Below are 60,948 nucleotides of genomic sequence, written 5' to 3' on the forward strand. Positions count from 1 at the left end.
AACTGTCATTGTTTAAAATAAAAAAAGACAATCAAAATCTATTTTGTTATATATATATATATATATACATATAATTGTGTGTGGCCCTGCGATGAGGTGGCGACTTGTCCAGAGTGTACCCCGCCTTCCGCCCGATTGTAGCTGAGATAGGCGCCAGCGCCCCCCGCGACCCCGAAAGGGAATAAGCGGTAGAAAATGGATGGATGGATAATTGTGTGTGTGTATATATACATATGTATGTGTATGTATATATATATATGTTTGTGTGTGTGTATATGTATATATATATATATATATATATATGAGTATATATATATATATATATATATATATATATATATGTGTGTGTATAAAATAGGACAAGCACTAGAAAATAGATGGATGGATATATATGTATATACATTTTATATATCTATATAAATAGTAAATGGGTTGTACTTGTATAGCGCTTTTCTACCTTTTTTAAGGAACTCAAAGTGCTTTGACACTATTTCCACATTCACACACTGATTTTATATATATATAAAATAGGACAAGCGGTAGGAAATGGATGGATGTATATACATTTTATGTATATATATATATATATATATATATATATATATATATATTAATCACCTAAAACATAATACTTCTATAAGTGGGGTCTTTTTGGATCCCTGAGAATTTTAGTGTGATTTTTTTCTTTTAACTGTAATTGCTCCAAAATATATATATATAAATCAAAATCAATGTTGTGAATTATTGATCTATTAAAAGCCAATTTGAAATATTTTTTAAAATATAGCATATTTTGTGTGTTGGCCGTAAAAAACTAAGTTTTCTGTAACAAAAAAAAGAATAAAACGAACTAAAAAATAAACTAAATAAAATGACTTATTTTTAACACTAAGTTTTAAATTACTTACAAATGCACATTTTTGCATATTTCTTTCACAAAAATTGCATACAATATAAAAAGTAAAACTTTATATCAATATATCTGAAATTGATCAACGATTTTAAGCAATGTGAGTACGACAAATGTGGGGAAGTTTTAAGACGTAAGATTTTCTGTGCTTTTTTTTGGCGATTGAGTTCGTGATGTCAATTCCTGTTTACTACGTCCTCTGCGTAGTGTGGGCTCATGAACACAGTTCCTCACATTAAATGTCATTTTACGGCCAACATAGCACTTTTAATTTAGCCAAAATGCAGATGTTCAATGTAGCTTTAGCCGCATATTGCAACGATCTTTCTGCATCAAAACAGAATTCGAGGTTAAAAATTAATTCTCTTCTATGGCGCCGCACCCGGTAGTTAACTGTTTTGTCACTAGAGGGCGCCAAAGACTACCTTTAAAGTGCTGTCTAAATCACCAATTTTGAATGGATCGTTTTAACAGTGCATGTACCTTTTGTTTGTATGTTCGTTTTATAACTTAATGTAGACTATATTTTATTTGATATACTTTTATACATATTATGTTACATTATTAAATAGTATATTGCCTATTTTTATTCTGATCATTCTTTGTATTTGTTCTTTTCAGCGCACACACACAACCGATTTGACCAAGCTTAAAAATTAAAATGTAAAATTGTTGCATATTTTGTGTTTTTGACATAGAAAACTATGTATTTGTTAACATAAAGTGCATAAATCATAAAAAAAAAAAAACTTTATACGGACAGATCAATTTGAAGTTGATTTAAAGATTTGAGCGTTGAAGAAAAAATATGTTTTTTTTTAACATTTTTATGTCCCCGGGACCAAAGTTGAGAAAAGCACTAATAAGAACTAGTTTTCTGTGACAAAAAGCGCATAAACAAACAAAATGTAAGGCTTATTTTTAAACTCCTTTTGGATCCTTGTGTGAAAAAACTGCCCTTGTTTAAAACACAAGGAATCAAAATGGTTGTGGATTATTTACTTCTTTAAGGCTTCAATTCCTTACATAATCACATTTTAGGGGGGAAATAATTGCATATTTCGCGTTTCTGCCATACAAAAAACGATCTTCTTAAACAAAAAGGGCATACAGCATAAAAAGTACAAAACTTTACATTGACAGATCTGAAATTGATCTAGATCAGGGATTCTCAAACTGTGGTTCAAGGGCTCCATCTGGTGGTATGCCTAATAATCGCTTGATGAAAGTACAGTGTTTTATTTTCCTATATTCAAACACAGTGATACTGTCCAAACTGTGTGTAATGTTTTGGCCAAAAATATTAAATATACTTGTTAAATAAAACCTCTGCATTGTTTTTAATGAAAACTTAGGCCTACTATACAGCTGTATTGTTATGTTGGTCATTATGGTGCTACTTGGAGAGCCAGATTTTTTTTCTGAGGTTGTTTAAGAATTACTGACCGTTGAATAATAAAAAAAAAACATTGATTTTTAACACTTATAAAAGGGGGCCTTTTATATCCCTTTTAAGTGGGATTTTTTTTTAACTCAGTGGTTGAAACATAATAATGCATCAAAATCAATGTTATAATTTATTAACCTATTTAAGGCCACATTGAAATATTTTAGAGGGAAAGTATTGCATTTTTTTTTTGGGGTTTACCATGAAAAACAAAGTTTTCTATGACAATAAGGGGCACACAAACAAAAACCAAAAAAGAAGATACACTTAAAATCAATGGATGGATCTGAAGTTGATCAAGAAATTTAGGAACTGTAAGTAAAAAAATGAATGTATTTATTTTTACCAATTTTATAAGTGGGGAACTTTAAGATCCCTAAGAATTTTAGTGGAATTTTTTTAAAACGCATTGCTCCAAAAATAATAATGAAATAAAATCAATATTATGAATTATTGACTTATTTAGGCTTTTTCATTTTCCACTTTGAACATTTTTTGGTCAAATTATTATTTTGATTATTTTCTGTCAGAAAAAAATTGTTTCTTTTTCACAAAAAGGTAATAAATCATTAAATAAAAACATATTGACAGTTTTAAGTTAGTAAAAAAACTTATTTTATGACTGAGGGTGAGGGGAGCACTAAAGGTAAATAAAAAAACAAACTTAAGGATCGTGTTGGTTTTGAAAAATATGAACATTTCTCAGTGGAAAAAGTTTGGACAACCCTGATTTAAATTTACTGTAACCATAGCAACAAGTAAGTCTTCACCTTGTATGGGAGACATTTATGATTATATTTATTACACTTCCTGTATGGGCACTCATGCAGCAGTGTTTCTGTGCAGGTGCAAGCGGTTGTCATGGCAACAACAACAAACATCAGCCTCTAGGAGTTGAGGCGGAGTCTCTGAGGGGTCACGAGGGGCCCGGTGACGCTTGTGTTCTGGTTCTGACTGCAGGGTCCAGACTGGTTCCCTCGTAGACCACCTTGTTTTTTATGGCGTCCTGGATCATCCTCTGCTGCACGCGCATCTTGGCGTTGTTCATGCGACAGTAAGACCTGCGCATGTGCACACTTCCTGTCAGCGCACCTGGCTGAACGTACCAAGTAGTTTTGACAAGTGAAATGAGACTGACCAGGAAGCCAAGGTGGTCAACAGGAATGCCGCCATGCCGACATCGTAGGACCTCCTGACGCGACCTACACAGTCAACGGGTGAGTCCAGACATGACTAATCGATCCGGCGTGTCGGAAACCATGGCGCGTGCACACTCACTCGTGACTAAAAAGTGCGCCAGTCCGGCAACAGCAGAACCTCCGGCTCCGTGCAGGACCGCTTCTCGGGCACAAGGCGTCTTCTGCACGTCCAGAATCCCAAGCAGGCGGAAACCCTGCACGCAGAAACGTACTCACTTTATTATGGACTCTGTCTGGACCTTGTCCTCCATGATACAAACCTTATTTGCACAGCTCACTTTTATTTTATTTAGAAAAAAAAAACATTTTTTGTTTTACGCATGAAAGAGCAATATTTAGACATTTGTATTGACTTGTTTGAGGCCACTTTGAAATATTTATGGTTTGGTTTTAGTTCAACCCTGAAACACCTAGTGTATCATAAGTGATACATAATTTTTTGAGCCCTTTAAATCAGATATGTTTTTTACATGTCAAAGAGCAATAATTACATATAAAGACGGTTTGGTTTCAATTTAAACCTGAAACGCCTAATGTATCGCAAGTGATACATACATTTTTGAACCCTCTACATTAAGATCAGATGCATGCATTACTCGTATAATCCACATGAGGGCAGTAATTGACTTAATAGAGGGCTCTACAGTCATCCTGCGAGATTGCCACGAAGCTGATTTCTGAAGAGAAACTCTGCCACATTTGAAAGAGATAAGCTAAGAATTTTTTTTTTTTTTTTTTTTGTTGAACCACATCAATATGAAGAGTTAATCCGTTGATGCAATGTAAAATTACACAATATGTCATACTATATTTTATAGGAAAACTGTTTTGAAAATGTGTGTATCAGATTTGAAACAGCAGGTATATAAATTAGTCAATAGGCATTTTATTGCATTTCATGCATTTTAAATACAGTGCATTGTACTTTTATGAGTAAAAACAATACAATACATTCAGATGTCACCAACCTTTTTGGAACCAAGAGCTACTTCTTGGGTACTGATTAATGCGAAGGGCTACCAGTTTGATACACACTTAAATAAATTTCCAGAAATAGCCAATTTGTTCAATTTACCTTTAATGAATAAATCCATACATCCATCTATCTATATCTATATCTATCTATATATATATATATATATATATATATATAAAAATAAATGTGTATTTCTGTCTGTCATTCCATAGTACATTTTTTTTTCCTTTTACGGAAGGTTTTTTGTAGACAATAAATGATTGAAAAAAACACCTAATTGAACAGTTTAAAAGAGGAGAAAACATGAAAAAAAATTTAATTAAATTTTGAAACATAGTTTATCTTCAATTTCGACTCTTTAAAATTCAAAATTCAACAAAAAAAAGAAGAGAAAAACTAGCTAATTCGAATCTTTTTGAAAAATGTTTAGAAATAATTTATGGAACATCATTAGTAATTTTTCCTGATTAAGGTTAATTTTAGAATTTTGATGACATGTTTTAAATAGGTTAAAATCAAATCTGCATTTTGTTAGAATATATAACAAATTGGACCAAGCTATATTTCCATCCATCCATCCATCCGTTTTCTACCGCTTATTCTCTTTCGGGGTCGCGGGGGGCGCTGGCGCCTATCTCAGCTACAGTCGGGCGGAAGGCGGGGTACACCCTGGACAAATCGCCAGATCATCGCAGGGCCAACACAGATATTTCTAACAAAGACAAATCATTATTTCTTCTAGATTTTCCAGAACACATTTTTTTAAAGAACTTCAAAAGACTTTGAAATAAGATTTACATTTGATTCTAAAGATTTTCTAGATTTGCCAGAATATTTTTTTTAATCTTAATCATAAAAAGTTTGCAGAAATATTTCACAAATATTCTTCGTCGAAAAAACAGAAGCTAAAATGAAGAATTAAATTAAAATGTATTTATTATTCTTTACAATAAAAAAAAATACTTGAACATTGATTTAAATTGTCAGGAAAGAAAAGGAAGGAATTTAAAAGGTAAAAAGGTACATGTGTTTAAAAATCCTAAAATCCTTTTTAAGGTTGTATTTTTTCCCTAAAATCGTCTTTCTGAAAGTTATAAGAAGCAAAGTAAAAAATAAATGAATTTATTTAAACAAGTGAAGACCAAGTCTTTAAAATATTTTCTTGGATTTTCAAATTCTATTTGAGTTTTGTCTCTCTTAGAATTAAAAATGTCGAGCTAAGCGAGACCAGCTTTCTAGTAAAGTAAAAAAAAAAAAAAAAAAAAAAAATAGAGGCAGCTCACTGGTAAGTGCTGCTATTTGAGCTATTTTTAGAACAGGCCAGCGGGCGACTCATCTGGTCCTTACGGGCTACCTAGTGCCCGCGGGCCCCGTGTTGGTGACCCCTGCTAATACATCATGTTTTTATAAGTAAAAACAATACAATGTGTTGAGTAAATGTGATCTCATTGTTATTAATGCTGTTTCTGTGTATCAAGAGAGAGGCTTGCTGTTGTTGTTTTGCGCCTCCAACAGGTTATATAAGGTAGTGCAGGCTCGCCTGTGTTATCATCACGTGATCTCTTCCGGTTCACTTCGCGCGAGAGAATATGAGAGACTCACAGAAAGAAGCGCGATGAAGTTGTGTTCTATTTTCCACAGTTACCGATGTTTTGTTTCCCGGTGCTGTGAGGCATTGTACTGAGCCATCCTTAAAATAAACCATCATCTTTCTTTTATATTCAACTTGAGTATTCATTGAAGATGAGTGAAGAAAGAAGAAACCCAACAGGTTATGGGCCCAGACATGCAACGGGAGGAAGATGGCAGCGCCTGGTCTTCGATGGAGACGAGGACAACTACGAACTTTGGGAAGTAAAATTTCTTGGTCGCATGAGACTTGAAGGTTTAAAGGACACAATACTTTCCTCTGGTGAAGTCGACCCAGAGAAGAATGCAGAATGTTTTGCAGAGCTAATCCAGTTCCTCGACGACAAAAGTCTGTCGTTGGTGATGAGAGATGCTGCTGACGATGGTCGCAAAGCACTACAAATTTTACGGCGCCATTATGCCAGTGATGGTAAGTCAAGAATTATTTCCCTGTACAACGAATTGTGTTCCCTGAAGAAAAACTCTGAAGAAACTATTACAGACTACATCATTAGAGCCGAAAAGATTGTGACTTCTTTAAGAAATACAAAGCAAGTAATAAGCGATGAGTTGAGCATTGCTATGGTTCTGCGGGGCCTACCGGAACCATACAAACCATTCGTCATTCACATGACACAGAGCAACGATGAAGTGACTTTTGTGGAGTTTAAGAGCAAACTACGAAGCTACGAAGAGACAGAGAAATTTGAACACAAACCAAATTCAGACAACGTAATGAAAGTGGACATAGCGTCAGCAACCTGTTATGGATGTGGGAATCGTGGACATTTTGCGAGAAATTGTCCCCACAAAACAACACCAAAGTGGTGCAACTATCACAGAAGCACAACACATACAGACGAGACGTGCAGAAGAAAAACCAAGCCTGACTCTGCTAAACAAACTATGGAGAAAGAAGAAGATTCAAAGGAAAGTGGCACCTCCTTTGTGTTCCAAGCCAGTCATTTGGTGCTTCCAGACGGCATCAAACAAAATGGACTGATGGTGGACTGTGGGGCGACGTCACACATAATCACTGAGAAGAGCAAATTTACACGATTTGATGAGACTTTTAACCCAAACAAACACTACATGGAGTTGGCTGATGGAACAAGGAAGAACAACGTGGCGCTGAAGAGAGGCGATGCAGTGGTTCTTCTACGCAACACGGAAGGGAAAAGTGTCCCTGTCACACTGAAGAACGCCTTGTTCATCCCTATCTACCCACAAGACTTCATGTCGGTGAAAGCAGCCACGACTGATGGAGCTCAAGTGATCTTCGAAGAAGGACAAAACCGGCTCATCACGAAAGAAGGAAACACCTTCAAGTTAGAAGTACACGAGAGACTGTACTACCTCAAAACGGTAAACCATCAAAAACCATACGATGACTCTGTGCATGACATGATGTCAAAAGACAAAGTGAATCTATGTTGTGATGTGAAAACATGGCACGAGATCTTGGGGCACTGCAATGTGAATGATGTGTTGAAGCTTCAAAATGTTGTGACAGGCATGACAGTTACAGGAGATACAAAGATAGAATGTGACATTTGTACACAAGGAAAATTCACTAACACTAGGAACAAATTACCTGATGTCAAAGCTAGTGCACCCCTAGAGCTGGTGCACACTGACTTGGCCGGCCCCATTGACCCAATTGGATTAGATGGGCATAAATATTCAGTCTCATTTACTGATGATTATTCAGGGGCAGTATTTGTTTACTTCTTGAAGAATTAGAGTGAAACTACCCTTGCGACAGAGAAGTTCATTGCAGACGTTTCCCCATATGGCAACGTAAAATGTATACGCTCAGATAATTGAACTGAGTTCACTGGAAACGATTTTCAAACACTTTTGAGAGAGAAAAGTATCAGACATGAAACTTCGTCACCTTATTCTCCTCATCAAAACGGTACAGCTGAAAGACAGTGGCGAACACTGTTTGAAATGGCAAGGTGTATGCTATTAGAAAAAGAGTTACCAAAAACATTATGGCCTTATGCTGTTCAAAGTGCCGCTCACATTCGGAACAGATGTTACAATGACAGAACAAAGAACACACCATATTTCATGCTAACTGGAAAGAAGCCCAACATTTCAAAAATGTGGGTGTTTGGCTCGGAGTGTTACGCATACACTCACACTCACAAGAAACCTGAACCAAGGTGTGAGAAAGGAGTATTTGTGGGCTATAGTAAAATTAGTCCAGCATACTTGGTCTATGATCCACAGTCAAGAAAAGTGTCAAAACACAGACTGGTAAAATTCACCAAAAAGAACACTGCAGAAAAAGACACACAAACAAATGCATATGACTTGGACATCCCAGATTGCGAAAGCAATGAAACCAAATTACCTGACACTGTGTCAGAAAAATCAGTGACCATCGAAAGTCAAACTGTACCTCAAAATGATGTTGACAACCAAACACAAACTCTCGAAGTAGAGGAAGACGTGGTGTTAGATGATGCCACAACTAACATAGAGACTAGGATAGAACAAAGAGGTCGTTACCCAAAGAGAGAGAGAATTGTTCCTCCAAAATACTTAGAGGAATATGTAACAAATATTGATGATATCAATGAAAGCCATGACATTATTGATCACTGTTGCAGGGCAGTGTGTGGAGTCCCACAGACGTATAAAGACACCCTGATGTCATCAGAGGCAGCCAGCTGGGAAAAAGCCATGAAAGACGAATTGGCATCTCTCAAAGAAAATGACACATTTGAACTAACAACATTACCAAAAGGGAAAAATGCAATAGGCGGAAAGTGGGTTTATGCCCTCAAAGAAAACACAGAGAAAGGACAGCTTTTCAAAGCTAGATATGTTGCCAAAGGATACAGTCAAACTGAAGGTATAGATTATCAAGAAACATTTGCACCAACTGCAGACATTACTTCTGTGCGTGCATTGATGCAAATAGCTGTTCAAAATGACCTCACCGTCCACCAGATGGATGTGAAAACGGCATATTTACATGCCCCCATTGATGAAGAGATATACCTAGATCAACCAGAAGGTTTTCAGAAAACATCGGACACAGGTGAAAAACTAGTATTTAGGTTGAAGAAATCAATCTATGGCCTAAAACAATCAGGAAGAAATTGGTACAAACTTCTAAATGACCATTTAGAGCAAAACAATTTCAAAAGAAACCTATCTGCTCATTGTGTCTACCGAAAACAAACAGAAAATGAAACAGTCATTGTCATCATCTGGGTGGACGACCTGATCATTGCTGCAAGTAGCAAAGAAGCACTTGAGCAATTCAAAAACATAATGAAAGCCAAATTCAACATGAAAGACCTCGGTAAGATATCTTATTTCCTGGGTATTCATTTTGAACGGAAACAGAATGAAATCAAGATGGATCAAAAGATGTACATACAAAAGATGCTTGAAAGGTTTGGCATGTCAGAATGCAAACCTAGAAGCACTCCTGAACAGAAAGTAGAACTGAACAAAAATCCAGTTAATAGACAGAGGTCCAACATATTGATGTCAAATATCATTTCATTCGTGAGGCACTCACTGAAGGGAAAATTTAATTGGTCTACTGTCCTACAGAAGACATGGTTGCAGACATCTTATCAAAACCTACTACAAGAGCCAAGATTGACAAATTCAAATTATTCTTTTTTGGAAACTAATGTGTTTCACTGTTTCATGGTCATGAGATCAAGGGGGGGTGTTGAGTAAATGTGATCTCATTGTTATTAATGCTGTTTCTGTGTATCAAGAGAGAGGCTTGCTGTTGTTGTTTTGCGCCTCCAACAGGTTATATAAGGTAGTGCAGGCTCGCCTGTGTTATCATCACGTGATCTCTTCCGGTTCACTTCGCGCGAGAGAATATGAGAGACTCACAGAAAGAAGCGCGATGAAGTTGTGTTCTATTTTCCACAGTTACCGATGTTTTGTTTCCCGGTGCTGTGAGGCATTGTACTGAGCCATCCTTAAAATAAACCATCATCTTTCTTTTATATTCAACTTGAGTATTCATTGAAGATGAGTGAAGAAAGAACAAACCCAACACAATGCATGGTTGTTTTTTAAAGTAAAAACGATACAATGCATGGTTGTTTTTTATAAGTAAAAAGAATGATCCATCCATGATCACCTGGTCTTTGTGAAGCAGGACTCAAAACACCATATCGTTTGTTTTCCTTCAGTCTCGTCTTTTAAATAGCAACTTCCGTTTCCGGTATTTAGGAACATTTGTGTATTTCAAAATAAATTCGAAAAAACCAGCCGTTCTTTGCTCATAATTTCCATTTATGAAAGAAAATGAATCAATGACCAAAATATTTGCTGACCACGCAACTATTCTTTCATACGCGCTTCCTTTTTGTCTTGACTAATAAAGAGGCTGCTCGAGTTTCAACTATTAAAGCATGCCTTATTTGACCAAGTAAAATAGATTAAAGCAACACTTGACATAAAATCTTAGTAATTAGGTTAATGCGAAAAAGACAATTACACCGAGGGAGAACATAACATTATTTCTTAATTAATGACGCCAGAGACTAGCCAGCGAGCTAACCTTGGTCCATTACGTCATTTCCATCGCTTACTTTTTTGTTGCTCTCCTCTTCATCTTCGGCCATTTCACACCACACCTGAACTTTATAAATTCACTTTCTTTAAACAAATAAATAAATAAATAAATATACACTTTAAGGACCAATCGACCTTTGCAGCAGTTACATATACGCTGTGCTGAACTGGTCCGACGCCTTGCAATGTCCGACCACTCCAGGAAATGCCACCGCACAGCTTTATGGTTCCGCTTCATTGCAGCATTTCCGCAACATAAACGACGAATTTATATTTGCTAAAATTAACTTAACTTATGCAGCGTATTTAACTAAGAAGATGACGTCACAAACCTTAACCGTGTTTGATACCATGAATTGATTAACGTGGACCCCGACTTAAACAAGTTGAAAAACTTATTCGGGTGTTACCATTTAGTGGTCATCCATCCATCCATCCATTTCCTACCGCTTATTCCCTTTTAGGGGTCGCGGGTGGCATTTAGTGGTCAATTATACGGAATATGTACTGAACTGTGCAATTTACTAATAAAAGTGTCAATCAATCAATAACAAATGATGTCGATTAATTACCAGTTATTACAACGCAAAGTAGGTGTTGTGTGGGTTTTACACGTCCTTGCTTCAAAATAGGAGTTCCCATACCGGGAGTCGAACCCGGGCCGCCTGGGTGAAAACCAGGAATCCTAACCGCTAGACCATATGGGACGTGCTCAGTCTAAGTCTGTAGTTATGACGAAATCGAGGCGGAGTCAACTCAAATTGTTTTTATTATACATGTGAAAGACAACAAAGACGTTGGAGACACATTCATTCATTCATCTTTAGACACGCCCACTTCCCCCCTCCCATTGTTTCATAAGTTCTCCCCGCAGGTGAATGACGTCGGTGTGGGAGGGGCTATGACTTGTAATGACGTGACACTGCATTTAGTGGACTGATGTGGACACAAGGTGTGCAGGTTGGATTCCCTCAGCAGGAAGTGATGTCATCATTTGCCGCCTTGGACTCTGTGGTCATCCTCCCGTCCCCTCCCTCGGGTCCGGGACTTGGAGGCCCCAGGTCGCCGTCCTTGGAGCTGCTGGTGCTGGCGGCTCTGGCGATCCGGCTGAGCGTGTGCTCGTACGGCGGCGGCAGGTAGACCATGAGGAAGACGCCGTCCGTGGCATCCTGCTCGGAGGCGGAGCTCGGCAGCCGCTGCTGATGCTGCTGGCGGTCTCGGCGGAGCGACGACAGCAGCTGGCAGTTCCGTTCGGGGTCCTGCAGGTCCTCCAGGGCGATCACGTTGGCCAATCCCAGCTTCCCGTTGAAGACCAAGCCCCGCCTGCGCCGCCACAGCACGAAGCCCAGAGCGCTGAGGAGGAGGAGGATGAAGGAGACGGTTGCTATGGCGATGGTGGTGATGGACCCTGCACCGATGGCCTCCCCGCCAGAACTCTGCAATCACAAGTCACATGACATATAGGTCACATGACGCCATAACGTCAAGATCATCCAAAAAATTGGAGGACGTTCGTTATTATAATTCTTCAAAAAAAAAAAAAAGTTTAAATATTTTTTTTTGTTCATTCCCGCGCTTACTTATAAGTCAACATCCACTTGTAGCCTGTTTTATCATCATTTATTTACTAAATAAAAATATTGCAAGAATCGGTTTGAAACCAGTGAGCGCCGTGTGGCCATGTCCTGTCAGTGCTTGTCCAGCAGAGGGCGCCCATGACGCAGTCAGGACTAATGTAGTACTGCCTTATAACCGCTAAAGGGCAGTAAAGAGCACGACGGGCAAAAGATTCCACTAAGTATTAAGTTGCTGTGTATTTCTTTAGTGTTCATAGAATAAAATGAAACTTGTTACTTTATTTTAAAATAAATAGTAAACAAATACATTACGAAACATTTTGTATTTATATATAATTCATGTCTTTTCTACTTCAGAAGTAAAACATTGGAAACTTGCTACCTTATTGTAAAATGGCAAAAAATATTACATATGTATAAGAACAAAAATATTTTTATAAATATGTATTAAATAGATGTATTTTTGTATTTTTTTCCAGTATATAATTAAAAAATAATTTATGTCTTTGATATTCATACACTTTAGAAGTAAAACATTGGAAACTTGTTACCTTATTGTAAAATAGCCAAACATATTACCTAGGTATGATTATATGTATATATATATATATATAAAACATATTTTTTTCCAGTATATAATTAGAAAATAATTTATGTCTTTGATATTCATACACTTTAGAAGTAAAACATTGGAAACTTGTTACCTTATTGTAAAATAGCCAAACATATTACCTAGGTATAATTATATATATATATATATATATATATATATATAAAACATTTTTTTTCCAGTATATTCGTTTTTAAAATCACTTACGTCTTTGATATTCATACACTTTAGAAGTAAAACATTAAAAATTTGTTACCTTATTGTAAAAATAATAGTACAAAAAAAAAATACAAAAAACGTTCATAAAAAATATACATAATTAAATATACATATATATATATATTTATATACACATATATATATATACATATATATATGTATATATAGATATACTATATGTATATATACATATATATATATATATATATATGTATATATAGATATACTACAACCGGGCAGAAGGCGGGGTATACCCTGGACAAGTCACCACCTCATTGCAGGGCATATATATATATATATATATATGTATATATAGATATACTATATATATATATATATATATATATATATATATATATATATATATATATATATATATATATATATATGTATATGTATATATAGATATACTACAACCGGGCAGAAGGCGGGGTATACCCTGGACAAGTCACCACCTCATTGCAGGGCATATATATATATATATATATATATATATATACATATATATATATATATGTATATATATATATTCAAGGAAATACGGTATATATATATATATATATATATATATATATACCGTATTTCCTTGAATTGCCGCCGGGGCGCTAATTGATTTAAAACCCCTTCTCACTCCTGCGCTTACCAAAGGCATGCGGTAAAAGTAAGCATGCGGTAATGATTAAAAACCTCTTCTCACTCTGGCATTTACCAAAGGTATGCAGTATAAATTTGAGTGTGATGTAAACTTGGACCTTAAATCCTACTGAATAGCTCTTAATCTTCTTCCCTTTATGTGATTTCAAATTACCGGTATTGAAATCAGCCTCCTCCATTTTGAAAATGATGACAGGGGAAGTGTCACTCGTGATATCACGAGTTTGACCAGGCGGTAATACTAAGCATGCGCTAATTATTTTGGGAAGCGAGTTTGACCCGGCAGTAATTCAAGGCAGGCGCATACTATATGCCCTGCGGCAATTCAAGGAAATACGGTATATATTATATGTATGTACATATTTATATATATATACATTTGGATGTGTATACTTAATCCCATATTTATATGTATATTTTTCATAAATATGTTTTTGTATTATATATTTTTTTAATTATATCCTGGGAGAAAAAAAAAAAAATATATATATATATATATATATACACATACATATACATATACATATATATTTTTTGAAATTGTATGTATTTTTATTTCTTTAATTTAGAATCACTTTGTGGCATGTATATATATATATAAATATATATATATATATATATATATATATATATATATACACATGGGGGGGGGGGGGGGGGGGTATGTGTGTGTACTCACAGCAGGCTGTCTGTCCGTGGATGGCAGTGCAGACGCTCCGGTCCACCAGTCCAAAGAGTCTCGACCAGCAGGTCCAAACTTTGTCCAGCTGCTGTCCAGAAGAGTCCGCATGGTGGGAGGCCAACGTGGTCGGGAGCCTCAGCGAGCTGTTGGAGCTTTGGCCACTGAGCGCGCTCAGACATACACGGTGGCGCCAAAAAGATCACCAATCCGCTAAGAGCAACCCAGCCACACTGACAGCTGTCAGCACCACAACTGCATCCATATGGAGCAGGGGGAGGGAGCGTGTGTGTGTGTGTGTGTGTGTGAGTGTGTATGTGTGCGTGCGTGTGTCCTTAGTGCTGCTGAGCCTCAGTGATCTGTTTTTGTCACGTCAACTGTGTCACATGTTATCATGATGACAATAATTCCTGAAAAAGTTGTGCTTGATGCGTGAATATACATTCCAGGGGCTTCCAAAGTGCGGGCCGAGGGCCAATTGTGACCTATAGACTATCAATAGCACAATTGTTAGCATTTTAATATTACCATGTTAGCATTTTAAACACATTTTTGCAGGTACACACCTCAGAGTAATACATCATGGTATTTAAAGGCCTACTGAAATGAGATTTTCTTATTTAAACGGGGATAGCAGGTCCATTCTATGTGTCATACTTGATCATTTCGCGATATTGCCATATTTTTGTTGAAAGGATTTAGTAGAGAACATCGACGATAAAGTTCGCAACTTTTGGTCGCTAATAAAAAAGCCTTGCCTGCACCGGAAGTATCAGACGATGTGCGCGTGACGTCACGGGTTGTAGGGCTCCTCACATCTGAACATTGTTTATAATCATGGCCACCAGCAGCAAGAGCGATTCGGACCGACAAAAGCGACGATTTCCGCATCAATATGAGCGAGAATGAAAGATTCGTAGATGAGGAAAGTTAGAGTGAAGCACTAGAAAAAAAATGGCGTCATCATTGATATATAAACTATCAGACTGCGTGGTCGGTAATAGTGGGTTTCAGTAGGCCTTTAAAACGTTTTATTTAGAATTTTAGCATGCTAGCTGTTTTGCTAATTTTGCAGGTATACACCTTAGCGTCGAATACTTTGTCACTTGAAGATTGAGGACTGTTAGCATGCTAACATTAGCTAGCATACTGTTTTTTAAGCTAATTTTGTCAGTATACATCCCAGTCAAATTTTTGTACTTGACGGATGCTAACATTAGCACGCTAGCATTTTAAACTGATTTTTCAGGTACACACCTCAGAGTAATATATCATGATATCTGACACATGTTAAAGTTAGCATTTTAGCATGCTAGTTGTTTTGCTAATTTTGCAGATATACACCTTTGCGTCAAATACTTTGTCACTTGAAAGATGATACTTCTTAGCATGCTAACATTAGCAGCACACTTCTCTTTAGCAAATTTTGTCAGTAAACACCTCAGCCATATTTTTGTACTTAATGCATGCTAACGTTAACACCAATTTCCCCTATAATTTTTAATACAGTATGTGTGAGCAAATGGCAAAACCCCTTAAGCATTCAGTGGCGCACATGTGAGCAACGGCAGACGTGCACACTGTTATGCGCTTATATTTTTATTCAATTTTGTGCGCAGCCTAGATTTGCCGTGCGCAGGGGACGCGTGAGCAGTGTGCAATGGCACAGGCGCGTACCTTAAAATGTTAGCACGCTAGCATTTTAAACACATTTTTCAGGTACACACCTCAGAGTAATACATCATGGTATTTAACACGTTATGGTTACAATTTTACAATGCTAACATTAGCATGCTAGCTGTTTTTTAATGATTTTGCAGTTATACACCTTTGCGTCAAATATTAAGTCACTTGACAAATGCCACTTGTTAGCATGTTCAGTATGCTAGCTTTTTAAAAAAAGCTAATTTGATAAGTATACACCGCAGTCATATTTAGGTATTTGATGCATGCTAACATTAGCGTGCTAGCATTGTAAACACATTTTTCAGGCACACACCTCAGAGTAATATACTGTGGTACTCGACACATGTTGCAGTTAGCATTTTAGTATGCTAACAGTAGCAAGCTAGCTTTTTTTTTTTTTTAGCTTATTTTGCAGGTATACACCTTAGCATCAAATATTTTGTTACTTGATGCCCGATACCTGTTAGCATACTAGCTTTTTCTTGAGCTAATTTTGTTGATTTATATAACCGAGTCACATTTTGGTATTTGATGCATGCTAACATTAGCATACTAGCATTGTAAATACATTTTCAGGTACACACCTCAGAGTAATATACTTTGGTACTTGACATATATTGCAGTTAGCATTTTAGCATGCTAACAGTGGCATGCTAGCTTTTTATTTATTTATTTATTTTAGCTTATTTTGCAGGTATACACCTTAGCATCAAATATTTTGTTATTTGACGCACGATACCTGTTAGCATGCTGGATTTTTCTTCAGCTAATTTTGTTGGTTTGTACCTGAGTCACATTTCGGTACTTGATGCATGCTAAAATTAGCATGCTAGCATTGTAAACACACTTTTCAAATATTTTGGCACGTAATACATGTTGCAGTTAGCATCTTAGCATGCTAACATTAGCATGCTAGCTTTTTTTTTTATAGCTGATTTACACCTCAGTGATATATATATTTTCGCGTTTCACTAATGTTAAACGTAAGCCTACAGTTGTTAGCATGCTAGCGTCTTTATTTTTTAGCTCATTTTGCTGTCATTTTTCGTTGCTTGCCGCTACTTGGCTGGCTTGCTAACTGTTAGTATTTTAGCTCGGCTTAGGCTCTGCAACTTCTACGTAAAATTTCGACTGGTATAGTGTATACTATCCTAATTTTAAGGTAAAAACTACAAAATTGGCCGCCGCATCCATTGGTTTATCAATCTCAGCAGCCCAATATAGATCATACATCCATCCATCCTTTTCTACCGCTTGTCCCTTTCTTATATTGAATATAAACATTGAACATAGATGTTTGTATAAAATATATCATGAGGTGTGTACATCTTTTCAATTAGCATGAAAATAAAAGATTCCACTGACCAGACTGACCACATTGTGGCGACGCCCAATGACAGGCCACGCCCCTGCGTGGAAAGTGTGTCACATGTCAGGGTCACATGCGCACATTGGGGTCAAAGCCGCTTTGCTTCCCGCCGGGCTCCAAACTTTATTAAAACGTCTTGGGCTCACTTCCTGTTTAATTACCAATCGGCTCCGCCCCAAACAACATCGGCTTGATGTGACGCTCCCGCCAAAATAAGGGCGCGCGTGAAAGCTGCTGAGGTCGGCCGGGGATTGATCTCTAATCCCGATAGCCAAGTGAACATTGTGCTGCGCGCACACAAGTCGCCATGACACCACGGCTCACACTTAACGCCCGTAAATCCTCTCTGGCGTGCTCACGCTCGCCAACATCTGCTCCTCGCACGCGGCCGGGACGCCACGGTGGCCTACTTCCTGCGACATGCCGTGTCAGCGGGAAAAAAAACCAAAAAACGACATTTTGAGCGAGGTGACCCACAAACTCGCACTCAAGCCGGTGGTTTGAGCATTCGCATGTGACTTTCGCGAACGAATCGAGTTTTTTGAACGGCTCTTTATATTCACAATGAGAACAGATTACCAGCTAGAAAATGAGTCCGATTATCAATAAAGGAAATCTAACTTTTTTTCCATAAACTGTCACTAGGAGCCTTTTGAACGGCTCTTTGAAAGGAACGACTCTTAAAGATCTGACTCTCTTTAAAGAGTCGTAAATCATGCTGTTATTGTACACCATAAACTCAGCCAGAACGTTCCATAAGTCAAGGGTGAGTCACATGATCAAAACCCAGCTATGAAGGCTCCGCCCCTCCCTTCTGCACTGGATCAGCACTGATTGGTTGACTTGAATGACTCTAAGATCCGACTCAACCTTGTTCTTATTGGACGCCAAAAAGTCGGCCCGAACGTTCCATAAGTCAAGGGGGAGTCACGTAATCAAAAAACGCGCTATAAAGGCTCCGCCCCTCCCGTCTGCACTAGGTCAGCGCTGATTGGTCGACTTGAACGACTCTTTTAGATCCGTCTCAACCGTATTCTTATTGGACGCCATAAACTCGGCCACAACGTTCCATAAGTCAAGGGTGAGTCACGTGATCAAAAATACACGCTATGGAGGCTCCGCCCCACCCGTCAGCACTAGGTCAGCGCTGATTGGTCGACTTGAACGACTATTTTAGATCCGACTCTCTTCCAAGAGTCGTAAATCGTGTTCTTATTGGACGCCATAAACTTGGCCAGAACGTTCCATAAGTCAAGGGTGAGTCACATGATCAAAACCCCGCTCTGAGGGCTCCGCCCCTCCCGTCTGCACTGGGTCAGCATTGATTGGTCGACTTGAACGACTCTTTTAGATCCGACTCAACCGTGTTCTTATTGGACGCCATAAACTCGGCCAGAACGTTCCATAAGTCAAGGGTGAGTCACGTGATCAAAAAAACACGCTATGGAGGCTCCGCCCATCCCGTCAGCACTAGATCAGCGCTGATTGGTCAACTTGAACGACTCTTTTAGATCTGACTCTCTTCCAAGAGTCGTACATCGTGTTCTTATTGGACGCCATAAACTCGGCCAGAACGTTCCATAAGTCAAAGTTGAGTCACATGATCAAAACTCTGCTATTAAGTCTCCGCCCCTCCCGTCTGCACTGGGTCAGCGCTGATTGGTCGACTTGAACGACTCTTTTAGATCCTACTCATCCGTGTTCTTATTGGACGCCATGAAGTCGGCCAGAATGTTCCATAAGTCAAGGGTGAATCACGTGATCATGATCAAAACCCCGCTGTGAAGGTTCCGCCCCTCTCTTCTACACTTGGTCAGCGCTGATTGGTCGACTTGAACGACTCTTTAAGATCCGACTCTCTCGAATGAGTCATAAATCGTGCTCTTATTGGACGCCATTACTAACCCAGAACGTTGCATAAATCAAGGATGAGTCACATAATCAAAACCCAGCCATGAAGACTCCGCCCCTCCCGTCTGCACTTGGTCAGCGCTGATTGGTCAACTTGAACGACTCTTTTAGATCCGACTACAGCGTGTTCTTATTGGACGCCATAAAGTCGGCCAGAATGTTCCATAAGTCAAGGGTGAATCACGTGATCATGATCAAAACCCCGCTGTGAAGGTTCCGCCCCTCTCTTCTGCACTTAGTGAGCACTGATTGGTCAACTTGAACGACTCTTTTAGATCCGACTCAACCGTGTTCTTATTGGACGCCATAAACTCGGCCAGAATGTTCCATAAGTCAAGGGTGAGTCACGTGATCATGATCAAAACCCTGCTATTAAGGCTCTGCCCCTCCCGTCTGCACTGGGTCAGCGCTGATTGGTCGACTTGAACGACTCTTTAAGATCCATCTCTCTTCAAAGAGTCTTAAATCGTGCTCTTATTGGACGCCATAAACTTGGCCAGAACGTTCCATAAGTCAAGGGTGAGTCACATGATCAAAAAACGCGCTATGAAGGCTCTGCCCCGCCCGTCTGCACTGGGTCAGCGCTGATTGTTGACTTGAACGACTCTTTAAGATACGACTCTCTTGAAAGAGTCTTAAATTGTGCTCTTATTGGACGCCATGAACTCGGCCTAAACCGGGGGAGTCACAAGATCAAAACCCCGCTATGAAGGCTCCGCCCCTCCCATCTGCACTAGGTCAGGGGTGATTGGTGGAGTGCTGCTCATCACAATGTTTAATCAAGCGGAGAACACGCACAACAAATACAGGAAGTGATAAATAATATTCCGAACAAACGACATCATCATCTTTGGGCGAAGTTAGCGGCGCCGACGCCGTCTCGGCGGTCAGGCCACGATGTCATAGAGTCTGCCCACGCGGCCCAGCCACTCGCGCAGCGCTTGGCGCACGCGGTTGTCAGCCACGTGGCATGCCAGCTGGCTGAGGCTGGGGTAGAGCGCCGGCTGCAGCGCCAGGAAGGTGGAGTCGGACAACAGGAGGACCTGGTTGAGGACGGTCAGCACCATGTTGGTCCAGGCCTGCGGGGCGAGACACGTTCCGGATGGTTCCTAGCACGACACAGAGGAGGCGGTTGCCGGGACAACCGGAATGACGCTTACCTGGATCTGGGCCTCGGCGTCCCTCAGAGACACGCCGTGAGAACTGAAGGTGGAGCCGGAACGCGAGCGGTTCTCCTGCCTTAGGACTTCTGGTCCGGCGCTGACCGAGTGCCTCAGCGGGGGTCCTTGCTTGTCCACCAGCTGCTGGGGCCTCTGGGGCGGCTCCACAGGGCCCCTCCCCTCCCTGGCGCCGCGGTGGAGGTGGTTCTGCTGCTTCCTGCGCTTGTAGTCGCTCACCAGCTTGCTGAAGCTGCGGTCCGCTGCCATGGAGTACAGTTTGCTGCCCGCGCTCTCCCACCAGTCCTTCCTTCGGCCCCAAGAAGAGCCGCGCCCGCTCAGGAAGCTGTGAGGGAGACTTCCTGTGCAGCTGCGAAGCGGACAGAAAGCGGGTCAGGCGTTCGGCCGGGAAGACCGTCGCATGACACCACGTCCCACCTGTATCCTGGACTCTGAGTGGGCGTGTCCCCTGGCGACGCCGTGCTCGTCTCCGCCGTCTGACTCGGCGACGTGGGGGTGGAGGCCTCGGACTGGAAAAGCGGCAGGAAGAAGGCGGGATCGGCGCCCCGGGGCGGGGGTGGCGGCAGGGGCGTGTCCTCCAGCGCGCTCTCCAGGTCGCGGTGCATCTGGATGTAGCTGCTGCACAAGTCCGCGCAAAGCTTGTGGAGACGCTTGACCAGCCACGCCCAGTCGGCGCCGCCCCCTGGCGCTACGCTCAGGGACGTCATGGCGGCTCGCCACTGGTGGCGCTGGTCCCGTCCGCGGGGGGGACTCACCTGATGGTGACCCGTGCATCAGTGCGTGTGTGTGTGTGCGTGTGTGTGTGTGTGTGTCACCTGTGCCGTCTCTTCAAAGATGTCCTCGTCCTCTGAGGACGCCGATCCAGGATGAGAAGAGTCGGAGCTTCCCTCCTCTTCCTCATAAAGCATCCTCTTCACCTAGCGAGAAAGGTGAGAGTGAAATCCCGGGACGCCAAGGAGGCGGGGGGGCTAACAGCCCGCCTGGTACCTGCTGGGCCGTCATGGCGTCCGCCTGGCTCAAGATGGCGCTCAGCAGCGTCTGCACGTAAAGGCTGAAGCTCATGGCGGACTGGCGGTAGAGGTTGGCGGCGCCGCACACGCCCGACACCTTCATCAGCAGGTACTTGAGGCCCGGGCGGGTGTCAAAGTCCCGCGCCGTCCTGTGGACGAGGCGCGCGCGCTTGAGGGTTGTGGTGCGCGCCAGGCGGGCGGCCGAGTCGCACTCACCTGTACGAGTCCAGCAGCAGGTCCAGGATGATGGAAAGGTTGGTCATGGACACGTAGCGCAGGAAGCCCGCCGCGGGTCGCCCAGGGTCAGGGGTGACGGGCGTCGCCCTCTCCTGACCTTCAGGCTGCTTGACAAACTCCTCCAAGAGGATGTCGGACAAGTTCTGGAGCAGAACCTGATGGGACAGCAGGCTGACCACGATGGTCCTGAACGGAATCCTGCGGCAGCACAAACAATACTGATGGCGCTACTACAATGTGTGTACAGTAGTGCTATTCATTGTGTGCAGCAGTACTACAATGTCTTTACACTACTACCAAGTGTGTACAGTTGTACTATTTATTGTGTAGAGCAGTACTACCAAGTTTGTGCAGAACTACCAAGTGTGTACAGTAGTACTACCAAGTGTGTACAGTTTTAATATAATATGTGTGCAGTACTACCAAGTGTAAACAGTAGTACTACAAAGTTTGCGCAGTAGCAATACAATGTTTGTACAGTACTACCAAGTGTGTACAGTAGTAATACAATGTTTGTGCAGTACTACCAAGTGTGTACAGTAGTACTACTATGTGTGTTCAGTACTACCAAGTGTGTATAGTAGTACTATTATGTACTATTATGCTACTACAGTATACTATAGTACTATTATACAGTAGTATCAAGTGTGTACAGTAGTACTACCAAGTGTGTACAGTTGTAATATAATGTGTGTGCAGTACTACCAAGTGTAAACAGTAGTACTACAAAGTTTGCGCAGTAGCAATACAATGTTTGTACAGTACTACCAAGTGTGTACAGTAGTAATACAATGTTTGTGCAGTACTACCAAGTGCGTAAAGTAGTACTACTATGTGTGTGCAGTACTACCAAGTGTGTACATTAGTACTATTATATACTATTATGCTATTATAGTATACTATACTATAGTATAGTATACTATAGTACTATTATGCAGTAGTATCAAGTGTGTACAGTTGTAATATGTGTGTGCAGTACTACCAAGTGTGTACAGTAGTACAACAATGTGTGTGCAGTAGTACCAAGTATCAAGTGTGTACAATAGTACTACCAAGTGTGTACAGTTGTAATATAATGTGTGTACAGTACTACCAAGTGTGAACAGTAGTAATAAAATGAGTGTGTAGTACTACAAAGTGTGTATAGTAGTACTATGTGTGTGCAGTAGTACTATGTGTGTGCAGTAGTACCAAGTGTGTACAGCAGTACTAATATGTGTTTACAGTACTACCAAGTGTGTACAATAGTATCACCAAGTGTGTTGAGTAGTACTACAATGTGTTTACAGTACTACCAAGTGTGTACAATAGTATCACTAAGTGTGTTGATTAGTACTACAATGTGTTTACAGTAGTACCAAGTATGCAGAGTAGTAGTGCGATGTGTCTTACCCAACTTTCCTAAAGAGCAGCACAAAAAAACAAAGACATCATTTAGTAACGGGAGTACTTTTGTGTGTGTGTGTGTGTGTGTGTGTGTGTGTGTGTGTGTGTGTAGATCACCTCTTCGGAGCATGCCCAGTGGAGTGGTGGTCAGGTGGCAACTCAATGATCAAAACACACGACTGAGCGTGCTCAAAACCGTCCTTGTTGTTGGGTGTCTTTGGAGAACATTGACTGTCCAACATGAACACCTGCAAAATGATTGGACTAGTTAGAACGAATCAGAAGACCAGTTAGAACCAGTCAGAAGAACAGTAAATCAGAAGAGAAGTTAGAACCTGTCAGAAGAACAGTTAGATATAGCCAAAAGAACGGTTACGATACACCAGAAGAAAAGTTAGAACCAGTCACGAGAACATATAGAACTAGTTAGACTAACAGTAAAAACTTGTCAGACGAACAGTTAGAACCAATACGAAGACCAGTTAGAACCAGTCAGAAGAGAAGTTACAACTAGTCAGAAGAACAGTTAGAACCAGTCAGAAGAGAAGTTACAACTAGTCAGAAGAACAGTTAGAACCAGTCAGAAGAGAGTATAGAATCCAGTCACAAGAACAGTTACAACCAGCCAGAAGAAGAGTTACAACCAATCATAAGAACAGTCAGGGGCGCTGAAAAGGGGGGGTAAAGGAGACGGATTTTAGGGGCCCATGATTGCGGGGGACCCAGAGAGGCCCCTAATGATGATGAAATTATAATACAGAGGGGTCCTGTAAAGATACAGGGGCCCTGTAAAGATTATTTTCATGGGACCCAAAATCCCTAGCGGCGCCCCTGGGAACAGTTAAACTCAACCAGTCAAACAGTAAGAACTAGTCCGAAGAACACTAAATCAGTAGAGAAGTTAGAACCTGTCAGTTCAGTTAGAAATAGCCAAAAGAACAGTAAGAAATAGCCCAAAAAACAAGTTAACACCAATCAGAAGAACAGTAAGAATTAGTCAGAAGAACAGTTAGAACTAGTCAGACTAACAGTAAAAACTAGTCACAAGAACAGTAAGAACTAGTCAGAAGAACAGTTAGAACTAGTTAGAAGAACAGTTAGAACCAGTCAGAAGAACAGTTAGAACCAATAAGAAGACCAGTTAGAACCAGTCAGAAGAGATGTTAGAACCAGTCAGAAGAACATATAGAATCCAGTCAGAAGAACAGTTAGAACTAGTCAGAAGAACAGTTAGAATTGGTCAGAAGAACAGTTACAATTGGTCAAAAAAGGGGGCGGCCACTTTGACCTCACAGGCGTTTCTGTAGAAACTGTCAGAACCGCTCCAAAAACTCGCCAGGAGATTCTGAAGACACACAGACAGTCACATAGGAGTCTAAATATTAGCGTTATGCTCCTTGAGTTAGTTAACTACATGTTCTTCTTTGAGGCTTAATGTGCTAGATGTGGTCAGAGGAACAGTTAGAATTGGTCAGAAAACCAGTTAGAAGAACTTTTAGATCCAATAAGAAGAACAGTTAGATCCAGTCAGAAGAACAGTTAGATCCAGTTCGAAGAACAGTTACATCCAGTAAGAGAAAAACAGTTACACCTAGTCAGAACAACAGTTAGAACCAGCTAGAAGAACAGTTAGATACAGTTAGAAGAACAGTTATAAGTAGTCAGAAAAGAAGATACAATCCAGCCAGAAGAACAGTTAGAACCAGTCACAATAACAGTAAGAAACAGTCAGAAGAGCAGTTAGAACCAGCGAGAAGAAGAGTAAGACCAAGTCAGAAGAACAGTTAGAACCAGTCAGAAGAACATTTAGAACCAGTTAGAAAATAAGATAGAATCCAGTCAGAAAACAGTTAGAACCAGTAAGAACTCGTCAGAAGACCAATTAGAACCAGTAAGAAGAATAGTAAGACCTAGTCAGAAAAGAAGACTGAATCCAGTCAGAAGAACAGATAGAACCAGTCAGAAGAACAGTAAGAACCAGTCAGAAAATAAGATAGAATGAAGTTATAAGAACAGTTAGAACCAGTCAGAAGAACAGTTAGAACAAGTCATAAGAACAGTTGGAACCAGTCATAAGAACAGTTAGAACCAGTCATAAGAACAGTTAGAACCTGTCAGAAAAGAAGATAGAATCCAGCCAGAAGAACAGTTAGAACCAGTCAGAAGAACATTTAGAACCAGTCAGAAAAGAAGATAGAATCCAGCCAGAAGAACAGTTGGAACCAGTCAGAAGAACAGTTACAACCAGTCAGAAAAGAAAATAAAATCCAGCCAGAAGAACAGGTAGAACCAGTCAGAAAAGAAGATATAATCCAGCCAGAAGAACAGTTAAAACCACTCAGAAGAACAGCTACAACCAGTCAGAAGAGATGTTAGAACCAGTCAGAAGAACAGCTAGAACCAGTCAGAAAAGAAGATATAATCCAGCCAGAAGAACAGTTTGAACCAGTCAGAAGAACAGTTACAACCAGTCAGAAGAGATGTTACAACAAGTCAGAAGAACAGTTAGAACAAGTCAGAAAAGAAGATAGAATCCAGCCAGAAGAACAGTTGGAACCAGTCAGAAGAACAGTTACAACCAGTCAGAAAAGAAGATAAAATCCAACCAAAAGAACAGTTAGAACCAGTCAGAAGAAAAGTTAGAACCAGTCAGAAAAGAAGATATCATCCAGCCAGAAGAACCGTTAGAACCAGTCAGAAGAACAGTTAAAACCAGTCAGAAAAGAAGATAGAATCCAGCCAGAAGAACAGTTAGAACCAGTCAGAAGAACAGTAACAACCAGTCAGAAAAGAAGATAGAATCCAGCCAGAAGAACAGTTAGAACCAGTCAAAAGAACAGTTAGAACCAGTCAGAAGAACAGTGAGACCAGCAAGTAGGTGAGTGGTCCAGCGTTTTTAGACAGGAAGTGACCCCCACCTGCTGGGCCATGGCTTTGATCCTCAAGTACTCGGCCTCCGCTGCTGGCGAGGACGAGGGGGCGGCCACTTTGACCTCACAGGCGTCTCCGCAGAAACTGTCAGAACCGCTCCGAAAACACGCCAGAAGGTTCTGAGGACACACAGACAGTCATGCAGTAATGGAGTCTAAATATTAGCTTTATGCTCCTTGAGATACTGTAGTTAACTACCTGTTCTTCTTCATACTTAATGTGCGAGATGTGTGTGTGTGTGTGTGTGTGTTCATGCGAGGACACTGACCTTGCTGCTTGCGAAACACACACACACACACACACACACACACACACACACACACACACACACACACACACACATGCAGATGTGGCTGTATGTAAGCTGTAAAGCCGCTTAAGAGTTTTACATCTGCAGTGACTGACACACACATCTAGCACACATGCACGCACGCACACACACGCACGCACGCGCACACACAAACACACACACACACAGCTAAATATCTAAGCGTTCAGCGCTAAACTTAAATACCCACGATGCTCTTCAATGAGTATGTGTGTGTGTGTGTGTGTGTGTGTGTGTGTGTGTGTTTGTACCTTGACGGGTTCTAAGGTAGCGGAGAAGGCGTCCTGCAGGGCACAGCATGCCAACCTCCACATTTCCTCAGTGAATACGGGACCCACTGTCACCAGAATATACCTACAGCCAGCATGCCAACACAACACGTTAACTGCTGCACACATGATTGAATGCACGCTCGCACGCACACACACCCACACACTAACACACACACTTGCATGCTCGCACACAAACACACACACACCCACACACACATACACACACACACACTTGCTGACAGAAGACAGGAAGTTAGAACCAGTCCAAAGAACAGTTAGAGCTAGTCAGAAAAACTGTTAAAACCAGTCAGAAGTACAGTTACAACCAGTCAGAAGAATAGTTAGAATTAGTCAGACGAAAAGTTAGAAACAGTGAGAAAAGATAGAACCTGTCAGATGAACAGTTTGAACCAGCCAGAAGAACAGTTAGAAGAAGTTAGAAAGACAGTTAGAACCAATCAGAAGAACAGTTAGAACCAGTAAAAAGAGAAGATAGAACTAGTCAGAATTAGAATTAGTCAGAAGAACAGTTAGAATCAGTCAGAAGCACGGTTAACACTAGTCAGAGGAGAAGTTAGAACCAGTCAGAAGGAAAGTTAGAACCAGTCAGAAGAGAAGTTCGATTCAGTCAAATGAACAGTTAGAACCAATCAAAAGAAAAGTTAGAACCAGTCAGAAGAGAAGTTAGAAACAATCAGAAGTACAGTTAGAACCAGTCTCAAGGACAGTTACAACCAGTCGGAAGATAAGTTAGAACCAGTTAGAAGAGAAGTTAGAACCAGTCAGAAGAGAAGTTAGATCCAGTCTGAAGAGAAGTTAGATCCAGTCTGAAGAGAAGTTGGAATCATTCAGAAGAATAGTGAGAACCAGTCAGAAGAACATTTAGAATTAGTCAGAAGAACAGTTAAAACCAGTCAAAATGTTAAAATAACAAAATAGCATTTAAACTGTTTAGTTAGAACCAGCCAGAAGAGAAGTTAGGACAAATCAGAAAAACAGTTAGAACCAGTCAGAAGACCAGTTAGAACTAGCCAGAAGAGAAGTTACAACCAGTCAGAAGAGAAGTTATAACCATTCAGAAGTACAGTTAGAACCAGTCAGAAAAGAAGTTAGAACCATTCAGAAGAACTGTTAGAACCAATCAGAAGAGAAGTTAGAACCAGTCAGAAGAGAAGTTTGATACAGTCGGAAGAACAGTTAGAACCAATCAGAAGATAGGTTAGAACCAGTAAGAAGAGAAGTTAGAACCAATCAGAAGTACAGTTAGAACCAGTCACAAGGACAGTTACAACCAGTCGGAAGATAAGTTAGAACCAGTCAGAAGATAAGTTAGATCCAGTCAGAAGAGAAGTTAGATCCAGTCAGAAGAGAAATTTGAATAATCCAGAAGAATAATGAGAATCAGTCAAAAGAACATTTAGAATTAGTCAAAAGAACAGTTAGAACCAGTCAAAATGTTAAAATAACAAAATAACATTTTGTTAGAACCAGCCAGAAGAGAAGTTAGAACCAATCAGAAGAACAGTTACAACCAGTCATAAGACCAGTTAGAACTAGCCAGAAGAGAAGTTATAACCAGTCAGAAGAGAAGTTATAACCATTCAGAAGAACAGTTACAACCAATCAGAACAGAAGTTAGAACCAGTCAGAAGAACAGTTAGAGCATATCAGAAGAACAGTTACAACCAATCAGAAAAGAAGTCAGAACCAGTCAGAAGAACAGTTACAACCAATCAGAACAGAAGTTAGAACCAGTCAGAAGAACAGTTAGAGGATGTCAGAAGAATAGTTCGAACCAGCCAGAATAAGTTAGAACAGTCAGAAAAGAAGTTAGAACTAGTCAGAAGAACAGTTACAGCCAGTTAGAAGAACAGTTCAAACCAGCCAGAAGAAGTTAGAACCAGTCAGAAAAGAAGTTAGAACCATTCAGAAGAACAGTTAGGACCATTCAGAAGAACATTTAGAACCAGTCAGAAGAACAGTTAGAACCACACTTGTTCGTGCACGTGCACAAACACACTTACTGGCACAGTCACAGACAGGAAGCAGTCACAGCGCGTCACCCGATGCAGGAGCATCAGCCAGAAGAAGTTAGAACCAGTCAGAAAATAACTTAGAACCATTCAGAAGAACAGTTAGAACCATTCAGAAGAACATTTAGAACCAGTCAGAAGAACAGTTAGAACCAGTCAGAAGAACAGTTAGAACCACACTTATTCGCCCACGTGCACAAACACACTTACTGGCACAGTCACAGACAGGAAGCAGTCACAACGCGTCACCTGATGCAGGAGCAGCCCACTCTGGAAATGCTCTCTGCCGCTTGAGAGACACAAGCCACCAGCAGCTTGAAGACGTCTCTCAGCATCACGTTGATCAGGGACTCACAACCCACATCTGACACACACAATAACACAAGACGCAGTGTCATGTGGGCTGTGACGAGGCTACGTCGAGACGACATGTGAAGTGCAGCACCTGTGTGTATGAAGGTGTTGACGTGCTCCACCACCAGCTCGCAGCACAGTCCGATGGCGTGTTTGAAATTGGCCGCCGCCACGTCCCAGTAGGCGTGGTCGCCGTGGCTACGCTGCAGCCACAGCGACATCACAGGAATCAGCAGCTGGACCACAGCAAAGATGGCGAACCCCGGACCTGCAGAGATGGACGTGAACGATTCCATGCCGGCGGAGGTGAAGTTACCGCCAGTAACAAGGAAAGATCACCTGGCACGACGGCGACCTCTCGCAGAAGCAGGAAGAGCATCTCCAAGGTGGGAGGCTGGTGTTGACGAGGACAGTTGGAGACGGCCGCCGTCAGTTGTTCTAACAGCAGGATCCACACCTGGATCAGACCTGCGGGACATCACCAAGCTGTCACGCATCAGCGTGAAGGGGCGGAAAGAACGCCATCCTCACCCGTGTTGTCGTCAAACTCCTGCAGGACGCCGTCCAGGCCGTCCTCGCTGCCCGTCGAGTGTTCGTGTGTCCTGGAGGGCAGGCTGGCAAGGCGCGCCCCCAGGAAGACGGGCTTGGATGGCATCTTGTAAATGTTGGCCAGCAGCTGGGAGGAAGAGCGGGACAAGTGTCACGTGACCGACGACAACAGGAAGCTGGAAGCCACAACAGGAAGTTGCACCTGAGAACATCTGTGCAGGTAGTCGAGCGCCGGCAAGCAGAGATCGGTGGAGCTGGAGGACGATGCCTGGACACAGTCGCCGATCTCCCTGTAGTCCACCTCGCCTAGGAAGGCACAGACATGTCAGGTATAGACTTCCTGTCACATGACACCACATCAAAAGCACTGACCTAAACCTTTGACGAACTTCATCAGGCATATGATATAGTCTGTGGCGGCGTTGGCAAACACCTGGATGTTGTCCGTGCTGATGAACGCCTCGAAGACATCAAAGACCGGTGCCTGACACTTGACGCCTGCTCAAACCACAAACATCCCGTTGACTCCAAGAGCGCTCCCAAAGAACTGCTCGCACGTGTCACACGTACCCACGGAATATTCTCCCAGCAGGTAGTCTTTGACCTCCATCTTGGCGGCGTGCACAGTCCTCAAAGCGCTGAACAGAGGCCGCCATCCGGACAGGATTTTAGGCGAACACATCTCCACCAGCTCGCCGATGGACGTCACCACCTGCACAAGTCGACCGCAAGACGACAACCGTGGCTACCTTTGCTACAGTCGGAAGGGGAGTCATAAGGCCCTGTTCGTCGCGGTTCACCCGGTACATGAAATCTGACAAATTGGGAGCGTGCACTATCCACTTTAGCTGAGTAGTAGAGTTGAATATCTCAAATAGTTTTGTGGCAATTCCAACTTTAACCACAGAGTCAGTTTTTATGAAGACTGGTGGATTTCAGCTGACTGCATAGGAAAAGGATTAACACCCACTTTTTATCTAACGACCTGCAACTTCAGGATCCGACAAGCATGATCTGGCAAGTTTGGAAGAGTGGTGGATTTCAGCAGACTGCATTGGAAAATGATTAACCCCCACTTTTCATCTAACGACCTACAACTTCAGGATCCGACAAGCATGATCTGGCAATTTTGGATCCAAGATAAACAAAGTCTTCGACTGATTCGACCAGCCGATCTTGGATGGTACTGACGTGGTCTGGGGTCTGACAATGACTGAACGTTTTGTCTTTGCCCAAGGCCAAGGACTAAGGCTTTTTCCCAAATACCGACAATGCTTTGGTGATGGTATCTAGGTGTGTGGAGAGGAGCACAACAACATCAGCGTAGCACAGGTCCGTGAAGCAGAAGTAGAAGTTGACTCCAAGACCGGGGCAGTGGTGAGGTGTGCTCTGGATCCAGTAGTCGACCGCAATGTTGAAGAGGTTTGGTGCGGCGACGCAACCCTGTCGAACTCCAGAGGTGGTAACCAAAATATCTGACATTCCGCCCTGCACTTTTCCTCTGCAGGTGGTGTTTGCATGAAGATCCCAGAGGATATTTTTTTTTCCAAGATGGCGCTGCTGTAGTGGCTGCTGTAGGCAGGAGCTCTGTGCTCTTGTGTCATCCTTTTGTGTTTCCCTCTCGTTTTCATGTGTTATTATATTTTTTTGCATTTCGGTCCGGGACCCTTTGGGACTGTGTGACAAGGGGTGTCACTTTCGTGACCTCTGTGGTGCTTTTTTTGTGGACTTCTGGATCTGCCTCCCGGGAGCCTTTTGGCCATGGAGACCAGCTGCTGGGTCTCTGCCACACCGGAGTCGCTTTGGAGTGACTGGAGGAGATGCGGAGCTGGCACTGAGCGCTGGGACGGAGAGGCTCCGCGGTGTCTTGGCTGGGTGAGCAGGTGTCGGACACCTCAGTCACCTTGGACGTATCCTCGCTCATCCATGCGGACTGGACATTGGCCGAGTGTGGAGTCGGCTGTCTTGGTTGCTTTGTTGGATCTGCTTCTGTCTCTGGCCATGCTCCCTCCTCTCTGGCGGACGATGGCGTGGAACACCGCAGAGGCCACCACAGTGGATATGTTTATTTTACTTTTTATTCATAGCTGTATGTAGAAGTGTCTGGTTGTATCTGCTGCTTTAATGTCTTTAATGTCCTCTCTGTTCTTTGATGTTTGATGTTTCCCTCTTACACACATGGAAGAGGGATGTGTACTATGGCTATGAGTTGTTCTTTTCCCTTGGCCTCAGTCTGCACCCCCACTCCAGGGCCTAGGCTAAGACCGATTTTTTTATTTTTATTTTTTTTATTTTATTTTAATCTTCTATTCCCCCCCTCACCCCCCACCACCCCCTGTTTACCTGTATGTCATCTTTTTTGTAAGGGGCGCTGGAAGCCGGCAGACCCGTCAGCGATCCTGTTCTGTCTCCCTGTAATGTTTGTCTGATCTTGAATGGGATTGTGCTGAAAATTGTAATTTTCCTGAAGGAACTCTCCTGACGGAATAAATAAAGTACTATCTAATATTAATATATTTCATTGGGACTTTGCTAACTCGCAGGAGTTGCCAGAAATGCTTTGCCGGATCTTGGTCGTCGGATCCTGAAATTGCACACCAGTGAGTCTGGCGGAGTGTAAAGATAAAAATTCCACACAGATACGCATCTACCATTCCTACGTGGTGCCAGTTCTCCTGTACGGATTTGAAATTCGGACTCTTTCCACAGAGACTACTCGCCGCCTTGATGCATTTCACAGTAACTGTATCCGGAACATCCTTCGCAACAGGTGGTTCAACCAAGTCACATATAATGCGAGTGGCGCCGCCCCCGGTTGCCCTGGAGGGTACAGATGACATCGACCAGGCCCCTGTCGGCGCTTATTAACCTCACCCAGGGACCGCTCAGCCTTCAGACAACTGGCCGTCTCGGTCACTTAGAGGTGGAGCAAGGATTCTTCATCATATGACGCGGGATCCACCCAGTAAGGGGGCCACATGAACCCCTTGCCTACTGTAACCAAAGCAACGAACGAGCCTACACCCTAAGGCAGGGGTCGGGAACCTTTTTGGCTGAGAGGGCCGTGGAAGCCAAATATTTCAAAATGTATTTTCGTGAGAGCCATATCATATTTTTTAACACTGAATTGAACTAAATGCGTGCATTTTTAAGTAAGACCAACATTTTTTGAGTATAATAAGTCTCTTATTCTTTTTAATAACATTGTTATTCTGAAGCTAATCAATAATAAATCAAATGTCATGTCTGTTGAATGTTTTTGTTTGGCCATGTGCTGTTTGTCTTTTGGACTCTTTAAGTTCCTGTTTTTTTCCACTCCCTTGTCTGGTTTCCTTGGTTACTCATTTTGTCCACCTGTCTCTGGTGGACAAAATGCCCGCTCACCTGCTTCCTGAGCACTAATCAGAGGCAGTATTTAAGCTTGTCTTTGCCAGTCAGTCGCCCTGGCGTCAATGTGATCTTTTCTTGCTCTGTGCTGACTTGTTTCATGCCTTGCCATAGTTTCGTGCTTCATGCCATGCCAAGTAAGTTTTGTTTGATTTATGTTCATAGTCTGTTTATGCGTTAGCTTTCTTCCTTAGCCCAAGTTATGCCTCCGCTGTGAGCGATTTTTGTTGGGATTTTTTTCAGTTTAAATTACGTCATGTTTTTACCTAAATGCCATGTCCCGAGTAGTCCGTCTGCCTTCCTGGGAGAACGACCCCGCAGCAAGCTGCAACCCCCCGCCCATCATGACATAAAATACTTACCATTAATGCTACTTCTTGAACAGGTGCGGTAGGAAACGGATGGATGGATTTAAATGCATGAGAATGTTTTATATTTTGAACGTTATTTTTAGCACTGTGAATTCCAACGGAATTATTCATAATTATCGTGTTAAGCAATGTCAGCTAAGATTTATCTGAGAGCAAGATGCAGTCATCAAAAGAGCCACATCTGGCTCAAGAGCCATAGGTTCCCTACCCCTGCCCTAAGGGGTCACCTGGTCTTGGACGTCCTCGTCGCACAGCTCCAACTGCATGATGTGCTCAAAGGGTCTGAAGAGCGCTTCGTTAAAGTGGAAGTGAGGCGGCTCCACCCAGCTGGTCAGAACCTCCGTCAGGACATCGTGGATGAAGGACACGGCCTTCCGGGATACGTGGCGCTCTTTGTGACACGCCGCCTGCAGTCGGACACGATCACCGATCACTTCATCTCAACATAAGCGACAAGCAGTACGGGGGAGGAGGGCGCTGCTACCTACCTCCACCAGGTGTGGCGCCACCACACTCCACGCCCTCATCATGTGGAGTAGCGGACGGTCTTTGTTTCGGACGATACGCAGCATGGCTTCGCCCAGACGGAAGAGATGGAGGGCGCTGTGGCGCTCCAACGTGGACTTTGCTTCTCCTGCGTGACAAAAGTCAAGTTTTGTCTGAGAGTGATCAATAACATCACAACAAACCTTTTAGTGCCTTTTGCTTCTTATGTGTTCTACTTTGCCTTAACTGCCTGGGCCTGTTGGGTCTTTTATCATCCTAAGAACATGGGACAAGGACTGTAGTGATGCTGAAGATAACTATTTTTATTGTATTGGTGTCTTAGTCAAAGGTTACTCTCAAAATGGGTTTCATTTGAGATTGATGCTGTATTACTGTCTTTTCCAATGTTTGACCAAAACATTCCTGCTAACAATCACATTCTGTTTTGGTCTCAAATAAATAATTAAAATATATTAGCTTTCTTTGGAGATTTCTTTGTTTGAATAGGAGAATAAATCCAGAACAGGGTGTTATGGAATCAGAAGTACCTTTCACCTTTGACACAATTCATTACTTTTATGTGGACCATATTAAAAACTGAAAAAATGTTATAAAAGTCACCTGTTCTTTATCTTTAACATTCCCTGAAACTTGGAAGAAATACCATCCGCAACTTTTTGAATTATGCAGGACATGATATCACGCACAAGTAAACACGCTGCAGGACTGCTTGTATTGCACGTGATATCACACACCAGTAAACACTGTGCAGGACTGCTTGTATCGCATAAGGACATCACACACAAGTACAAAAGCAGCAGGACTGCTTGTATTGCACATGATATCACACACAAGTAAACACGCTGCAGGACTGCTTGTGTTGCGCGTGATATCACACACAAGTACAAAGGCAGCAGGACTGCTTGTATCGCACATGATATCACACAGAAATAAACTCTGCAGGACTGCCTGTATCGAACATGATAACACACACAAGGTCACACGCTGAAGGACTGCTTGTATCGGACATGATATCACACACACAAGTTAACACTGTGCAGGACTGCCTGTATTACACACAAGTAAACACGCTGCAGGACTGCTTGTATCGCACATGACATCACACACAAGTACAAAGGCTGCAGGACTGCTTGTATCGCACATGATGTCACACACAAACTCTCTGCAGGACTGCCTGTATCGCACATGATATCGCACACATGGTGACACGCTGAAGGACTGCTAGTATAGCACTAGCTATCACACAAGTAAACACGCTGCAGGACTGCTTGTATCGCACATGATATCGCACACAAGTAAACACGCTGCGGGACTGCTTGTATTGCACGTGATATCGCACACAAGTAAACACGCTGCGGGACTGCTTGTATTGCACACAATATCACACACAAGTAACCACTGCGCAGGACTGCTTGTATCACAAATTACATCACACACAAGTACAAAGGCCGCAGGACTGCTTGTATTGCACATGATATCACACACAAATAAACTCTCTGCAGGACTGCCTGTATCGAACATGATATCGCACACAAGGTAACACGCTGAAGGACTGCTTGTAAAGCACTAGCTATCACACAAGTAAACACGCCGCAGGACTGCTTGTATCACACATGACATCGCACAAAAGTAAACACGCTGCAGGACTGCTTGTATCGCACGTGATATCGCACACAAGCCGCGGGACTGCTTGTATTGCACATGATATCACACACAAGTAAACACGCCGCAGGACTGCTTTATCAAACTTCCAGGAAATATCAGAAACAAGGCAAGTGATCAAGAACATGACATGTGTGTGTGCGCGCGTGTGTGTGCGTGAGTACCAGGCATTGCCAGTGAATAATCGCCCGTCTCTGTGGCAGAATCAAACAACTGACACTGAGACACCTTCCTCAGCTGCTGCAGGAAGCCCACCAGAGCCACCAGGTTCAGTTTGGACGCAGCTTCCTCAAACAACCTGCAAAACACACACACACACACACACACACACACACACACACACACACACACACACACACACACACACACACACACACACACACACACACACACACACACAGTTCAAAGGAGAGACAACAGGGATCCACCGATGATCGGCATCAATATTTGACACTTTGAAGTAGATAAAGTAGATAGTAACTAGATTATTCCTACCATCTAGCATAAAAGGTTAGCATACTAACATTAGCATGCTAGTATGAGAGACGTTAGCATACTTCCAAGATGGCGCCAAGTATAAAAATCCATACTTTTTAGGTTTAAACGGGCAAAATTAGTTAACAAGCTAGCATAAAATGTTGATATTAGCGACATTAGTATTTATCATTTAGAGGGTAACGGGGGGAGTATTTTGTAGTGTCCCGGAAGAGTTAGTGCTGCAAGGGATTCCGGGTATTTGTTCTGTTGTGTTTATTATGTGTTACGGTGAGGATGTTCTCCCGAAATGTGTTTGTCATTCTTGTTTGGTGTGGGTTCACAGTGTGGCGCATATTTGTAACAGTGTTCAAGTTTTTTACCTACTCAGTGGCCTTGTGGTTGGAGTGTCCGCCCTGAGATGGGTAGGTTGTGAGTTCAAACCCCGGCGGAGTCATACCAAAGACTATAAAAATGGGACCCATCCGTTGCCTCCTTGCTTGACACTCAGCATCGAGGGTTGGAATTGGGGGTTGAATCAACAAAAATGATTCCCGGGCACGGCCTCCGCTGCTGCCCACTGCTAGCCTCACCTCCCAGGGGGTGATCAGGGGTGATGGGTCAAATGCAGAGAATTATTTTGCCACACTTAGTGTGTGTGTGACAATCATTGATACTTTCAACTTTTAACTTAACTTTTTTATACGGCCACCCTCAGTGTGAACTGTATAGCTGTTGACCAAGTATGCGTTGCATTCACTTGCGTACGTATCATGTGACTCGGCCAGCACGCAAAGGCAGTGCCATTAAGGTTTTTAGGCGCTCTGTACTCCTTACGTCCATGTACCACTCCGTACAGCGCCGTTTTAAAAAGTCATACATTTTACTTTTTGAAGCCGATACCGATCATTTCAGATGTTACATTTTAAAGCATTTATCGGCCGATGATTTTGGCAGTCCGATATTATCGGACATTTCTACAGCTTATATACCACACCATCCTGGTGTGTAGTTGTGATGCTGCCACCTAGTGGCGGGGGCGTGTCACTGCTGGCGGGAACCTCACCTGTCCGTCTGCGTGGACAGCGTGCAAACCGCCTTAGCGGCGCCGGGCCCCGTCATCAGGATCCCTGGCTTCAGGTCCAGACTCCGCCCTCCTCCGCCGCCGCCGAGCAGCTCCTGGATGGTCGGCGGCCGGATGACCGGCAGGCCGGGGCCCGGCTCTGGATCCTGGGGCTCGCAGGTGGGCTCTGGTCCCCCGCGCTGGGCAACAGTAGGCAGCGACGGCTGCTGAGAGGAGGCGTCGCCAAAGTGACTGTGCTCCAGGGAGCTGATGTACTCCGTCACCCTGCAGGGGGGAGGGGGGCACACGGTCACATGACGTGGTCACATGACAAGGTCACATGGTGTCGCACCTGAAGACGTGCGGCCAGCAGTCGTGGTTGTGGCTGGCCATCTCCAAGCCCACGTTCAGGATGGCGTCCATGCACAGGACGTGCGCCGTGTGCAGGCGAACACCTTGAGGACGCGCCATCTGCTCCAGACGCTGCTTCACTGCCTCACGCACACGCACACACACACACGCACGCACGCACAAACGTTACAAGTTGTTGTAGTCTACACACCGGCCACTAGAGGGCCCCGAGCAGTGATGTCGTCACCTTGTGTGATGGGGTCTCCCGCCTCCGGCCCCTCCCTTTCCTCGCGCTCCTCCTGCACGCAAGAAGCGGCGGCCATTTGGGCCAAGGCCGAGGCGCAGTTGGCGGCCACACCTGAGGACCAAACGCCCCCGTCACATGATCACGCCATGACAAAGATGTGCCGAGAGATCAGATATATATATATATATATATATATGTATATATGTATATATACATACATACATATATATGTATATATCTACATATATATACATAAATACCAATATATGTGTGAGTATATATATATATATGTATATATATTCAAACACACATGTATATATATATATATACATACATGTATATGTATATATCTACATATATACACATATATATATACATATATATTGTATGTACTCACATATATACACCCACACATATATATATATACATATATTCACATGTATATATGGGTATATATACATATATGTGTATATATACATACATATATACACACACATATGTATGTATATATATTCAAATATATATTTATAAACACATTTCCACACATATATGTATAAATACATATATGTATACATACACACATATATACATACATATACGTGTTCATGTATATTATATTACAATAATGGATGTATAATTAATAATTAATATATTAGGAGTATGTGAAAGTTCGACTCCAAACTTGTTTAGCATGTTTCCCATCATGCATTGCGGTGGATTTAAATGGGTGTAATTATCCACAAAGTTCAGTGACTATGTGTGTTGACTTGTTGTGTTGGTTGCATTTTTCGTGCGCCACCAGGGGAAAGGTTGTTACATTGGGTCATACAAGTAAATGCTGTGCTGCATTCACTTCTAATCCCCTTACATGGTCATTGACTCACATTGTCCACAAGATGGCGACAAATATGCAGCATTCAGATTGTCAGATGATCAAACTCCATTTCTTTAAACTCCTGACACGGGCCCTAGTTTGGACACCCCTGCCGGAGATGTGGTGTGGGCGGGACCTACCGAGGGCGCAGCTGAGCGCGGCGGCCTTGCGCAGGCCGTCCAAACTGAGACAAATGGCGTCGCGCTCCCTCTGGCTCTGCTCTCGCACGAAGCCCAGCCCCTTGGAGCTGCCGGCCATGCGGCCCGTCAGCGGCGTGGACAACACCTCCATCAGGTTCTTCCACACTCCCCACAGGATGAAGCGGGAGAAGACCCCGCCCCCTGGAAGGAAATGGTGTGTTTGACAGCGTTACTGTGGCAACCACCAGTACTGTCCAGTCGTCAGAATGCCACGCCCACCCGTCATGACCACGTCACCCGCTGCCGCGTCGCAGGTGAGAGATGATTGGCTGGATGTCCTGATCAGCTGACCACCAATCACACAGCTGCCCAGACCATCCATGTCTGAGGGGGAGGGGCAACTTTTTAGTCACTTCTAGATTCACTGTGTGTGTGTGCGTGTGTGTGTGTGTGTGTTTGCGTGTGTGTGCATGTGTGTACAAGTTTGTGTGTGCATGTGTGTGCGTACGTGTTTGTGTATGTGCATGTTGAATGCTAGTGTATATAAGCGTGTGCAAGTGTGTGTGTGTTTGCTCGTGCATTGTTGGTGTCTATGTGTGTGTGTGTCCATGTGTGTGTTCGTGTGAATGTGTGCCTGTGTGGTGTGTGCATGTGTTAGTGTGTGTGTGTGTGCATGTTTGCTTGTGCAAGTGAAGTGAAGTGAATTATATTTATATAGCGCTTTTTCTTTAGTGACTCAAAGCGCTTTACATAGTGAAACCCAATAACTAAGTTACATTTACATTTAGTGTTGTGCGTGTGTTTCTGTGAGCGTGTGTGTGTGCATGCGGGTTGTATGCGTGTGCATGTGTGTGTTGTGTGTGTGCCTGTGTTTGCGTGCATGTGTGTCTGTGCAAGTGTGTGTGTTGGCGTGTGTGTGCGTTTGTGTGCAAGTTTGTGTGTGCGTGTGTGCATGCTTGTGCAAGTGAAGTGAAGTGAATTATATTTATATAGCGCTTTTTCTTTAGTGACTCAAAGCGCTTTATATAGTGAAACCCAATAACTAAGTTACATTTACATTTAGTGTTGTGCGTGTGTTTCTGTGAGCGTGTGTGTGTGTGTGTATGCGGGTTGTATGCATGTGCATGTGTGTTGTGTGTGCGTGTGTTTGCATGTGCTTGCGTGTGTGTGTCTGTGCAAGTGTGTTTGTTTGCGTATGTGTGCTGTGTGTTTGTGTGAGTGTGCATGTGTGCGCAAGTTTGTGTGTGTGTGCATGTGTGTGAAAGAGCATGTATTTGTGTGTGTGTGCGTGTGTATGTGCATGTCGTATGCGTGTGCATAAGCATGTGCAAGTGTGTGTGTGCGCGTGTGTTTGCTTGTGCATTGTTGGTGTTTATGTGTGTGTGTGTTAATGTGTGTATTTGTGTGCATGTGTTAGCGTGTGTATACATGCGTGCATGCGTGTGTGTGCATGTGTTTGCACTTGCGTGTGTTGTGCGTGCGTGTGTGCTTCTGTGAACGTGTGTGTGTGCATGCGTATTGTATGCATGTGCATGTGTGCGTGTGTGTGTGTTGTATGCATGTTTGTAAGTGTGTTAGCGTGTGTTGTTTGCATGTGTGCATGCATGTTGTGTGTAAGTGTGTGCTCGCTCGTGCATATTTGTGGGTGTGTGTGTGTGTTTATGTTGTTTGTGTGTGCAAGTGTGTGCGTCAGCGTGTGTGTTCGCTCGTGCATATGTGTGGGTGTGTGTGTGTGTTTATGTTGTTTGTGTGTGCAAGTGTGTGCGCCAGCGTGTGTGTTCGCTCGTGCATATGTGTGGGTGTCCTTCTGTGTATGTGTGTGTGTATGCGTGTTGTATACGCGTGTGAGCGTGAGTTGTGTGTGTTCTAGTGTGTGCATTGTGTGCTTGCATGTGTGTGTGTTCGCTCTTGCGTGAGTTGTGTTGTGGCTGCGTGTTTCTGTGAGCATGTGTGTGTGTTGTGTGTGTATGTATGTGTATGCGTGTTGGCTTGTGCGTGTGTTTTAGTGTGTGTACATGTAAATGTGCGTGTGTGCGTGTTGTGTGTTTGCTTTGTGTTTTGTATGCACCTGTGTGTTGTAGCCATGTGTTGTGTGCACAAGTTTGTGTGTGTGTGTGTGTACCAGTCAGCATGGCAATGAGAGGCGGCGTGCACTCGTCCTTGGATCCCAAGTAGCCCGCTTGGCCCAGCAGGTCTCTCTCCAGGACCAGGTGGTAGACCTCCTGGATCCAGGCCTGAGACAAGACCACCAACACGCCGCTGCTCTGGACCAGGCGCACAAACTCCTTCTGCAGCGGACAGGACACGGACACATCGTCAGCGCGAGCAGTGGCGGCGGCGCACTTGCAGCGCACGGTGGCGCCCTCACCAGGCCGAGCGCGGGAGGCAGCGTCCTGCGCTGGTAGAAGAGGCAGTTGCAGAGTTTGAGGTTGAGCAGCAGGGCGTAGAAGGACAGTAAGTAGATGCCGTCAGCGTTCATCAGCGATTGGCAGCTCAGCGTCAGCCCCGCCTCCGCACCCGGCGAGGGGATGCCACCTGCAACAAGCACCACCATAAAAATGCAGTAGCATAGTAGGCCTGAGTAATCATTAAAAACAAGGCACTAATATTACACACAGCGTGAACAGTAAAATTGTTCGAACGAGGGAAATAAAACACTGTACTTTCATCAAGTGATTTGTTGGCGCACCACTAGATGGAGCCTTAGTTTGAGAAGCACTGCTTTAAGTCACACCCACCGGCTTGCAGTCCCGAGCAGAAGGTGTGCGAGAAGCTCTGGAGCAGCTGGTCCACTGCAGGGCCGGTGCTCAGCGCCAGGAGGCGGGGCAGCAGCGTCGCCAGCGACTGCACAAACAGGCCGGCGCTGTGTTGGTCCGCCTCCTGGTTGCGCAGCAGCTTGAGAGAGAGCGCGGCGGTACGTAGCGAGCGCTGGCCCAAAAACTCCCGGGGGGTGTGCTCGTCCTCGTCGGCCAGCGACACGTTGTCGGAGCCCATGTCCGACACGTCGGAGCGACCAGAGTCCTTCTCGGCCGCCATGGAGTACTGGTCACACGAGTCCAGCTCGGTCCGGGACAAGTCCTGCTCCTCCACACTGACCACACACACACACATTTAAACCTCACCCACACACACACACACACACACACACACACACACACGATTCTCGTATGTGCTACCTTCTTGAGACCTGAGAAAAATGCCTACCTACCTTTCTAGATATATAAACATTTGTATTTACAACATTAATAATATATACATACTATGCAAATATAAAAAAGTAAGCTTTTAGTTCATACATTTTTGGGGGGATTGTTTGTAAGTTATTACAGTATGTATTTATGTATATATTATTTTATTTTGTTTATTAACTTTGGCCAACGGGGGCACATTTCAATGTCTTACACACACTTGTTATTTCATATGGTGACGACAGGGGGAGCACTTTTAAAAGCGACACACAGTCAATTGTAAAAATTCCCTCCTTTTTGGTACCACCCTCATTTTGATGGATGTCACCAGCAGGGGTGCACCTTTTGTATGCACATTAGATCAACAAAAAAATCTTGACTTTGGAGCAATGTTCACAGACTCTAGTATTTGGCTCTCTATTAGATGCAATGTTATTGGGACCATGATTTATGTCATCACTTGTTCACACCTCCTCATATGGAAGATACTTTTCCTTCTTCATATCTCAAGAAGGGCAGCGATACTCGCGTACACACACACACACACGCACACGCACACGCACTCTTGTATTTGCTACTTTCTCGAGACCACTCTTTCTAGATATATAAACATTTGTATTTACAACATTAATAATATATACATACTATGCAAATATAAAAAAGTAAGCTTTTAGTTCATACATTTTTGGGGGGATTTTTGTAAGTTATTACAGTATGTATTTATGTAAATATTATTTTATTGTGTTTATTAACTTTGGCCAACGGGGGGACATTTCAATGTCTTACACACACTTGTTTTTTCATATGTTGACCACAGGGGGAGCACTTTTAAAAGCGACACATAGTCAATTATAAAAATTCCCTCCTTTTTGGGGCCACCCTCATTTTGAGATGTCACCAGCAGGGATGCACCTGTAAAAGTTTACTTTTGTATGCACATTAAATCAACAAAAATATTTTGACTTTGGAGCAATGTTCACAGACTCTAGTATTTGGCTCTCTATTAGATGCAATGTTATTGGGACCATGATTTACGTCATCACTTGTTCACACCTCCTCATATGGAAGATACTTTTTCTTCTTCATATCTCAAGAAGGGCAGAGATACATGCGCGCACACACACACACACACACACACACACACACACACACACACAAACACACACACACACACAAACATTCTTGTATTTGTTACCTTCTCGAGACCACTCTTTCTAAATATATAAAGATTTGTTTTTACATTAATAATATATACCCACTATGTAAATATAAAAAAAGCTTGTTGGGAAAAATGAGTTGTAATTCCGCAAGAAAAAGGTCACAATTTCACTAGAAATACTTAAAATTTTGCCAGTATTACATTAAAGTCGTAATTTTACCCACTGCAAGACGAAAATTTACCAGAAAAACGGAGCATTTGTGCAATATTATGATAAAAGTTGGAATTTTGCTCAATAACAGTCGCAATTTTACAAGAATAAAAATGAAATGTTGCCATTTTTATGAAAAGAGTCGTAATTTTACTCGACAAAAGTCACCTTTTTGCAAGAAAACTTTAAAATGTTGGCAATATTATAATAATAATCGGAATTTTACTTGAGTACAATTATGACAAAGGTCATAATTGTACTCAAAAAATGTCGCCGTTTTACAAAAACAACAAGAAAATTGGCGATATTGCGATAAAAGTCAAAATTTCATGACAAATGTCGCCATTTGGCATTTAAAAGTAATAATTTTACATTAAAAAAAGTAATAATTTTATATTAAAAATTAATAATTTTACTAGAAAATATTGCAATATTACAGAAGCAGAAAAGAATATGAGAAATTGTTCCCAATTTTATAAGAAAAAAGTCGACACATTGTGAGAAAAAGACGGATTTTAGTTCATTTGTTTTTAATTTTGTATTTTTGTGTGTTATTGGTTTTTAATCTTCATTATTTACTTCAAGGTATTACATTGTGTCTCTGCTTACAGATTTATTTATTTTTTTAATTAATTTTGGCCAAAGGGGGCGATTTAAAATTTCTAACACACACTTGTTATAACACATGTTGACCAAAGGGGGAGAACTTCACATTTTTTACACACACTTGTTATTTCATATATTGACCAGACGGGGAGCACTTTAAAACGGGCAGTCAATTTGAAAAATCCCTCCTTTTTGGGCACCACCCTAATTTTGACAGATTTCACCACCAGGGGGTGCAAATGAGATCTCTATTTTTGCAATGTGCTTAAGGCCGATGACAAAGGAGTCACGGACCACAGATGGCCGCTGTGCCGCATTTTGGGCAACACAGCTGTAGACTCTAACGTTAATGGCCACCATAGTCTTAGTACCGTAGTATATTTGTTCATCCTATGGCCACATATGGGACGCGGTTTATCTCACGTCGGCATCGGAAGTCATAAAATCAGCTGTTCACTTGGCGGGTTTTTTCGGGGATGAATAGGGAAGTCCTTCTTTAGCTTGTTTTATAACATATTGCTGCCTTTGCACCTGTCAATGTTTACTTTTGTATAAACATTAAATCAACAACAACAACAAAAATCCTGACTTTGGAACAATGTTCACGGATTCTAGTATTTGGCTCTCTATTATATGCAATGGTTTTCCGTATTGGGATCATGATTTTGGTCCTAACTTTTTCACCAGTCCTCATATGGAAGGTGCTTTTCCTTGTTGATGTCTCAAGAAGGGTAGAAATACAACACAAACACACACACACACACACACACACACACACACACACACACAGACACACAGACACACAGACACACAGACACACACACACACACACACACACCTGAAGTTGCTCTCACTGTATCGTGAGTCTCCTCCATGGTGCCACTTGGTCCTGGACTCCACAGACAGGAAGTTGGTGATGTCGGGGTAGACGAGGGCGTGGCTTCGCTGGACGACATCAGGAGGAACCGCCCCTCCTCTTTGGGCCCCGCCCCTGGCATCCGAGTCCTTCCCGTCTCCTCCGCCTTCCCGCTGAACGGCCTTCTCGGAGTCCAGCCTGTCATACTCCAGATCACCAGCGGAGGGCGACGGCAGTACCGGCTCCAGGTCCAAAGTGGTGTGGCCCGTGTCCGTGGTGATGCTAATGCTAATGTCGGGACTTCGCTCGACGGCCGGCGCCGCGTTGGAGGAGGCGTCCCAGTGCGCTCCCTCGGAGGACAGGAGGTGTCTCTGCCACAGGAAGTCGGCCTCGTTGACCTCCATGGACTCCCGCGTCGACTCCGTCCCGTCTTTCATCTCGTCCATGCGCCGTACGACGAGGCGGGCCTGGGAAGACACCACCACGGTCGTCTCTACTGCGGCAGCGAGGTCACACGGTGCGGCCTACCTGCTCGGGCGTAAGGCCCCGCCCCTGCGACAGGTCCTCCAGGGCTTTGAGCAGAGCACAGGTGCAGGACACGGACCAGAAACACGCCTCCATGCCTCCCTTGACGCACGCCTCCGTCATGCCGTCCATCACCCTTGGAGTCGGTGATGGACAAACAAAAGGTTAGTGGGTGTGTCGCCATGGCAACAGAAGCAGGACATTAAAGGCCTACTGAAATGAGATTTTCTTATTTAAACGGCGATAGCAGGTCCATTCTATGTGTCATACTTGATCATTTTGCGATATTGCCATATTTTTGCTGAAAGGATTTAGTAGAGGACATCGACGATAAAGTTCGCAACTTTTGGTCGCTAATAAAAAAGCCTTGCCTGTACCGGAAGTAGCAGACGACGTCACGGGTTGTGGAGCTCCTCACATCCTCACATTGTTTACAATCATGGCCACCAGCAGCGAGAGCGATTCGGACCGAGAAAGCGACGATTTACCCATTAATTTGAGCAAGGATGAAAGATTTGTGGATGAGGAAAGTGACAGTGAAGGACTAGAAAGAAAGAAAAAAAAGACGAGGGCAGTGGGAGCTAGTTATTCAGATGTTGTTAGACACATTTACTAGGAAAATTCTGGAAAATCCCTTATCTGGTTATTGTGTTACTAGTGTTTTAGTGAGATTATATGGTGGTACCTGAAAGTCGGAGGGGTGTGGCATCGGGCCTGTGTCTCTGAGGAAGGCCATGTTTCTCGACGAGGCAAGGCAGCCGGGCTGAGATTTTTTTTTTTCCCCTCAACGGTGTAAGCATCCGGCAGCCGGTGGGAGGCAAGAGAGTCCACAGCTGCAGGAGGAACGATGCAAACTCTCCGCTCATGTCTACGGTAAGAGCCGAATGTAAACAAGGAAACACGGGCTGTGTTTGTGTTGCTAAAAGCGGCCGCAATACACCGCTTCCTACCTACATCTTTCTTCTTTGAAGTCTCCATTATTAATTGAACAAATTGAAAAAGAGTCAGCAACGCAGATGTCCAGAATACTGTGTAATAATGCGATTAAAGCAGACCACGTATAGCTGTGATCGGTGCTGGATCAAAATGTCCGTTACAATCCGTGACGTCACGCGCATGCATCATCATACCGCAACGTTTTCAACAGGATACTTCGCTCGAAATTTAAAATTGCAATTTAGTAAACTAAAAAGGCCGTAATGTTAATATTTCATCATTGATATATAAACTATCAGACTGCGTGGTGGGTAGTAGTGGATTTCAGTAGGCCTTTAAGAAAGACACGTCAAGGAGGTACTGACAGTCGCAGCAGGTCCAGGTGAGACTTCCTCTTGGAGAACGAGCGCTTTCTGCTCTCAGGCTCTGCCACGCACGGCCCCGCCAGGTCGAACAATCTCTGCGGACTTCCCAAAATCTGAAACGCAAAACCCGGGGTGATACTAGCGTCCCTATAGGCTGAGCTTTACAGGCTCCGCCCCCTCCCACCTCCTTCATGATGCGGATGGCCTCGGTGCGGTGCTGAGGGGGCGGGTAGAGGAGGATTCTGTGGTAGAGCGACTGCAGCACCGGCTTCATGGACTCCACGCAGCTCACCAGACGCACCAGCTCGGCCGCCACGTAGCACACGGTGCGCACCACCGCCGCAATCCTGGCGGGGGCGATGGACGAACAGCCCGACCCTCTGCCTTGGTCGGACGGCGCTCCGACGGCGGACTCCGGGTCCTGGCTCGGTCCTGGAGGGACAGGACAAGTGCATGTTGTCGCCATCAGGACGTCGTCACAACAACGCCACACGTGGACTTGCCCAAGTTGGGTCGCTCGGCCTCTGGTGCCCCCATGTGGCCGTGGTGGGAGGCGATGGTTTTGTCGCTGACAGGGTTTCCCATGATGGCCACCAGCGACGGACACAGCTGCTTCCTGGGAAGATGGTGAGGACCACGTCAGCCGCAGAACACGAGACCTCAAAATGTATAATGTTTAATGAGCATGGCATGTTATATATAATGTGTGCTGTATATCCATCCATCGTATAGACAAAAGCTTTGCTCCCCAGCTCAGTGCGAGAGAGCAACAGCTGATGGTTGGATCTCACTGCATAAGAGTACATGTATTGTAAAACAAGCAATGTATAAAGTGTAATGTATATTTAATGTATAGAGTGTAATGTATATGTAATGTACAGTATATGTATATGTAATGTAATGTATAGTGTACATTTATTGAATAAAGTGTAATATATAAAGTGTCATTTAAATGTATTTTATCATGTGTAATGTATAAAGTGTAATGTATAAGTAATTCAAAAAGTGCAATGTATATGTATTATATACATTTGAATGTACATGTAATGTATAGAGTGTAGCATACATGTATAATGTGAAACATATAAAGTGTAATTTACATGTATTTTATTATGTGTAATGTATTAAATGTAATGTATAAAGTGTGCATGTAATCTATATAGTTTAATGTATAAAGTGTAATGTATAAGAATTGTATAGTGTAATGTTTGATGTGTAATGTATTTGTATTGTATAGAGTGTAATGTATATGTATTGTATGAAGTGTAATGTATAAAGTGTAATGTATAGAGTGTAATGTACATGTATTGTATAAAGTGTAATGTATCAACGGTAATGTACATGCATTGTATCAAGTGTAATGTATAAAGTGGAATGTATTTTTATTGTATAAAGTGTAATGTATATGTATTGTGTACAGAGTAATGCAATTTTATTGTATAGAGTGTAATGTACATGTATTGTATCAAGTGTAATGTATAAAGTGTAATTATAGAGTGTAATGTATATGTATTGTATCAAGTGTAATATATAAAGTGTAACGTATAGAGTGTAATGTACATGAATTTTATCAAGTGTAATGTATAAAGTGTAATTTACATGTATTGTATGAAATTTAATATATAAAGTTTGATGTACATGTATTGTATAATGTCTAATGTATAAAATGTGGTGTAGATGCATTGTATAAAGTGTAATGTATTAAGTGTGATGTACATGTATTGTATAAAGTGCAATGTATAAAGTGTAATGTATATAGTTTAATGTACATGTATTGTATAAAGTGTAATGTATAAAGTGTAATGTACTGTACATGCATTGTATCAAGTGTAATGTGTACATGTATTGTACAAGGTGTGATGTATAAAGTGTAATGTACATGTATTGTATAATGTGGTAATAACAGCTGCTTCGTGTCAATCAGAGGAAGGTCTCGGCGGTCATACCACACGAGGTCAGTGAAGCCTCTGGACAGGTGCATTGTGGGGGGGCAGCTGCTGAGCATGGACAAGATGCACTCCAGGTAGAGCAGCTGCAGCATCTGGTTGCTGCTGGAGGAGGAAGAGAGCAATGACATCATCATCAGCTGACTAACGTGTCACATGACACGTACATGCTAGGAAACAGGAGGAGAGCGGTGACATCATTATCAGCTGATTGGAACTAACGTGTCACATGACATACGTGTCACATGACATCATCATCAGCTGATAGAAACTAACGTGTCACATGACATATGAGATCATCATCAGCTGATAGGAACTAATGTGTCACATGACATGTACATGCTAGGAAAAAGGAAGAGAGCGGTGACATCATCATCAGCTGATAGGAACTAACATGTCACAAGACATACGTGTCACATGACATATGACATCATCATCAGCTGATAGGGACTAACGTGTCACATGACATATGACATCATCATCAGCTGATAGAAACTAACGTGTCACATGACATATGACATCATCATCAGCTGATAGGAACTAATGTGTCACATGACATGTACATGCTAGGAAAAAGGAAGAGAGCGGTGACATCATCATCAGCTGATAGGAACTAACATGTCACAAGACATACGTGTCACATGACATCATCATCAGCTGATAGAAACTAACGTGTCACATGACATACATGTCACATGACATATGACGTCATCATCAGCTGATAGGAACTAACGTGTCACATGACATATGACATCATCATCAGCTGATAGGAACTAACGTGTCACATGACATATGACATCATCATCAGCTAATAGGAACTAACGTGTCACATGAGATAAGTGTCACATGACATATGACATCATCATCAGCTGATAGGAACTAACATGTCACATGACACACGTGTCACATGACATATGACATCATCATCAGCTAATAGGAGCTAACATGTCACATGACACGCACATGCTAGGAAACAGGAAGAGAGCAGCCCTTCACTTACGCGTCCACCGACTCCAGCTTGTCACAGAAAAGTGTCAGGACCATGACGACATCCTCGCACAGCGCCTGGCTGGTGGGCGACACGTCTGCACACCAAAACCAAGGCCTTGTTGTTCTGAGTCATAATGAAGGTGTGCAGGACGCCATGTTTGGGGGTGGGTGTGCGTGTTTACCTTTTCTCTGCAGCGGGAGGGTCGCCGGCTCCTCTCCGTCTGCTTCCTGCGGAGGACCAGCACAACATGGTGTCACGCGCTGTACGTTTAAAACCTGACATCTCCCAGCCCCCCTGAACTCATCGCAGCGTGTGTCGGCGATCACGTGACCTCCTGTCTGTGCCGCAGCTGCAGGGTCAAGTCTCCCAAAATCTGACTGAGCGTGGCTCGCACTGCCGTGTTGATGCTCCGCTGGTGACAGCTGCTGGCGTAGGTTTCCATGCACACCTGCACGCGCACAACACAACCTCTTTTTGGTGGTTGCTATGGCGATCAGACTCCATGCTAAGTGCGGCAGCAGCTAAGGTGGTGTTAGCATCATAAAACAATCAAAGATGGACAGTTACATGTGCGATGCGTAGGATGGAGTCTCCGTTGATGTCAAAGTTTGGCGAGTATGTGACGCACAGGAGGACCTGCGGGCGCAACAGCAAGACAAGGTGGAGGACGCCGCGTCAACCCCGCCCTTCCCGAACATCCGGAAGCTTCTTACCTTCATCACCTCCACCTGCAGGTCCTCGTACAGAAAGGGCGTCACTCTGACCGCCTCCAGCATCTGACTGAGCAGGTGCTTCTCCATTGGCTCCGCCTCCTCGCTGACCCCGCCCACAAAGCGGTCCTCACACAGGAGCTTCTGATGGAAACACGGATATGGAAGTGTAATTGTGGCAAAACTATTTGCAAATGTCTATTTTAATGTGTGTGTCTGTAATCTAATTTGTGTGTCTGTGTATTAATTTGTGTGTCTGTATCGCAATGTGTGCATCTGTAATCTTATACACATGTCTGTGTATTAATTTATGTGTCTGCATCTCAATGTGTGCGTCTGTAATCTGATTCACGTGCCTGTGTATTAATTTGCGTGTCTGCATCTCAATCTGTGCGTCTGTAATCTGATTCACGTGTTTATGTATTCATTTGTGTGTTTGTATCGCAATGTGTGCGTCTGTAATCTGATTCACGAGTCTGTGTATAAATTTGTGTGTCTGTACCTCAACCTGTGCGTCTGTAATCTGATTCACATCTCTGTGTATTAATTTTTGTGTCTGCATCTCAATCTGTGCGTCTGTAATATGATTCACATGTTTATGTATTAATTTGTGTTTTTGTATCGCAATGTGTGCGTCTGCAATCTGATTAACAAGTCTGTGTATCAATGTGTGTGTCTAAATCTCAATGTGTGCGTCTGTAATCTGATTAATGTGTCTGTGTATTGATTTGTGTGTCTGCATCCCAACCTGTGCAAATGTAACCTGATTCACGGGTCTGTGTATTAATTTGTGTGTCTGTATCACAATGAGTGCATCTGTAATCTGATTAATGTGCCTGTGTAATAATTTGTGTGTCTGTATCGCAATGTGTGCATCTGTAATCTGATTCATGAGTCCGTGTATTAATTTGTGTGTGTGTATCGCAATATGTGCGTCTGTAATCTGATTCACGAGTCTGTGTATTAATTTGTGTGTCTGTATAGAATGTGTGTGTCTGTAGTCGGATCCACGTGCCTGTGTATTAATTGTGTGTCTGCATCTCTAATCTGACTCATGTGTGTGTGTGTTAATTTGTGTGTCTGCATCTCAATATGTGTGTCTAATCTGTTTCAAGTGCCTGTGTATTAATTTGCGTGTCTGAATTGCAATGTGTGCGTCGGTAATTTGATTCACGTGCCTGTGTATTAATTTGTGTGTCTGCATCTCTAATCTGACTCGTGTGTGTGTGTTAATTTGTGTGTCTGCATCTCAATATGTGTGTCTAATCTGTTTCAAGTGCCTGTGTATTAATTTGTGCGTCTGTATAGCAATGTGTGCGTCAGTAATTTGATTCACGTGCCTGTGTATTAATATGCGTGTCAACCTGTGCATCTGTAATCTGATTCACTTGTCACTGTATTAATTTGTGTTTCTGTATCGCAATGTGTGCATCTGTAATCTGATTGATGTATCTATGTATTAATTTGTGTGTCTGTATTGCAATGTGTGCGTCTGTAATCTGATTCACAAGTCTGTGTATTAATTTGTGTGTCTGTATCGCAATGTGTGCGTCTGTAATCTGATTCACAAGTCTGTGTATTAATTAGTGTGTCTGTATCGCAATGAGTGCGTCTGTAATCTGATTCACAAGTCTGTGTATTAATTAGTGTGTCTGTATCGCAATGTGTGCGTCTGTAATCTGATTCGCAAGTCTGTGTATTAATTAGTGTGTCTGTATCGCAATGTGTGCGTCTGTAATCTGATTCACAAATCTGTGTATTAATTAGTGTGTCTGTATCGCAATGTGTGCGTCTGTAATCTGATTCACAAGTCTGTGTATTAATTTGTGTGTCTGTATCGCAATGTGTGCATCTGTAATCTGATTCACAAGTCTGTGTATTAATTAGTGTGTCTGTATCGCAATGTGTGCGTCTGTAATCTGATTCACAAGTCTGTGTATTAATTTGTGTGTCTGTATCGCAATGTGTGCGTCTGTAATCTAATTCACAAGTCTGTGTATTAATTTGTGTGTCTGTATCGCATTGTGTGCGTCTGTAATCTGATTCACCTGTTCATGTATTAATTTGTGTGTCTGTATCGCAGTGTGTGTGTCTGTAATCTGATTTATGAGTCCGTGTATTAATTTGAGTGTCTGTATCGCAATGTGTGCGTCTGTAATCTGATTCACGTGCCTCTGCATTAATTTGTGTGTGTGTATCTCAAACTGTGAAGACAGCCTGCTCCACACAAATTTGAATACACTGGCACACACATTTTTTTTACACACATACAGATCAAAATACGGATGGACTGATTTTTTTTTTACACAAACAGATTGAGACACGGACACACAAATTAGTCCCCGGACACGTGAATCAGATTACAGACGCACACAGTTTTGCTACAATCATACTCCCATACACGCAGCTGTCAATCACAACGCCTAAAAAAAAAAACGATGGCTGTCCAATAGGACCAAGAGGGGGGGCTTGACAAAGACAAGGCTGGAGGTTACGTACTTGCATGCCGCTCAGCGCTGTCTGCCCCAGTTTGACGTTTTTGGACTCCAGTGCCATCTGAAGGGGCAACAGGCAGCGCCCCCTGTCGACAAAACATAAACATTAAGACGTCCATCCCATAATACATTGTGACGACATCATATCACACTGTCAATCATCCTCATTCGTTATTGACGTTAAAATACTCCGCTTACAACACACACGTAACGGTGGAATATTGTTCTTACCGCAGGTCAGCCGGCGACATCGTGGCTGATGCATTCTGGGACAGGAGTGTTTCTGGAGCAAATCAAAACAAAACGATGTAATTTGTGTTCCTCCAAGCTCAAGATTGTGGCTAAAAAGCGAGCGTAAAACCAACTTTTTACACGGATGATTACATATCTAAAATAAAACAGTTTTCTAAACTGGACTTTCAATCGAAGCAGGAGGTAATATTTAAAGGAAGACCAACGCCGGAGCTAAATGGTTTGCTTCAGACAGTGATCTCCATCAAGACAGAGAGACTTTTAAAACTGAAGAAAGATAAGGAAGACTTCTATAAACAAGTTATCGATGTTTTTCTTCAGAAGGCGCATTGACCTCATTTATAAGTAAAAATAAGACCGTAATAACGTTTTTTTTACTAAATGTGCTTTTTTGTGTGCTACAGTTTGTATGTGTAAAGAATGCTGGTATGAGCTTTTAAACATAACCCGTTAACTGCTTCCAATAAAATGGTGAATAAGATACTCTTTAGGTTCATATGTTTGTAAATCTGACTGTGATGAAGTCAGTGCCTCACCAGCCATGAACCTCACCGCACGTCATATATATATATATGTATATATATATATATATATATATTTATTTTTATTTTTTTTTAATTAAAATTTAAAAATATAAAAATGGCCCCCCGCATGTTTCCTTTTTTTTAGTCTGTGGCCCTCAGTTGAAAAAGGTTTGGACATCCTTGTCATGGATGCTTTAATTATCTTCATGATCTCCTAAAAAACTCAGTTTGTGCTTTTGTCTTTGATATATTTTTGTATATTATGTGTTTTGTACTGGATATAATTATGAATATTATGTGTTTTTTTCTGAATTATTAATATTATGTGTTTTGTCCTGGATATAATTACGAATATCATGTGTTTTTCTCTGTATAAAATTGTGAATAGTATGTGTTTTGTTCTGGATATAATAATGAATGTTATGAATTTTGTCATGGATATAATTATCAATATTATGTGTTTCTTTCTCTGTATATAATTATGAATAATATGTGTTTTGTCCTAGACAAAATTCTGAATGATATGTGTTTCCTCTTGGATATAATTCTGAATATTGTGTGTTTCTTTCTCTGTATATATTTATGAATAATATTTGTTTTGTTCTGGATACAATGATGAATATTATGTGTTTTGTCCTGGATATAATTATGGATATTATGTGTTTTTTTTCTGAATTATGAATATTATGTGTTCCTTTCCTGAATTATGAATATTATGTGTTCCTTTCTCTGTATATAATTATGAATATTATGTGTTTAGTGCTTGATATAATTATAAAATAGTATGTGTTTTTTCCTGGATATAATTAAGAATATTATGTGTTCTTTTCTCTGTATAGAATTATGAATAATATGTGTTTTGTTCTGGATATAATTATGAATATTATGTTTTTCTTTCTCTGTATATAATTACGAATACTATTTGTTTAGTCCTGGATATAATTATAAATATTATGTGTTTCTTTCTCTGTAAATAATTATGAATATTATGTGTTTTTCTCTGTCTAAAATTGTGAATAGTATGTGTTTTGTCCTGGATATAATAATGAATATTATGAATTTTACCATGGATATAATTATCAATATTATGTATTTCTTTCTCTGTATATAATTATGATTAATATGTGTTTTGTCCTGGACATAATTCTGAATGATATGTGTTTCCTCTTGGATATAATTCTGAATATTGTGTGTTTCTTTCTCTGTATATATTTGTTTTGTTCTGGATATAATAATTAATGTGTTTCGTCCTGGATATAATTATGGATATTATGTGTTCCTTTCTCTGTATATAATTATGAATATTATGTGTTTAGTGCAGGGGTAGGGAACCTATGGCTCTAGAGCCAGATGTGGCTCTTTTGATGACTGCATCTGGCTCTCTGATAAATCTGAGCTGATGTTGCTTAACACGGTAAGCAATGAATAATTCCACTTATAATCACAGTGTTAAAAATAATGTTCAAAATATAAAACATCCTCATGCATTTTTAATCCATCCATCCGTTTTCTACCGCACCTGTTCAAGAAGTTGCGTTAATGGTAAGAAGTTATTTATTTATTATTGGTTAGTGTGGGGCTTGCCCTCCTGGGGGTTCTTCAGACCCCCAAGCACCAACATGAGAGTCTGTTTCAGGGTTACAATATTGTTTTATTTTTCAATAAGTCTCTCAGTTGCTTTCCAGCAATAGTATGTCCAGCCCCAACCCAGTCTCTCCTCGTGGCTGCTGCTTATAACAGAGCGACAGGTGATTAGATAACAAGGCCCAGGTGGGCCATCTACGCACCTGTCGCTGCAGGCCCGCAGGCCACTCCCCCTCCACAGTTAGCTTCAGAATAACAATGTTATTACAAAGAATAAGACACCTATTATACTCTAGAAATGTTGGTCTTACTTAAAAATGCACGTGTTTAGTTGTGTTCAGTGTTTAAAAAAAAATATTATATGGCTCTTACGGAAATATATTTTAAAATATTTGGCTTTTTGTCTCTCTCAGCCAAAAAGGTTCCCGACCCCTGGTTTAGTACTTGATATAATTATAAAATAGTATGTGTTTTTTTCCTGGATATATTTAAGAATATTATGTGTTATTTTCTCTGTATAGAATTATGAATGATATGTGTTTTGTTCTGGATATAATTCTGAATATTACGTGTTATTTTTTCTGTATATAATCCTGAATATTGTGTGTTCTTTTCTCTGTATATAATTATGAATAGTATGTGTTTAGTCACTCAAGAATTGGAATGTACAGCCATGCTAGGCGTTGTCAACAAGCCTGAATGTACTGTATCAACAAAACATCAAGTTAAAATGTGAAAATTATAATTAAATAAGTGCATTGTATAATTACAACACTCATTAAAATTGAAAAGATATTACAAATAATTGACTAAAATAGGATGACAAAACTATTTAAATAAAAAAAAAACAATAAACTATTAATAATAATTAAAGTACCATTACAAAATAAAAAAAATAAATGAAAAAAATAAAATAAAAATTAAACATCAAATCGAAATAAGTGTCTGACACAAGAGCGCAAATTAGCATGGTCATCTGTGACTAAGCTGCCAAAGAGAGAGTCCTTGATATAATTATTAAATATTATGTATTTTCTCCTGGATATAATTATGAATATTATGTGTTTCTTTCTCTGTATATAATAATGAATAATATGTCTATCGTCCTGGACAAAATAATGAATATTATGTGTTCTTTTTTCTGAATATAATTATGAATATTATGTGTTTAGTCCTTGATATAATTATAAAATATGTGTTTTGGCCTGGATATAATTATGAATATTATGTGTTCTTTTCTCTGTATATAATAATGAATATTATGTGTGTGGAGAGGCGGAGCTGACGGGCCGACAGCGGGGTAGGACAAACAGTGGTCCTACTCAAGATGGCGGCCAGGAGGCGGAGTGTACGGCAGAGCGGAGAGGCGGGGCGTGCCTGGAGCGACGCTGCAGCAATCGGAGCCAGGTGCGTAAAACACACACCTGCTCTCAATCTGTTCATCTTGTCCTGCTGTATAAAAGGGGAGAAGGAGGAGCAATCAGGGCAGAAGAAGAAGGAGAACCAGTAGACGAAGAAGACGAGCGAGACCAGACGAGTCACCGGCGACCGAAAGGCGAGCCGAGACGAGCAGTAAAGAAGGAAGCGCTGGAAATCGGCGCGACCGACTGGGACCCCGAAGTGTTTACTGAAACAATAAACGAGAGTCAAACCTGCTCCGCGATGTCTTTCATCAATGGTCCATGCAACCCGCACGATGGCGGCTGGAAGCCATTCACAACGTGTTTTCTCCTGGATGGAATTATGAATATTATGTGTTATTTTCTCTGTAGATAATTGTGAATTTTATGTGTTTAGTCCTTGATATAATTATAAAGTATGTGTTTTGGCCTGATATAATTATGAATATAATGTGTTCTTTTCTCTGTATATAATAATGAATATTACGTGTTCTTTTCTCTGTATATAATAATAAATATTATGAGTTTTCTCCTGGATATAATTATGAATATTATGTGTTCTTTTCTCTGCATATAATTATGAATAACATGTGTTTTGTCCTGGATATAATTATGGATATTATGTGTTTCGTCCTGGACAAAATAATGTGTTGTGGCCTGGATATAATTATGAATATTATGTGTTCTTTTCTCTGTATATAATTATGAATAACGTTTTTTGTCCTGGATATAATAATGAATATGATGTGTTTTTTCTTGGATATATTTATTGATATTATGTGTTTTTTTCCTGGATATAATAATGAATATTATGTATTTTGTCCTGGATATAATTATAAATATGTTTTTTTTTTCTCTGTATACAATTCTGAATATTTTGTGTTTTGTCATGGAAATAATTATGAACATTATGTGTTTTTTCTATACATAATTATAAATATTATGTGCCCGGATGCAGCTGAGATGGGCTCCTGTACCCGCCGCACACCCAAAAGGTTCAAGCGGTATCAAATGCATGGATGGATGTGTTTTTTTCTCTGTATATAATGATGAATATTGTGTGTTTTGTCCTGGATATAATTAAAAATATTATGGGTTTTATCTTAGATATAGGGCCTCACGGTGGCAGAGGGGTTAGTGCGTCTGCCTCACAATACGAAGGTCCTGAGTAGTCAGGGTTCAATCCCGGGCTCGGGATCTTTCTGTGTGGAGTTTGCATGTTCTCCCCGTGAATGTGTGGGTTCCCTCCGGGTACTCCGGCTTCCTCCCACCTCCAAAGACATGCACCTGGGGATAAGTTGATTGGCAACACTAAATTGGCCCTAGTGTTGTCTGTCTATCTGTGTTGGCCCTGCGATGAGGTGGCGACTTGTCCAGGGTGTACGCCGCCTTCCGCCCGATTGTAGCTGAGATAGGCACTGGCGCCCCCCGCGGCCCCAAAGGGAATAAGCGGTAGTAAATGGATGGATGGATTGATCTTAGATATATTCTTGTGTAATTTGTGTTTCGTCCAGGATATATTTATGAATATGATGTGTTTTTGTCTTTGACATATTGTCGTTTACAAGAGATGCAGTTGAAATAAAAACGACTGTTTTTTTCTTTACATATTATGACATATTTAAGACAAAACTTTTGACATCTTACTCGAATCGATGATGAAATCCTGCGCGGATGAGACGATACAAAAGAAAGATATGACTAAATAAAATGTATAAAAGATTAATTTAAAGGCCAACTGAAACCCACTACTACCGACCACGCAGTCTGATAGTTTATATATCAATGATGAAATATTAACATTTCAACACATACCAATACGGCCTTTTTAGTTTACTAAATTGCAATTTTAAATGTCCCGCGAAGTGTCGTGTTGAAAACGTCGCGGTATGCTGACTCGTGCATTTGACGTCTCGGGTTGTAGCGGACATTATTTTCCAGCCCGATCCAAGCTATAAGTAGTCTGCTTTAATCGCATGATTACAGAGTATTCTGGAGATCTGTGTTGCTGAATCTTTTGCAATTTGTTCAATTAATAATGGAGAAGTCAAAGTAGAAAGATGGAGGTGGGAAGCTTTAGCCTTTAGCCACACAAACACACGGTGTTCCTTGTTTAAAATTCCCGGAGGGGAAGCTTTACTATGGATCGGAGCGGTCAAGCGACCATGGTTCCCGACCACATGTCAACCGGCAGGTTTATGTGAGAAAATTGTGGTAATAAGTTGGCTCTTACCGTAGTTATGAGCGGAGCCTCCATCCTCCTGCAGGTGACCATTACCTCCTCCCACGGAGACACTGGCGGTCACTACAACCGTGGCCACACCCCTCCGACTTTCAAGTACTATGTAATCTCACCAAAACACTAGCAACACAATAGGCCAGGGGTCGGGAAACTTTTTGGCTGAGAGAGCCATACACGCCAAATATTTTTTAAAGTATTTCCGTGAGAGCTATATATATATATATATATATATATATATATATATATATATGTGTATATATATATATATATATATATATATATAAATATATATATATACATATATATATGTATAAACATATATATATATATTTTTTTTTAACACTGATTACAACTAAATGCGTGCATTTTTAAGTAAGACCAACATTTTTAGAGGATAATAAGTCTCTTATTCGTTTTAATAACATTCTTATTCTGAAGCTAAGCAACAATAAATAAAATACTTCTTACCATTAATGCGACTTCTTGAACAGGTGCGGTAGAAATCGGATGGATGGTTTAAAATGCATGACAATGTTTTATATTTTTAAGGTTATTTTTAACACTGTGATTACCAGAGGAGTTTTTCATTACTCATCGTGTTAAGCAATGTCAGATAAAATTTATCTGAGAGCCAGGTGCAGTCATCAAAAGAGCCACATCTGGCTTTAGAGCCATAGGTTCCCTACCCCCGCAATAGGCAGATAAGGGATTTTCCAGAATTATCCTAGTAAATGTGTCTAATAACATCTGAATCGCTCCCACTGCAATCGCCTTTTTCAATTTTTTACTTTTTTTTCCAAGTCATTCACTCTCAATATCCTCATCCACAAATCTTTCATCCTCACTCAAATTAATGGGTTAATAGTCGCTTTCTCGGTCCGAATCGCTCTAGCTGCTCGTGGCCATGATTGTAAACAATGTGAGGATGTGAGGAGCTCTACAACCCGTGACGTCACGCGCATATTGTCTGCTACTTCCGGTAAAGGCAAGGCTTTTTTTATTCGAGACCAAAAGTTGAGAACTTTATCGTCGATGTTCTCTACTAAATCCTTTCAGCAAAAATATGGCAATATCGCGAAATGATCAAGTATGACTCATATGCTATGCCCGTTTGAATAAGAAAATCTCATTTCAGTAGGCGTTTAAACACACGTCGGCCAGCTCCAGTAAATAGTGACATGCAGGAGAAGGCAAACAAGGATGTTAGTCAAAGAATGAACAATTACGTCATCTATGTAAGTATACCTACGATATTGACACAGTATTAATAAAGATAACCACGCCCACCGGGACCTTCCTGAAGCGCAGCAGGTGCATGGAAGACCACCAGGAGGGGGGGAGAGGGGGCGTCGGTTCGGTTAGGTTCGATTCGACTCACCGCAGGCTAGCAAGCAGGCGTCGCGGAGGTTTTTGTTCTTGTGTCCGGCTGCGTCTTTGTGGAGCCTCCTTAAGATGTCCTCCATGGTGGCAGCTAGTAGCCGGGCCCGGGGGGGTCACACGGGGGTCACACGGGGGTCTCGTCGGCGACGCTGACGTCCGCTGTCAGCATCCTGACCCCCCCTGGAGAAATGAAGGATGATTCACGCAGCCGCTGACGTCATCGTGGAGGTGCGACCAGGAAGTGCTTTCCCCGCATCCTTGTCTTTTTTTTTTTTCCCCCACCTGATTTTGATTTTTTGGCCTCCAACTGGAACATAAAAAAAAGTCAAAATTATTGATCAAATGAAGATGTCAACGTCAGCCTGATCGAAATGATTGCCGATCCGTACGATGACGGAAACACGCCCACACCGGAAGATGAGACGGTTTAAAGAACGACTTCCTGTACAAATAGAACTTCACAGTAAAAGCTATACTTACCGAGCGAATTCATACCGATATCAACCATAAAAGGCGACAATCAACAGACTATTTAATTTGCTTTGTGTTGGGACACCTTTAAACATATAATCAATTAATCCACAAGGTGTATAGCCCTTAGTTGTCCTGAAAACATCTTAACAAGCCGTTTTTCGATTTATTGCCGTTCGGTACGATAGCTAAACATGCCCACACCGGAAGTGGCTTAAAGAGCGACTTCCTGTGCAAACAGAACTTCACAGTAAAAGTTGTATTTACCAAGCGAATAATACCGATATCTACAGTGAAATACAACCAGCAACATAATATTTA

The 60,948-nt window shown here is 41.9% G+C and overlaps 2 protein-coding genes and 1 non-coding gene across 6 annotated transcripts; all 3 read right to left on the minus strand.

Moving 5' to 3' along the window:
• Nucleotides 1-3,128: 3,128 nt before the first annotated feature.
• On the minus strand, nt 3,129-10,938 carry LOC133559582 (cytochrome c oxidase assembly protein COX20, mitochondrial). The gene is made up of 4 exons (XM_061911468.1): nt 10,745-10,938; nt 3,636-3,750; nt 3,496-3,559; nt 3,129-3,418 (listed from the first exon to the last, which is right to left on the minus strand). Exons 1-4 carry the CDS (start codon nt 10,775-10,777, stop codon nt 3,274-3,276), a joined length of 357 nt encoding a protein of 118 aa, XP_061767452.1. The 5' UTR covers nt 10,778-10,938; the 3' UTR covers nt 3,129-3,273.
• A 424-nt stretch (nt 10,939-11,362) lies between these two features.
• trnae-uuc (transfer RNA glutamic acid (anticodon UUC)) lies at nt 11,363-11,434 on the minus strand. Its single transcript has one exon. It is a non-coding gene; the product is annotated as a tRNA-Glu (tRNA).
• Nucleotides 11,435-20,184: 8,750 nt separating this feature from the next.
• On the minus strand, nt 20,185-60,578 carry arfgef3 (ARFGEF family member 3). Of its 4 annotated transcripts, XM_061911465.1 has the most exons (43): nt 60,439-60,577; nt 60,155-60,336; nt 53,006-53,057; nt 52,779-52,860; nt 50,283-50,423; nt 50,137-50,205; nt 49,901-50,017; nt 49,751-49,796; nt 49,579-49,663; nt 48,579-48,683; nt 47,136-47,248; nt 46,817-47,064; nt 46,633-46,745; nt 45,335-45,467; nt 44,789-45,273; nt 41,525-41,877; nt 41,155-41,321; nt 40,909-41,074; nt 39,066-39,170; nt 38,787-38,987; nt 37,773-37,883; nt 37,527-37,665; nt 37,178-37,459; nt 35,802-35,935; nt 33,957-34,102; nt 33,696-33,875; nt 30,281-30,422; nt 30,083-30,208; nt 29,913-30,016; nt 29,693-29,837; nt 29,501-29,629; nt 29,253-29,429; nt 29,057-29,171; nt 26,754-26,856; nt 26,162-26,293; nt 24,532-24,588; nt 23,361-23,491; nt 21,837-22,055; nt 21,598-21,769; nt 21,426-21,527; nt 21,028-21,365; nt 20,593-20,959; nt 20,185-20,511 (listed from the first exon to the last, which is right to left on the minus strand). In XM_061911465.1, the coding sequence occupies exons 2-43, from the start codon at nt 60,237-60,239 to the stop codon at nt 20,320-20,322; spliced, it is 6,609 nt and encodes a 2,202-aa protein (XP_061767449.1). In that variant the 5' UTR covers nt 60,240-60,336; nt 60,439-60,577; the 3' UTR covers nt 20,185-20,319. The 4 variants fall into 4 exon arrangements, with proteins under 4 accessions (XP_061767449.1, XP_061767450.1, XP_061767448.1 ...); XM_061911466.1 differs by having other exon boundaries at nt 48,579-48,680; nt 60,155-60,578; XM_061911464.1 differs by having other exon boundaries at nt 60,155-60,578.
• Nucleotides 60,579-60,948: the final 370 nt, after the last annotated feature.

Source organism: Nerophis ophidion, linkage group LG09 (assembly GCF_033978795.1).
Source record: "Nerophis ophidion isolate RoL-2023_Sa linkage group LG09, RoL_Noph_v1.0, whole genome shotgun sequence".
Taxonomy (NCBI): domain Eukaryota; kingdom Metazoa; phylum Chordata; class Actinopteri; order Syngnathiformes; family Syngnathidae; genus Nerophis; species Nerophis ophidion.

Excerpts from the sequence above, each read along its gene's own strand:
- LOC133559582 (XM_061911468.1), bottom strand. The coding sequence starts at position 10,777 with ATGGCCGAAGATGAAGAGGAGAGCAACAAAAAA. Across the intron at positions 3,560-3,635 it reads GGCGCACTTTTTAGTCACGA|GTCGCGTCAGGAGGTCCTAC; the intron begins GTGAGTGTGCAC and ends TTGACTGTGTAG. Across the intron at positions 3,419-3,495 it reads TTGACCACCTTGGCTTCCTG|GTCTTACTGTCGCATGAACA; the intron begins GTCAGTCTCATT and ends GCACATGCGCAG.
- arfgef3 (XM_061911464.1), bottom strand. The coding sequence starts at position 60,239 with ATGGAGGACATCTTAAGGAGGCTCCACAAAGACGCAGCCGGACACAAG. Across the intron at positions 45,274-45,334 it reads GGGGCCTTACGCCCGAGCAG|GCCCGCCTCGTCGTACGGCG; the intron begins GTAGGCCGCACC and ends GTGTCTTCCCAG. Across the intron at positions 29,630-29,692 it reads GGAGTTTGACGACAACACGG|GTCTGATCCAGGTGTGGATC; the intron begins GTGAGGATGGCG and ends GATGTCCCGCAG.